The sequence below is a fragment of the Eucalyptus grandis genome, chromosome 8 (genome assembly GCF_016545825.1).
Source record: "Eucalyptus grandis isolate ANBG69807.140 chromosome 8, ASM1654582v1, whole genome shotgun sequence".
Lineage (NCBI taxonomy): Eukaryota > Viridiplantae > Streptophyta > Magnoliopsida > Myrtales > Myrtaceae > Eucalyptus > Eucalyptus grandis.
The window spans coordinates 58,374,804-58,435,751 of NC_052619.1; the positions used below are offsets into that span (position 1 = coordinate 58,374,804).

The 60,948-nt window shown below is 41.4% G+C and overlaps 4 protein-coding genes across 12 annotated transcripts; 2 read left to right on the forward strand and 2 right to left on the reverse strand.

Annotated features, from left to right (window-relative positions):
- Window positions 1-3,237: 3,237 nt before the first annotated feature.
- On the reverse strand, window positions 3,238-3,639 carry LOC120287399 (antifungal protein ginkbilobin-like protein). The gene has a single exon (XM_039300186.1). It carries the CDS (start codon window positions 3,637-3,639, stop codon window positions 3,238-3,240), a length of 402 nt encoding a protein of 133 aa, XP_039156120.1.
- A 37,986-nt stretch (window positions 3,640-41,625) lies between these two features.
- Window positions 41,626-43,622, reverse strand: LOC120287400. Its single transcript, XM_039300187.1, has 3 exons — window positions 43,574-43,622; window positions 42,292-42,722; window positions 41,626-42,014 (listed from the first exon to the last, which is right to left on the reverse strand). The coding sequence occupies exons 1-3, from the start codon at window positions 43,620-43,622 to the stop codon at window positions 41,889-41,891; spliced, it is 606 nt and encodes a 201-aa protein (XP_039156121.1). The 3' UTR covers window positions 41,626-41,888.
- Window positions 43,623-43,802: 180 nt separating this feature from the next.
- LOC104415333 lies at window positions 43,803-51,052 on the forward strand. Of its 9 annotated transcripts, none has more exons than XR_005545219.1 (8): window positions 43,803-44,583; window positions 44,710-45,093; window positions 45,368-47,221; window positions 47,319-47,458; window positions 48,883-48,942; window positions 49,059-49,134; window positions 49,326-50,464; window positions 51,016-51,052. XR_005545219.1 is itself a non-coding variant. In XM_039298865.1 (2 exons), exons 1-2 carry the CDS (start codon window positions 44,440-44,442, stop codon window positions 44,986-44,988), a joined length of 423 nt encoding a protein of 140 aa, XP_039154799.1. In that variant the 5' UTR covers window positions 43,830-44,439; the 3' UTR covers window positions 44,989-45,353. The 9 variants fall into 9 exon arrangements, 1 of the variants encoding a protein (XP_039154799.1); XR_005545217.1 differs by having other exon boundaries at window positions 45,368-45,504; window positions 47,084-47,458; XR_005545216.1 differs by having other exon boundaries at window positions 43,803-44,048; window positions 44,157-44,583; window positions 45,368-47,458.
- Window positions 51,053-57,280: 6,228 nt separating this feature from the next.
- LOC120287401 lies at window positions 57,281-57,667 on the forward strand. Its single transcript, XM_039300188.1, has one exon. It carries the CDS (start codon window positions 57,281-57,283, stop codon window positions 57,665-57,667), a length of 387 nt encoding a protein of 128 aa, XP_039156122.1.
- Window positions 57,668-60,948: the final 3,281 nt, after the last annotated feature.

Genomic DNA, 60,948 nt, shown 5'->3' on the forward strand with positions numbered 1-60,948 from the left:
GGCACGTGGCTCGGTGAATAGTACATCATCTCGGAGAATGCACGTGGCTCGGTGATTTGGCATATTGTTTCGGAGAATGTACGTGGCTCGATGATTAGTACGTCCCCTTGGAGAATGCACGGGGCTTGATGATTAGATATATCACCTCGGAGAATGCACATGGCTCGATGACGAAGTATGTCGCCTTGGAGAATGCATGTGGCTAGGTGATTAAGTGTGGCATCTTAAAAGAGACACATGGGCTCGGTAATTTGATGCATTACCTCGGAGAATGCACGTGGTCTCAATGAGTACATTTGGCATCTTGAAGAGACACGTGAGCTCGGTGACTTGATGCATCGCCTCGAAGAATGCACGTGGGCTCGCTGATTCAGAATGACATTTTAAAGGGCACGTGGGCTCGGTAAATTAATGCATTACCTCGGAGAATGCACGTGGCTCGGTAATTGGTTTTATCAATTGAGACTGTATAGCAATAGCTTGAATGACCGGGAAATGGTCAGGCTGATATGTAATCGACTAGGTCGATTGATCATTACTTTGATTTGATGTCATGGATTGATTGACTGATTGAAAAGGACCGTGAGTGGTCTTATTGGCTTGTAATCGACTAGGTCGATTTGATCAATGCTTCGATCGGTGATATGATTGCTTGTGTGCCTATTATGAATTGTACTGACTTGCAGGTGGGATATGAGGCCAAGGTACGTCTTCTGCCCTGTGCGTGTATAGGCAGCCTATAGTATAATAGTTTACTAATTGGGCTTAGTGGGGTAGAACTCGCTAAGACATAGTCTCATCCCAGTTTGGGGAAAACATTTCAGGATCCCGACGAGGAGCTGAGGAGGAGGAATTTGTGAAGGAGAACTCGGAGGTAAAATTTGAGGAGAAGAATTTTGGAAGAAGAAGATAATCCTGAGAGGGGCCTTGAGTACGGCCTGAATGGATTAAGATCCTATCTTCTTTTGAGATCTCCATTTTGATGTGAATAGTTATGAAGTGGTTGGTGTTTTGTATAAAAGTTTGGTTATAAGTTTCAATATGAAAAATATGGCCATGCTTTTCTATCCTATCGTTTTATTGTCTGGGGATTTTAACTGCTTCCGCATGTGCTTAATAAATGAAAGGGTTGGCGATACATAGTCCTGGGATATTGCATTATAAAATTGACTAGATGTGAAGGATGTGTGCGTACTCGAGGATCGAGGCGTGACATCGGGCGAGGCCCGAGCCTCGCCCAGCTCGCCGGATTTGGCGAGGCCCGAGCTCCGCCCTAGGCCAGCCATGCTCCACCTCACTTGATTTGGCGAGGCCTAAGTTCGTCGGGCTCGGATGAGCTCGGCTTCCCAAGATTGAGCTAGGTAGAGCCTCGCTGGCCTAGGGCAAGGCTCGACTGGCTCGCGGCCGATCGTCGGTCGCCACCGTGGCCAACGATCGGCCAAGGTTGAGGAAGAAGATGAAACGGAAAGAAAGAAAAAAAATAAAAATAAAAACTCGATTTTTTAAAAAAGTAAAAAAGAAAAAAAAGAAAAAGAAAGCATAAAAATAAAATGAAAATGTGTTGGTGAAAAAAAGTAAGGTGGAAGAAGTTATGGAAAATGTTTTCCACTTTTGAAAAGTGGAAAACAATTTTCCTTGACTTATTCATTTTCCATGAAACGAACACTAGAAAATCCGGAAAATATTTTCCTTAAAGTCATTTTCCATGAAACGAACGGAGCCTAAGACTTACTATAACCAATTGAAGTCCCCTACCGTACTTCAAGTGGAGCGGGTGTTCAGTGCAAAATAGAGACTTAACCATCGGACTTCCCATACTTCGCAAGTAGATACGGACAATTATCTCATAAACTCTCAGCATCGAAAACAGTTTGGATGTGAAGCTCGCATAAGAGATATCGAAAACGGACAATTATTTTTCTTGATAGATTTCTTCGTTTGGAACAAGTGTGTGCTTAACCCTACAATCCTCCTTGTTTTCTAGATTTGGCTTTATTTTGTAGTGGTTTGGCCTTTGCTCTACTTCGATTTGCTTTACCATGAAAGTTAATGTACTTCTTGTATATCATTTCGAGCCACCAATATAATTTTTTCTGACCAAAAAAAAGAAGTTAATGCTTCCTAAGTAAAGAGTTAGTTAATTTTAGTTGGTGTTCATGGATCTTAACTCACTGTTTATTATGATAGGCATTTTATAAATTTCGAACTTACGATAAAAAAGTTAAGTTACACAATTGTTTATATTATTTTAGCTTTGTCCCTAAGGAAGAACTTTAGCACTTTTATTAACCTAAGTAGGTACTTTCAAGTTTAAGTTAAGTTACACAATTGTTTGTATTAATTTAGCTTTGTCCCTAAGGAAGAACTTTAGCACTTTTTTTTTTTTTGGTAAGGTGAACTATAGCACTTTTATTAACCTAAGAAGGTACTTTCAAGTTTCTGTGCCGCCATTCTATGTATCTTTCTGTTTTTTCACATTTTAATTACGATATATTCTTTATATCGTTCCAATTTAGTCATATGTCTTTGAATAGACTTGAATTTTGAAAAAAATTGTATTCAGGTAACATGTAAATGATCATGCTCAATGTTAATGGATTGTTTGTGCATCGTATGTGATATTGAAAAAAAAAATGATTTCATTTATTGTGGATCCTTGTGCAAAGTTTGTTGATTCACAACGCTTTAACAGCATAATAATTTGACACAAAAGTGTGAATAATCGGCTTGAGCTTCACTTATTCAAATCTCTCTCTCTCTACACGCCATAGAGGTGACCAGCACGGCAACAGTATCCATCAACATTCGACCACCATGGTGGTCACCTGAAACAGGGGTAGCGATGTCGACAACGGCTCAAAATAGAGTTTTCTTATATTCCCAGGTATATATTTTAGTCTATTTAAGTAAAATCATATCGTCTGCTAGGCATTTTATTGTATTTCTCCATATCAGCCCTCATATCAGATCAAATACTTATATCACATCACACCAAATCCAGTTCACCTTTAAATACTGACAAACCAAATGCCGCATTTGATAGATGAACTTATAAATACAAGTAAAAGGGAAAATCAAAGCATGTCACTTATTTAAATAGTAGCTTATACATATAACAGGGGACTCGCCCATCATTCAACTTATTGCAATTCAGATTACTTAGCTTTATGGATGGTAGCTTATTTGAATGGATACATAGTGGAAAGAGTTTGATCTCGCACCGGGCTTCAAACTTGATCATTCCTGAAATGGATAATCTTCGACTCTCATCCTACAGGCTCCAAGTTGGACTTGAGCTCCAATGCTTGTGCCGCACAATACATAAATAGAGTCTCGAGCTTCGGCCAGGCAAGTGGTGCAGTCATCTGCCCCCATAGCTTCGTCGCAGTCTGCATGGCCGTAACAGGAACCATGTTGGTAGTAGTAATTGTTACCTTGGCTTGATGTAACTTCCGTTAATTGGTATATGACAGCATATTTATCTTTGGCGTAGGGGTCCTGCTCGGAAGGGTACGTCCTCGCACTGCATATTCTGTACTTCAGTCCAATATCAGGAGTTTGACACTTGACAACATTGCACGAGCAAAGTAACCAAAGCAGAAGCAGCAGTTTCACGATATGCTGTGAGAAGGTATTCATGGTTTGGCACTCTCTAACACCTTTACTTTCCTGCTTGATTTTTCTTGAAGTGGTTCTGTTATATAAGAGAGACTTCACATAGGTTTCTCCACCTACTCGTCCTTACTCAAGGGTGAAAAGCCTAGAGAACGTCAAAACCAATTATTCATTAAAATATTTTTTCTCTAATTCAGTTAATCTCTCCAGCTTGGACGTTCGAATATCCATTTTCCTGGAGCAAATTTCGAGATCAATATTAAAGGCAGGACGAATTTGTTGACATCATCTCTTAGATATACAATTTTTACTCGCAAATATACATTATGCAAGACAGATTTCATGACGTCATCCCTTACCATGATTGTTTCTTGTTATCCTTGTATTAGAGAAGAAGCATCCATTAGTTATTCCTATACTAAAAGAATTAAATAATCACCACACACCAAGAATTCAATTTGTTTGTTACAACAAATTAAACTTTTAAATAATTAGCTGCACACCGGTCGTGACGATATCATTTATGCAAGATTTTCTCAATTTAATTTTAAGGTTATCATTTTAAGATACTTTGTTTTTCTTCTTTTTATATTGTTTAAGGCTCAGATCAATTCATCAAGGTAAGGTTAACTTTTTAAATCTAGTTAAATTCTTCCAAAATTTGTGGCTGGGAATGCTCCCACAATTTCAAGGGACCCTTGAGCATTGGCGGGCTGGGCTTGGACCACATAAATGGGCTCTGGGGCTTCCGTCGGTCGAAATTTAGTTGCTGGACCTGAAGTCTTGAAACTGTAATGTCCTTGGTTCGTAAGTTTAGATAGAACTCTGCACTATGCTGAGAAAATGAATTTGGGATAACGAAATTGCAACATTGTTTATCAACAGTTGAATTCCGCTGATATTGGCAGATTCAATCCTTGAGAAAAATTTCTTTGAAAATTGATGGATTTGAAAGCAAAATTCAGGTGCCAACAAAGGTTTAGTAAACCTTCTTTTAGCACTAAAGTTATAAGGTAATCCTTGCTAAGTAAAGAATTAGTTAACTTTAGTTGGTGTTCATGGATCTTAATTTACTATATATTATAAAAAAATTATGAAAGAAAATCAAGTCACACTATTGCTGTGTTATTTCAGCTTTGCCATTGTCCCTAAGGAAAGAACTTCAACAGTTTTTTTTTTTTTTTTTTTTTTTTTGTAAAAATATCTCGTAGATACTTTGGGCGCGCATGACACCATTCTGTCTGAAATAGTTTACGGAACAGAAATAGAAAGAATTTCTAAGCAAAAAAAAAAAAATTTTACTCGAAAATAGAAATTCGTTTGATAACGACACAAAATTTCTTCCTTTTAGACAGGCGGCGATGACGCCAGAGCGGCGACCTTTAATATAAAAAATAAAAATAAAAATGATTTAGTAACAAAAAAAATAATGAATAAAATAAAATAAAATAAAATAAAATAATTCATAAAAAATAAAATATAAATATAATTTTATTTTAAAATAAAAATATCCTTAAAAATAAATTTATTTTATTTATTCTATTTTATTTTATTTTACGAATAAATTTATTTTAAAATGATTAAAAATAAAAAATAAAAATAAAAATTTATTTGGCAAAACACTAAAGGCAAATAAAAATAAATTTATTAAATTTATCATAAATAAATTATTTTTATTTATCATTTTATTTTTAGTTTATTAAAATAAATTTATTAAATTTATTAAAAATAATTTATTTATTTTAATAAATTTATTTTTATTTTTAAATGAATAAAATGAATATATTTATTTTTATTTTTAATAAAATGAGAAGAGGCGGAGGAGGAGGAGGAGGCAGAGACGTAGAGGAGATGAGGGAGGACTTACCGAAATTAGGGTTTAGTGAGAGAAATTACTTCGATTTCTCTTCCGAAATCAGTAGAATATTTTAGCTTATGATTTCTTTTCCAAACCTATTTTGGAATAAAAATCTATTCCGAAATATAAAAGCGAATAGGTTTATCAAACGGATTTCTCTTGAAACAGGTCAGATAGAAAAACTATTTACGGAACAGAAATTTTGGGTTGTCATGCACCCCTAGGCGGCCGTGGGAGACACCACCTAGAGTAACCGAGGGTCATCATGGCCTCGCCAACAATCAGCGAAGCCCTGACTGCCTCATCCAGGGCCTTCACAACGAGGGTAGCCATGTCTGGGTGAAGCCCACCTCGCCCTCACCGTGAGGCCCTAGGGGAGGCAATCAGGGCCTCGCCGACTATTGGCAACATTGCGACAGCCCTCTTCCTCTCTAGGCGGCATCGCTCGCAGCTGCCTAAAGCTAAACGCCGCCTAGAGCAGTCTCACCTAAGGCCTTCATAGCCAAGGCAGCTGCGGTCAGCAAGGGTCGTCGGTGACCCTCGCCAACCCTCAAGGAAAAAATGAAAAAGAAAAGAAAAATAAAATTTTAAAAAATAATAATAAATATTAAAAACATTAAAATAGTATTTTCCAGTGGCCATGTCAGCTTTTCTAATGAGGCAAATTGGAAGTGGCATTCAAGTGATCGATTTTTCAAAAATAATATTCGTATTGCCCCAAATCTAGGTTGTCACATTCTCCGCCCCTTATGGCACAGCAAGGTCTAGGTCGTTACATTCTCCACCCCTCAAGGCACAACGTCCTCGCTATGGTTCCACACGCTGGATCTCTGAGCTTTAATCCTTTAGGCCTCACCACCTTCCACATCATCTGCATCCATATTGCCATTACCTTATAGATGATCTCACTCGCCATTTTGGGCCCTTACGAGTCTCATATCATTCTACAACCTGACCAGCAAGCCAAATTTGGCATCGGCAACCCTCACCTGTGGTTGCGCGAGAAAGGCTAGCCAGCAACAAATTCAAGTGAATCAAATCCAACTCCCTCGGATTTAAAACAACAAAGCAAAGTCTTATAATCCAAGGGAATCCGGATAGAGAGGGGATAAATGTAAGGGCGTAGAAGAAGAAAGGTGTTGCCTATAATTTTAGGGACAACCTTGATGGGCTAAAATCAGTTGATGAGACCATGAACACTAACACACATGGGCCCCATTTGCTTCAAACAATTTCTTCGACTTGGCCGATCTTTTGCAAACAAGCACTGATCAATGCTATCTGTGTGCTTGCGCGTATGCCAGTCTGGCGAAACGAGGCAAAATGCTCATAGTTGTTATTGATGAGGTCACACTTGCTAAAACTATTGTGCTCACGAAGCTCCCAAGCCTTGTTCATGACTTCCTAGGCGATTTTGTGACATTGGATTTTTGCCGGACCTCGAATATGTGACGGTCCGTGACAAATTGACGGAAGTATCATTGGATTGCATCATTGGTACCATTTACGGACACCATTTTATTGTCATCGTTGGATTGAGACATTACTTTTGGTCATGGTCCGATCATAGAATAAATTATAGTCTCGTCGAAAATCTTTCTCACGTTCTAGTGAGACCGAGGCTCATTCCAAATAATATGTCGACAAGATATCTATTACACTAACTTTAGCCATCCCTCCCATTAGACGATCATAATTCTCGACCCTGCCAACCCGAGTGCGCCAATGAAGAGACACCCAAGGATCGGCCATCAGGAGCTGCCCATTTTCTCATGTGCATGAAAAATAGGAGACCTCAAATACTCCATGCACGTTTTTTTTTCTATAGGCAGCTAACAAAAGGAAAAATTGGACATGCGTGGGGCTGTTTTCCATCCAAGCTACCCTACGAATCTGCATGCAATTGACTAAATGAGTTAATTAGTCTAGGGGAACATCCAGGACCATGCACGTTGCTTCATGCATGGGTCAACAAAGGAAAGAATTGACCCATGCAGCTAACGCATGGAAGAAGTTCGAGCAAGGGGGAAGGGACACGTCCCTTGCATGGAGAAGCAAGGTGGCGTGCACCCAAGGAGGAAATCCCAGCTGCTGGACACGTACAATCCAGCTACCGCTCGCCCAATTAGCCACCGAGAATTTACCTTTGTTGACCCCTAAAGTCAACCAACGAAGGAACAAAAGGGCTCGTAAAAGAGAGCAAGAGAGAGAATAACCGAGCAAAACAAGGCAGAGAGAGAGAGAGAGAGAGTGCAGCGAGCGAGAGTGAGAGGAGAAGAAGGAGACTGTTCCCTCCATCCATGCATGCGCGCCGTCGACGCCGCTCACACTTGCTGTTGTCGAGCCGTGTCCGTGATCGCGAGCTTCTCAATTTCTCGCCGTCGACACCGTAGGACTTAAGGCAACTAAAAGTCTACTAGCCTATGTAATGTAGTGCTGTTGTTGTCTGATGAAGTGCAGCTAGATTGAAAAGATTTGAGTTTTGGATGTTGGATGCTAAATTTTAGAATGATTGAAGTAGATTGGGATTAGTGGATTGAGGAAATGCTCGGATTTTCTATGTGTGTTTCGATGCCTTTGAATTTCAATCGAAAACAGATTTTGGTGACTATGAAACTTTGAAAATTTGGCCGTAGATTGTTTTGGAAAAACCTCACGATTTGTATGAGAAATTCTATTTACTGTGGCACCGACCTCAAATATTTTAAGAAAATGTACGGTGCTTTCAAATTAATAAATCTATATCAATTTTTCTAAACCATTGAAAATCGGGTTGAATTTTGGACTTACTATACGAGTTTTCAAATTTACTGGTCGTTTTGATAAATGATTTGTCGCAAGCCAAGAGTGTGGATACTACTCTTGGATTACTTTTGATGGATTTTGAAAATGCCAAAAGGTGAGTTGTGATTATGGAATTCCGAAAGGAATCCAAAGGATTTCAAATGTTGTTGTTGTTTTGAAAATATTTTGGCATTGAAAATGATTTGGTTGTTAAACCATGGCTGAGATGTGATTGCTGCCGTTGGACCCTCGGGACGACGATGCCCCGGGAGTCGGGTTGCCCATGGGATCATAAGGGTCGATGCCTTTGGATGCCTTGCCTTTGGATGCCTAGGGACCGCTGAGCCCCAAAGGTTCCCTGAGAGTGTCAAGATGCCCGGATACGAACTCCAGAGGGTAGGGGCAACCATTTACATGGCGAGCCCCAAAGATTCCTCGTGATGCTAGGTGAGGTGCAAGATGCTTAAGAGGTGTGATGTAACACGCTGGGATGTTGGGGTTTCATAGATCATGTATAAGTAAAATTAACAAAAAAGAACGCAACAGAAACAAAAATATATTTTATACATGATTCTCTAAAGGTATTGTTCATGCGTTTTAATCAAAAATTTGAATATAAAAGGGAGTTAAACAAATTACCTCTCGAAGCACGCTTTGTACGAATGGGTTCAGATGTTCTACAATTCGAGCCCCACAAACATCAGACCTCTAGTTCAAACACACCAACAACGAACGTCAAACAGAAGAGAGAACTTTCGGATATTCACCACTATGATCGTGCTAGCAATCTCATGGAGACAATCCGCCATATCCTTGATGTTTTTGTCATGGCCCGGATGAGAGAAAATCCTTTTCTTTCTTGTGTCTCAAAGACAACCCTCGAATGCACACCAGGTTTCTCTTTATTTTTTGCAGCCCTTTTTTTTGTGTGTCACAAAACCACATTTTAAATAAAATAAAATATAAACCGACCAGCAACGGTTGCTAACCGATGGACGATCAGCAACCGTTGCTGATCGTCCACTTATGCACGAACAATCGTGCATGAGCAAACCGCTCATGCACGATCTTGTGCATGATGGTCAGCATCCATGCTTCGTGCATAATGGTCATTATGCTTTGTGCATGTGCACGAATTCGTGCACATGCATGAAGCAATTTTTTTAATTAGTTATTAATTAATTAATTAATTAATTAAGTAAACGGATAAATAATTAATTAATCAATCATTTTTAAAAATAAAAAGAACATAATCTTTATATGTACAATTGGAATACATTAACATGTATCTAGTTTGGGCATACATGTGCATCATATGCAAATAGGCTCATGACTATAATACAAATTAAATTAAATCCCATTTAATATAATTTCAAATCGACTCAATTCAATTGCAGTAATTGTAAACACATTTACAACAATATTTCTCTCTTGTTCCATGTTATCCTAATTGTTTATGATGTGTGACATCCTTGGTTCATCACTAAGCTGGTAGTAAGACTTGTACTAACATATTAGTACTTCCAAAAAAATTAATTGTCCCGATTAATCTTTTAGGTCCTACAAACCATGATTAACATCTAGCAATATGTCATGACTACTCAGATAGTGTGAATATTTTAAAAACATAATGAACTTGTCAGCTTTGGCTATAGTGTAATTCGATCCCTCTGTCTTACTATGTCCTGATCAAACAAAGACCATGGAATATTTGTAAAGTCATTAATTCGATCATATGCACAAATCTAATTGACATGCATTTTATTTGAGACATAAATAATTTATTCTCGATTACAATCCCGACCGAGGATTTCAAAGCAGTGACATAATTAGATCACATAGGACATCATTATTATACCTTGCATTTAACAATGAGACATATTCCATACTGCGCACACGTGCAACTTCGTATATGAACAAACTACGACCATTAGGTATAAAGATGGATCAACGACCCAACATTACGTGCACTTGTGAACCATAGTTGTTCGACACACAAGTTAACATTGTGCCTCAGGTCTAAGGATTATTTACACAAGACCAAAGCATGAACAATTAGACATTGACCACGTTAAATGCTTCCATGTCGCTAATCGTTCCATATATGTCACGTTCAGTGAACTTGTCTAATACAAACACTTAGTGTTCTTAACTTAGGCATCACAATACCCAATGACTTGTGACTCATCATTTCCTTAAGTATTTAATACTTAATGGTCAAGTTATGAACACACCGGTCTCAACAGGATTATTAATATTCACTCAATAATCCATCGACCGGGAACGATTTAAAGATTCAGTCTAACTATGAACCCGTCACATATATTCTTAACGTCTCAAGAATAGGTCTAGTTACAACTGATCTTATGAAATCATTCATAAATATAAAATAATTGGACAAATGAATGAATACGTCATTGCCATTAATTAAATAATAATAATGAAAGTACAACTGAAATCCCTAATATGTTACTATTACATAGTAGCTTTAGGGCATACATCCAACACCGGATGCCCGGTGACTGAAAATTGGAGGCTTTCGTGGTGCCAGGTTGGGTGCAAATGCCCGGAGGGATGCAAACACTGGTCCTCCAGGAGAAAAATCTTTCAAGTTTTAAAACTAATGGTTTTGTTAAGTGATGCCTAATTATAGGACAACATTATGTGGCACGGTATGTGACGTGTCATAATAGTTTAGTCTTATAATCGGGACTCATGTGATTGAAATTATGTGCTTTGGTTTGAAACTACATTTGCTATTACTTTGAAAAGTACTATTGATTTGATGCATACTTTTACTTTGGTGTTGTGATCTGTGAATTTTTGCGTGAAATCTGATGATGATGGTTCAGCATAGCATAGTTTAGTAGATCTTTCGTTGCTGGGTGGTTGCACTCATCCCTTTTGGGGACTAACATTTCAAACTAGACAAGATGCCTCTATTGCCCGTACCTCCCGGCACATTCTTTGGAGTCCCGATCGATTTACAGTGGGAGCGATCGAAGTATCAAGACCTTGAGGTGCGAGGACTAACGTATGTACAGGTGAGAGTGATTATGATGTTCGATACCAGTCTTCCCACCGGCCCTGTGCTCCAGGAGTTTATTGCTGTATTCGTCCGTCGGGATGGACGAACGCTGGGGCTGTTGCCAACGCCACCAACAAACGAACCGACTGGCTGGGTGTGACCGTGAGATGGGGACAGCAGTGGAAGAAATTTTTGGATGCCGACACTAAACGATGGTCTTTATGTTTGTAACTATTGGAAATGTCGATTATCTTTTGAAGTATGGCCGTGTATAGAAAACTAAGCATTTTGGTGTACTGATAAAACGATGTCCATCTAGTTATGTAAATAAAAGTGTCTAGCTTTTATCTATAAACGTGTTTAGTTGGTGTGCATCGTTTCTAAATTTAGGAAAGGGAGATGTTGGATACGCTTCCGACATATTTTACACAGGGACCAATGGAAAAGATAAAGACCCCTAGAACTCATGGACTTATCAAAATCCTATGGTATCAGAGTAAACGACTTTCAAGTTAAGAGAAAGGTAGTGATGTATGGTGACCCTAACGGATCGGGGGCTGTCGGGTGGTGCCACAGATTTGGTTTCAGGTAAGGTGGCCCCCATCTTATCAACCAATACCCAAGTTGTGGCCGCCCATATGCATATGAGCAGAGGAAATAGAGGTCTTACGTCTTGTCAACTCTTGTTTGTGTGAAGTGAATCATGTAACCTTCTCTAATGTAGATTTCTATTTTAATCAATAATAAGCATGTGCAATATAAAAGAGAGAACCTTCCTTAAGCCCTTCTCAGAAAAGAACCAATTTTCAATTGCTTCATTTAGATAGATTGTGCTAGAAGTTGTACTTCTTAACTTGATGGAACTAAATTTGGAGGTTTAGCTATTAGCTATGAACAGAATGACTTCTTAGTAACGTTATAGAGCTCGTTGGCACTTAGGCTATGCTACAGATGCTATTTGTGTGTGTAAAGTGAAGAGATAGCTCATTAATTAAGGCAGTTTCTCCCTTTTTATTTTATTTTATTTTTGTTATAAAGCCACCAAGATGGACCGATTCAAACTTTTCGTTTTGTCCAACTATTACTATCACGCCTCAAACCCCAAGCGCGGGCACATCTCTCGGTGGTCGACTGAAAATGCGACATTCTAGGACGCGTCGCCGACCCATTCCTTTTTTTTTTTTTCCAATTAAGCACATGCAGAAGTGAAACAAATAAACACCCGACCAATAAACAAACACAAGGATAGTAAAAACAAGAAACAATTTTCTTACCAACTATTGACCCTTGGAAGTCTATTAAGTACAAGCCTCTCAGTGACTACTTCCTATTGACCCTCTCAACAACCTTCAAGGATCAAGGTCACCCTAAACTTTGCTAATAGTAGGGCCAGCCAAAAGGTGTCACATCTCGTGCCCACCGCATCCACACTCAGTAGATCTCCACGCTACAGCCTTGAAAAATATTAGCCCACAACGAGGTGAGAGAAAATCTCAGCGAGTCAAAACCCTAAACTCTGATTAGGACGCAAATTCACCTCAAACGCGGTCCTAAGCACACACCATACAAAACTTACCTCACTTCGGTGCCTACCTACACGTTAGCTCAACATGTATACCATCATCGGTGCAACAAGCGCAATTAATAACTTGAACACATCAATTTCATCCTGCAAACAATCACATGGGTCCCAATTATAATGCCAAGCCATTATGACACGTCCCGTACTGTGGCCCAATTTTGTCCCATAATCAGGCACAGCTATCACAACCATTCAAGCGTGTTCCAGTTATTACAACTCAACGGCTACAGCCAACTCAACAGTCGGTGGTCATCCGACATAACCGAGTGTCGTCTCGCCCCATCGAGCATGGCATCGTCCCACGTATTCATACACATCAGGACAGCATTCCACACAGGAGCATCGGCTTGGCCTCCACCGTGACCAGCATCGTCCAAAACCCCCGCCTAGACAGCATTCCATACAGGAGCATCGTCCCGCATAAATGCATCAGAACGAGTTCACTACCTCGCATAAACGCATTAGGGTATTTAGGTGATCACACACCAATACATACTTGGCCAAGAACATCGTGTTTTGCACTCAAATACCTCAATTTCAAATAATGGACTTGACCAATTTTCTTGTATTAAAAACCATCCCAGTAAAATAATCGTGCATGGTCACGCATTTGAATCGAACTAGTAAGCATGGTACCTTCTCATTTCAAAATTCAACGATTTCATATACTATATAAAATTTTGGTGTCAAAAACAGACACCCAGTATTTTTCTATTTAAATACCATAAAATCAAATTTTGCAATAATAATCCATAATGATCACCAAGCACTCAATTGTACATATAATCAATCAATTTCATATATAAACTCAACCACGAGAATCAACATAAAATTATGATAAACGGTTATCTCGTCACAATTTACTTTAATTAAAATTAATTAAATAAATTGTAATTAATTAATTAAATTACAATTAATTAATTAAATTGTGTTTAATTAAACTGAACCACTTAATTAACTTAACCACACCGGCACATCATCAATCAAGTCAACATTTACCTACCATCATATAGCCAAAACATCAAAATCCCCTTTTAAAAATAAACTCAATAACTCTTTTTTTTTTTGTTCAAACTTCCCGAAATAAATTCGTACGGGGTCCCATATTTGAAACTAACCCGCCAAATTTTGCATGCATCTAGTATAAAACCTCCTCATTTTATTGAGCACATAAAATTTTCCGTCCAAACCCAACACCTGACACCTAATTTATTTTCTATTTTCTTTTCCAACCACCCCTTTTTGGAAATAATCTTTAGTAACCCCCTTTTTTTGTTCAAAACTTTTAGAAATAAATTTATAGGTGCTCACGTACTCAAAATTAATCCATCAAACTTTGTATGCACTTAGTTTAAAACCTCATTGTTTTACTGAGCCAATAAGTTTTTGTGACATCCGGATTTTTGTCGACCCTCATGTGACATTCCGTGACAGATCGACGGAAGTATCGTCGGACTACGTCATTGGTACCATTTGTGGACGCCGTTTCGTCATCATCGTTGGACCGAGACATTATGTTTAGTAATGGTCCGATCATCGAAATTACCCTTATGTAACCCCACGATTGAAACCCTATTCCACCCGCTTGTATACCCTACTAACCAAAACTCCCGTGCACATTTGTTTCGATGACTCTACACAACCATACCACCCAAGTATTTATGTAACAAGAGAGGAACTTAGACTTTAAATAATGGTCATTCTTTAGTGAGCCAAAGGTGGGGGCGCATTTCGGCAATGCATGAAGGACGAGCATGCATGCATGAGGAGGGGAGATCGCCTACATCCAAGCCACCCCCAATCTCTCCCCATTCGGTCGACAATTGAGTCAACTGAATTGTGGGGTGTTGACTGAAGCAGGGCCAGCAACGACCACGTTGCTTCGGAAGTCGACTGCCAGCAAAAGCCCAAGGCATTGCAAGTGGAAGACACATTCCACCCAGCTATCTTCGGTCTTTGACGCCACCGAATCTGCATGCATTGACTGAGTTAGTCAACTAATTGAAGGAACAAAAGGGCGCGGAAACGAGAGCGAGAGAGAGAATGATCGAGCGAAACAAGCCAGAGAGAGTGAGAGAGAGAGGGAGAGAGCAGCGAGCGAGAGTGATAGGGAAAGAAGGAGATCGTCCACTTCGCCCGTGCACGCACGCTGCCGACGCCGCTCGCACTTGCTGTTGCCAAGCCATGTCTGTGACCACAGGCTTCTCGATTTCTTGCCGTCGACACCACTGAACCTAAGGCAAGTGAAAGTCTACTAACCTATGTAATGTAATGCTGTTGTTGTCTGAAGTAGTGCAGTTAGATTGAAAAGATTTGAGTGTTGGATGTTGAATTCTGGGATGATTGAAGTGACTTGGATTTAGGAAATTGAGAAATCCGTATGAGTAGTTCAATTAGGAACTTCGGTTGTACATTATACCTTGCGGTGATGAAAGCTTGCGAATTTTGTTTGAAAACCGTTTTGGAAATCTTTCAAATTTGTGTCAAAAATTTATAACTATGATATAGTTTTCAAATGTTTAAAGGAATGTATTGTACTTTCAATTTTTGGAACCTTTTATAGAAAGTATTTTAAACTATTCAAGTTTGGTTTGAAATCTAAATTTATCGATGTGCCGATTCCAAATGTACTTGTGAAAGTGGACTTTAAGGAGAAAATCCAACAGATTCTCCATATTGATGATTTGAAAATATTTTGGCATTGAAATGATTTGGTTACTATACCATGGCTGAGATGTTATCGTTGCCGTTGGACCCTCAGGTCAACAATGCCCCGGGAGTCGGGATGCCTGGAGGTGAGACATGACATGCTCTGGATGCTCGGTGACTGAAATATGGAACCGGAGGCTTTCACAACGCCAGGTTGGGTGCAAATGCCTGGAAGAACGCAAACACTTATCCTTCGGGAGAAAAATCTTGAGTTTTAAAACTGATTGTTCTGCTAAGTTGCACTTGATTATGGGACAAAATTGTGTGACACGGTATGGGACATGTCATAACAATTTGGCTTTATAATCGGGACCCATGTGATTGAAATGATGTGTTTTGGTTTTGAAATTGCGCTTGCTATTACTTTGAAAAAGTTCTATTGGTTTGATGCATACCTATTCCTTTGGTTATGTGTTTTGTGAATCTTGCCTGAAATCAGATGGTGATGTTTCTGCATAATATAGTTTAGTAGATCTTTCGTTGCTAGGTGGTTGTACTCATCCATTGTGGGGACTAACATTTTCAGACTAGACAAGATGTCTTTGCTGCCTGCACCTCCTGGTACATTCTACGGGATCCCTATCAACCTACAGTGGGATCAAACGGAGCATTAGGATCCTAACTGGATAGGACTTACATTTGTTCGCGTGAGGGTGAACGTGATGATTGACACCGATCTTCCTTCCAGTTCTGTATGTCAGGTGTATGTCGTCTTATTCGTCCACAGGAATGGGCGAACTCTTGGTCCCCTGCCACCGCCACCAAAGGACGACAATGACAGGGGATCGAGCGGTGTGGAGTGACCGTGGATGTTGAGGACAGCAGGGGAAGAATTTTTGGATGCCGACACTAAACGATGGACTTTATGCATATAGCTCTTGGAGATGTCGGGTAACTTTTGAAGTATAACCGAGTATAGAAAACTACGGCATTTTGGTGTACCGACTAACGATGTCCATCTAGTTTATGTAAATAAAAGTGTCCACTATTATCTATAAACATGTTTAGTTGGTGTGCATTGTTTCCGAATTTAGGAAAGGGAGTTGTTGGATATGCTCCCATCATATTTTTGCGCAGGGACCAATGGAAAAGATATAGACCCCCAAACCTCATGGACTTATCGAAATCCTATAGTATCATAGTAACAGACTTTCAGGTTAAGAGAAAGGTAGTGATGTGTGGAGACCCTAACGAATCGGGGGCTGTCGGGGGGTGTCACAGTTTTGGTGTTTGGACCCGACACCTCATTATTTTTTCTAATAAATAGTCCAAAAGGTCGCATTTTGCAATAACAATAAACAATCACCATAGCACAACCATTCACATATTATCAAGCATAAGCTTTAAGCATGCCAAAAGTCAACTACATCACCAAGTATACCTTATCCAGCAAGCACAACATCACGGATAACCACAAAAACCACTATCGGCCCTAACCAACAGAAACTGGTCCACTCGCGCGTCTCCAAGATTAATTTCAGAAATATACCCAAACGGGTTCAGAAAATTTCAAATTTTAATATTTTATAAAGGACACTTAAAAGAACATTTTTCATGAAGACACCTTGACCTAGATTTTCCTAGAATGAGAGCAGTAAATCGCACAAACCGTTACAAAAACTGTGTCAGTGTCCAGAAATTCTATTTTCTGAAATTAGTTTGGTTTGAGATCTAAAACTTGTCCATTTGATCGGAAATTTTAATATGTTAAACTAAAAGATGTGATGAACAACGTTTGTGAAGAAAATATTTTGAAAATTGAACTCTAAGAGTTGATAAAAATCCTTTGAACACCAACAGGTCACTGTTTCCAGCATAATCCGAGATTCTATTTTGCAAATAACAAAGCTGAAATATTTTTCTTTAAATCCCTAAAATCTTGAGTAAAATATATGTCATAACTGAAGATGTCTAAAACATTTCTCAAGAAGGAAGTAACCTCAAAATCATAGCACATTTCTCCCCAAAAAAATAGCAAATGGTGAGTGCTCATCCATCTTACTGGACCATGCTCTGAGAGCTTGCCTCGAGCCATAGACAGCCTTTCTAAGCAAATAAACTTTCTTCTCCTAGCTTGGTGTGACAAAGCCTTCTGGCTGCTCAACATAAATCTCCTCCTGCAACACTCCATTCAAAAATGCAAATTTCACATCTAACTAATATACCTTTCATCCTTGTTGAGCTGCCAAAGCAAAAATCATTCTAATTGTATCAAGTCTTGCCACGGGAGCAAAGGTTTTTGGAAAATCAATTCCCCAAACCTGTGCATATCCCTTCACCACCAACCTAGCCTTATGCTTATTCACTGAGCCATTAGGATTAAATTTGGTCCTAAAAACCCATTTTACTCCAATCGCTTTCCTATCTTCAAGCCTCTCCACTAGCTCCCATGTTTGGTTCTTTTCTATCATGGTCAACTCTTCCTTCATTGAATTCATCCACCTCTGATCGCTTTTAGCTTCCTCATAACCTGCAGGTTCCAAAATAGCGACACTACACCTTTGATATATATCTGTCAGAGATCTAGTACGTCTAACTGGAACATCATCCACCAGCTCGTCAGGTTCTAGTGAGACCTCTTTGTGCTTGCCTTATGGCTCATTTGTCCAGTCCCATTTCTCATCTTCCAGGAACTGAACATCCCTGCTAGTGATCACCTTCCCTGTCTGTGGTTGATAGATCATGTAAGCTTTTGACACTAAACTGTAGCCAACAAAGATCCCAGATTCAGCTTTCTCTCCCAACTTGTCTATCTTGACTTGTGGAATATGAGAAAAACACAAACATCCAAACACCTTCAAATTTCTTAGAATTGGCTTGATATCAAACCAAGCTTCAAAGGGTGTCTTCATCTCCAATACCCTCGTAGGTAGTCTATTCAGCAGAAAAACTGTTGTGTTTGTTACTTCTCCCAAAACTCTTTTGATAGATTCTTCTCATACAGCAGACACCTAGTCATCTTCATAATGGTTCTATTCTTCCTCTCACTAACTCCATTTTGTTGTGGAGAGTAAAGAGCAGTAAGCTAATGCTCAATTCAAGCTTCTTCACATAAAGAGTTAAACCTTTATGAAGTGTATTATGTTCCATTATCAGATCTAATGACCTAAATCTTGCAGCCACTTTGGTTCTCAACCCATTTCTTAAACTTCAGAATTACCTCAGCAACTTCTGACTTTTACTTCAGAAAGTAAATCCAACACATTCTAGTATAATCATTAATGAAAATAATGAAATACCAGCTGTCATTTAGTGAAGGAGTCACTTGTGGACCACATAGATCTGTATGAATCAGCTGCAGCTTCTCTGTAGCTCTCCAAGTGGATTCCTTAAAGGGAAGTCTTGTCTGCTTGCCCAACAAACAAGTTTTGCACCTTGTGATCTGCTCCTCCAGGCTTGGTAACCCAGTTGCCATTTCATTCCTCTGCATGAACAGCACGCCTCTATGATGAAAGTGCCCCAAGCTCTTGTGCCATATTTCTAAATCATTAGCCTGACACTTGAATGCCATCTTATCCTTCTCAAGAGGATTCAAAGAAAAACTCTTCTGTTGCATCTTTATCTTGAACAACTCCTAACCATTTGAGTCAAAGATCAAACACTTCTCCTATTCAAATATCACCTTAAATCCCTTTTCTACCAACCGCCCCACACTCAACAAATTCTGATCAAATTTAGGCACATACATCACATCAGAAACTAGCTTAGTTCCAGCACAACTCTCCATTGCTACAGTCCCTTTACCTTTCACTTCTAAGTACTCCCCATTCCCAATCCTCACTCTTGTCTTCAACAAATTTTCAAGGTTTATAAACAGTGTTTCATCACTTGTCATGTGGTTTGTGCAACCATTATCAACAAGCCAACTGTCACACGGAGTACTAGAGGAGAAACAAGAGGCAACAAACAGTTGATCTACCTCTTGCTGGACTGCAGCATGTACCTCACCCTGCTACTGATCTCTCTTCTCTTTGTAAAACTTCTCAATGTGTCCAAGCTTATGACACTTTCTGCACCTTACATCTGGCCTCTTCCAACACCTAAAGTGTGGATGATTCTTTTTTCCACAATGTTGACATGAGTAATATCTTCCCCAATTGTTCTTGGAGTTGCCCACACTATTCTCTCTTACAGCAGCTTCTGAACCACTACTACCATTTCCTTTCTTTCCTTTGCACTTCTTGACTTTTCCTCTTACATTATGTTGTTCTTTGGCTAGCAAAGCTCCTTCTGTACTTCCTTCCAGCCTCATTAACCTCCACTACTCTTGTGCTTGCAGAGCACTTAGTAATTCTGCCAACTTGATCTAAGACAAATCCTTGGTATTCTCCAAAGAGGCAATGGTTGCCTCAAACCTTTCGAGCAAGGAGACAAGAATCTTCTGCACTAGCCTATTATCAGAGAGGTCAGTACCTAGAACTCTTGCCTGATTTGCAATGCTTATCAACTTATCAGAATACTCCTTAATTGTCTCAGACTCCTTCATCTACAGTCTCTCGAATTTTGTGATCAGATTTAGTCCCTTCACGCTTCTGATCCTCTCATCTCCTTGATACTCAGCTTTGAGGAAGTCCCAAATAGCTTTAGCTGATCCACAAGCCATAATTCTACTGAAAATGGCAGGTGAGACAGTAGCATATAAACAAGACTTTGCCTTTGCTTTCCTTGTTGTCCTCTCCTTGTGAAACTTGATTTGATTGATGGTTGGATTGTCAAGAAGGGGAGCAACTTCATAATCTTGTTCCACAGCTTCCCAAAAATCACAATCCTCTAGATAGGCTCGCATTCTCACTACCCAGGCTTGATAATTTTCTCCATCAAACGCTAGCGGAGCCATTGCTGAAAAACCACTCGATCCTGCCTCCATCTTGCTTTTATGGATGCAGACACACCTCTTAATCAATCTCACAAGTCACTCACAGCCCCTTAAGATCAAGAAGGCTCTGATACCAATGTTGTTTTCGAAAGAACATAGAAGGAGTTGACAGCGAAAGCTATTTTTTTCTTATTTAGAAAACTGACAAATGCTTCAATGCATACTAAAACTTAACCATAAACCCACGTTGCCCACTAACAGCTTGCTTGGTCCACAAAACTAGCGACAAACTACCATTATAGCAACAAAAAAAAAAAAAAAAAAAACGTGCAGCTTACTACTGCTCTTACAAGATAAGATTGACCAAGTAAAACAACCATGAACTAAGTCTTAGAAAATAGGACATCAACAAACTAACTAAACTAAACAAAGAAAGAAAAAAAACAGATAATGCAATCTTCATACATCAACATGAAGAGTCTAAGATGGAGATTTGCTGGAGATGGAGATGGTCGAAGCTAGAACTTCTGAGAAGTATACTGGCGAAGCTGGAAATGGATCAGCAACTGAAACAAAGAAATGAAGCACAGCTCAATCGGGTTTCCTCTTTGGCATTTCGTCAAACTCCTGAAAAGCCGAGAAGAGGGGCCAACAATGGGGCTGCCGGAAGGCAGCGGCTGGAACTTGCGACAGTGGTGGACTAGTGGAGGAGAGTCCTTATCTCTGAAGCTATGCAATGAAAATTCAGTCGAGCCACATATGAAGATATCTTTTCTTTTCTTTTTTTCTGATGACCCAAGATCTGTCGAGCCCAACTTTTGCTTATGCTAAGCCAACCCATGGCCCGTACAGTGCGCAGTGCACCTCGGACTAAGCGTCAATTGTCACGCCTCAATCCTCGGGCGCGCGCCCATCCCATCTTGTCGATTTAAATAGCGACGTCCCAAGACGTATCGCCGACCCATTCATTTTAATACGCATGCGGAAGCATATTAGAAATCCCCACACAATAAGACAATGGGATAGAAATGTAGGACTAAAAATCTCAAACCTGAAAAACCAACACGCTTATATACATATATAACAACTAATAAGTCAGTTTTTACTCAAACCGCTTCACAACACAAAGTCAGCAGATAGGGGTGGGGTTTCAATCCTCTCCTAGGTCCTCCTCTGGATCCTCCTCTGAGTCCTCCTCTTCTTCGATGATCTCTCGTTCTTCCTCGTTCCAGCTAGAGCCCACGGCTGAGTACACCGGAGAATCAGAATCACCTTCGAGCTTGGGGTCCTTCGCATCTACCACCGATCCACCCTTAGGATCTGTTGTATCCTTCCCGAATGCAACCTCTAACGCATACGGTGGTACCTACAATTTTGGTATTGGACCCACCCTTCGCCCATCAGAATAATGGCGATACCATGCTCGATATTCATGGGGCACCTTTTTGGGTTCACACAAGTCAACCCAGACGGTGGATTTTATCAGCACATACTTGAGTCCCTCAGGATGGTGGTGTATCAGAATGTGGTACCCTATTTCCGTGAATTTCTTAGGTTGCCCAAAATGCTCGAGAGGAGCTGGAGGTGCTACCATCTATGAACCTGAAATGTTATCCCACAACGGGGTGAGATGACATCTCAGCAAGTTCTACCCCCTAAGACTCGATTAGGAAGCAAATACGCCCTAAGGGCTGCCTAAGCACAACACGGGTCAGAGGACTTACCTTGGCCTTAGTTCCTTCTTGCAAATCAACACAATTCAAATAGACATCCAATCAATCCCACAAATCGAATTATCGATCAATTAACTGTCGATTCCATGTCAACCAGATCATTCCTCGGTCATTTCAGTCAATACTATCTAACTTAGGCCCGTAATGCCTAATTGGACACCGAAACGGACCCAAAATTTTTTTGAATCACTCTAGATAAATACTAGAATTCGGCTAGGCCTTAATTGCACTAACTGTCCACCTAACATGCATCGGCAAATAATTAAATTTCACTAATCTAATCTAACTAACCACCTAACCATACTTAACTTAATCTAATCAGCCCTTAATGTCGTTAACCTACTAAGCGAGGATTAGTGAGTTAAACTCCTTTGTTTTGCGATTCGATCGGCTCAAATCATCGGGGACACAACGGGGCTCAATTCCCTCCAAGGCTAGTTTCATGGTGGTCGGAGGCGGCTCACGGCGGCCTGAGCTGATTGAGACAACTCCTGGGACATCTAGACAAGCGAACCTAGGTGAAGGCACTCGCAGTGAGGTGCGGGCAGCGCGACACGCGGACAAGGGCGGAAACGGCGAATGACAGCAGGCGATGGCATCGTGGGCGGTCCAGCAACGAAGCTATTTCCGCCTAGTCTTCTAGCTTGCTATTGGCGTCTGAAATGGATGGGAGGAGGCTAAGGAAGATGCTAGTTGACTACAAGGGGGAGAGGGGGAGACAAGAGGGGACAAGGGGCCTACTTGGTCTTATTTTCTCCTCATTTGTCCCCTTGACCTTATCCCTCTACCAGTTGGCTTTCATGGCCACAATTTAGCCACCAATGCTCCATTCTAGAAGCCCGAGATGGTCCAAATGTCATGGGTGGTGGGGGCACACGAATTTGGCTCGGTTTCTCTTCAATTGGAGCCTGAATCCTCATCGAATTAATCCAATGCAATCTCTAAAAATTCAATTATTGAGTCAATAATCGAATTAGTATTTTTCCTCACTAATTGAACCATCTTACTTACCAAATGCGCGATCAAAAATGTTCCCCGACATTTTCTGGTCAAAAACGGCCCTATGATGACTTTTTCCCAAAAAGTCTTGGTTTGTAGAAAAATATTCTAAGACTGAGTCGACACTCCTAGAATTAATTGTGACATGACAGAACTTTCAATTTTTGAAATCGGACTCAAAATCGTGGTTAATTTCAATTCGGCGCGATTTTAGCGTGACCTAGGCTACCGGGTAGCTTTCAGAAAATTTTAGTACAAATAACCCGTGGTCGATTTTCTTCAAGGCACAATAAACCCACTCGACACATTGGTGACTCTCGGTCATCGTAAAACTCTTGGGGATCCAAATACGGACACAAGGTACCAAAACGATAGAAAAATCAATCTAGTGCTAGTTGACGAGAATTTTCCAAATTAGTGGAGTCACCCACGTTTAGTCACACATCTCAGTCAAACCGACCTATCTCTGATCTCTAATCGATTTTTAACCGTGCCGTAATGGCCTCTAAAGATGGACACGGTCGAATAGCCAATTCTTGATCAAATTCTCAAGTATATTGCCTTAAAATTCCTTAATGGTTTCCCCAAATAGTCAAGTTATCTCGAGAGTGATCAGCTCTGAGAACAGCCCTATAAGCACGTCAATGAAATGCCCGATTAATTTAATGGAAAACAGGATTGAAAATCTGGGATGTCACAACTCTTTCCCTCTTATAAAAATTTCGTCCTCGAAATTTAAACCATTACAATACTTAAACAAAAAGGTGGAGGTACAACTGTCTCATCGACTCTTCAGTCTCCCATGTTGCTCCTTCAATACCGTGGTGTTGCCAGACCACTTTGACCAACAGGATGGTCTTTGTACGCAGAACTTGCTCTTTTCTGTCCATTATCTGAACCGGGCTTTCAACATATGACACTCGGTCATCCACGTCAAATTCTTCAAAATTAAGCACGTGGGTCAGGTCAGGCTCGTACTTCCTCAACATCAACACGTGAAATACGTCATGCACTTGCACCAATCTCAGCGGCAACGCAAGACGATACGCTAGGGTCCTGATTCTCTCTAGAATTCCAAATGGACCTACGTACCTTGGACTCAGTTTTTCCTTTCTTTCCAAAGCTCGAAGTTCCCCTCATTGGTGACACTTTAAGAAAAATGTGATCACCAACTTGGAATTCCAATGATCTCCAGCGCCTATCTACGTAACTTTTCTATCTACTTTAAGCAGTCTTCAATCTACCTCTGATCACTGCAACGGCATCCACTGACTGTTGGACCAACTTTAGGCCTGTAATCTTTCCTTCCCCAACTTCATCCCAACACACTGGTGTCCTGCACGATCTACCATACAACGCTTCAAAAGAAGCCATATGGATACTCTGCTGATAACTATTGTTGTAGGCAAATTCCACCAGGTGAAGCTGTTCTTCTCAACTTCCTTTGAAATCTAGTACACAAGCTCGCAGTATGTCCTCGAGGGTCTAAATTGTCCTCTTACACTGGCCATTTGTCTGAGGATGATATGCTGTACTATATTGTAGCTTAGTACCTAAAGCACTTTGTAAGCTCTTCCAAAAAGCGGCGGTAAATCTCGAATCTCGATTTGAAGTTATCGTAACCGGCACTCCATCAAACGAACTGCCTGACGCACATACAGGTCTGCGTGTCTATCCAAACTAAGGTCCTTTCGAACTACAATGAAGTGAGTCGACTTTGTCAATCTATTGCCTACCATCCAAATCGAATCATTTCCTCTCCGACTCCTCGGTAGTCCGGTCACAAAATCCATCGTGATATGCTCCCATTTCCATTCTAGGATCACGAGAGGTTGCAGAAGTCCTCCCGGTTTACAATGCCGAGCTTTAACCTGCTGACATATCAAACACTTGGTGACATACTTGGCGATTTCTACCTTCATACCTGACCACTAATAGTGTTGACGCAGATTCCGATACATCTTGGTACTACTAGGAAGAATGCTGTAAGTGCTACAATGTGCTTCAGATAAAATATCCTCTCTAAGCTCCACATCGTTAGGTACAACCAAACGTCCTTGGAACCTCAGTGTTCCTTCATTAGAAACTTGAAAGTCAGCATTTCTTTTCTTAGTATCCTCCTGTAGAATTTTCTATACATCAGGGTCTATCGATTGGAGTAACTTGATTCTAATCTTGATATCCGGTTTAATTCTGAAGGTGGCCTACCTCAAACTTGAATATCGAATCTCGAGCTCTCTTGATTAGATTCCACTCCTTAATTAGAATATGAGCAACTGAAGACTTTCGACTCAAAGCATCGGTGACCTTGTTCACCTTTTCTGGGTGATATAGAATATCAGAGTCGTAGTCTTTCAGCAATTTCCTCCATCGGTGTTGTCTCATGTTCAGCTCTTTCTGAGAGAACAGGTACTTGAGACTCTGATGGTTCATGAAGATCTGGAATTTTTCTCCGTACAAATAGTGTCTCCAAATCTTCAGGGCGAAAATAATGGACGCGAGTTTTAAGTCATGCGTCGGATAATTCTGTTCAGAGGCCTCAACTAACGGGAGGCATGTGCAACAACTCTGCCATGTTGCATAAGCACACAACCCAATCCTCTAAATGACGCATCACTATAGATCTCAAATCCTCCAGGACCAAATGAAATAGTTAGCATAGGTGCAGTGGTCAACTTTTGCTTCAGCTATTGGAAACTATTCTCGCACTTGTCTATCCACACGAATTTCTCTTCTTTCTTCAGGAGTCTTGTCAGAGGCGACGCTAAAGACGAGGATCCTTCCATGAACCTTCTGTAATAACCTGCCAAACCCAAAAACCTTTTGATTTATATCACGGTTGTCAGTCTTGGCCAGTTAATCATTGCTTCTATCTTGCTTAGGTCCACAAAAATTCCTTCGCCTGAAATCACGTGACCTAAGAAAGCAACACGAGTCAACTAAAACTCGCATTTGCTTAACTTGGCATACAACTGATGGACTCTCAGCATTTGCAGCACTAATCTCATATGACTCTCATGTTCTTCCTCACTCCTTGAATACACCAGAATATCATCGATGAACATGATCACAAACTAATCCGGATACTCCTTGAATACTCGGTTCATCAAATCCATGAAGGCAGCTGGAGCATTCGTCAACCCGAATGGCATCACAGTGAATTCGTAATGACCATACCAAGTATGAAATGCTGACTTAAGAATGTCCTCCTTCCTGATTCTCAACTGATGATATCCTGTCCTTAAGTCGATCTTCGAGAATATCGACACTCCTTGCAATTGATCGAACAAGTCATCAATCCTCGAGAGTGGATACTTGTTCTTGATCATTATTTGATTGAGTTGTCGATAGTCGATGCACAGGCGCAACGAACCATCTTTCTTCTTCACAAATAGAACTGGTACTCCCCAAGGTGATGCACTGGAACGGATAATTTTGTTTAGAGGCCTCAACTAACTGGAGGCATGTGCAACAACTCTGCCATGTTGCATAAGCACACAACCCAATCCTCTAAATGACGCATCACTATAGATCTCGAATCCTTCAGGACCAAATGGAATAGTTAGCATAGGTGCAGTGGTCAACTTTTGCTTCAGCTCTTGGAAACTATTCTCGAACTTGTCTGTCCACATGAATTTCTCTTCTTTCTTCAGGAGCTTGTCAAAGGCGACGCTAAAGATGAGAATCCATCCACAAACCTTCTGTAATAACCTACCAAACCCAAAAAACTTCGGATTTCTATCACGGTTATTGGTCTTGGCTAGTTAATCACTGCTTCTATCTTGCTCAGGTCCACAAAAATTCCTTCGCCTAAAATCATGTGACCTAAGAAAGCAACACGAGTCAACCAAAACTCGCATTTGCTGAACTTGGCATACAACTGATGGACTCTCAGCGTTTGCAGCACTAATCTCATATGACTCTCATGTTCTTCCTCACTCCTTGAATACACCAGAATATCATCGATGGACATGATCACAAACTAATCCGAATACTCCTTGAATACTCGGTTCATCAAATCCATGAAGGCGGCTGGAGCATTCGTCAACCTGAATGGCATCACAGTGAATTCGTAATGACCATACCAAGTATGAAATGCTGACTTAAGAATGTCCTCCTTCTTGATTCTCAGCTAATGATATCATGTCCTTAAGTCGATCTTCGAGAATATCGACACTCCTTGCAATTGATCGAACAAGTCATCAATCCTCAGAAGTGGATACTTGTTCTTGATCGTTAACTGATTGAGTTGTCAATAATCGATGCACAGGCACAACGAACCATCTTTCTTCTTCACAAATAAAATTGGTACTCCCCAAGGTGATGCACTGGGACGAATGAATCCCTTATCCAATAATTCCTGCATCTGCACTTTCAGTTCCTTCAACTCAAATAACGTCATCCGATAAGGAGTCTTAGAGATTGGCTCTGTCCCGGGTGCTAGCTTGATCACAAACTCAATCTCTCTCTCTGGCGGCAGTCCTAGCAATTCCTTAGGGAAAACATCTGGAAATTCTTGCACCACGGCGATGTCTTCCATCTTTAGCTCCTCAACTATCATATCCACGACAGTTGTCAGATAACCTTGACAACCCTCGTCTAACAAACGATTTGCCTCTGGCGACGAGATCAAGGTAATCAAAGGCCCTCCTCGATTCCCAACAAAATCGAAGCTCCCACCCTCTAACGGGTCAAAATGAATCGCTTTGCAATAGCAGTCCATCTTTACCCGTTGCTTGGTGAGCCAGTCCATATTAATTATTAAATCGAAGTCATATATGGTTAAGACTAACAGATTTATTTTCCCCTCTTGCTCACCAATCTCTAACTTACACCCAGAACAACCCAAAGAAGCTATCACTTTATCCTTCAATGCTGTAGATAAGCAAACTGCCAACTCCAATAATATAGGACTTAATCCTAATAACTTAACATATTGTTCGGTAATAAAGGAATGGGTTGCTCCTGGATCGATAAAGCGTAAGTAGGATAGTCGTTCAACGAAACCATTCCTGTGATCACGTCAGGCACAGCCTCTACTTGACCTTGTGTGATGGCATACATTGTGCCTTGAACCGGTGGTCTTAGCTGTCCTCCTTGTGACGCATTCTAGGGCGCTTACCCTCTGATCTGACCCATAAGTGGCGGTGGCGGCAATTGCGGTTGTCCTCTTGGTCACCTAGGACAATCTCTAGCCATGTGGCCCTGTTGGCCACATTCAAAACAAGCGCCCGTCCTTCGAGGGCATTGGTTCGCTCCATGTTGCCTTCCACAAAAGCGACACAAATCATTCCTGCTTGGCCCTAACTTGCCAACTCCACCCTTCCTGTTGGGTGGGATTTGGAATCTACCTCCAGCCATGGACCTCTTCCCATGGTGGATTCCTTCTCTATGAGAGCTAACCTCAATCTAGACGAGGCAGCTTGCTCATTCAAACCTCTCTCTATCATCTGGGCTCGATGATAGACTTCTCGATATTCTTTCAGATCCAATGGTAGCAGAAGTTGCTTTAGTTCAGAACAAAGACCATTTGTTAATATTTGGGCTTTTTCTTTTGGGTCCTCAATTAATCTCGGCGCGTACTGAGAAAGTTCAGCGAACTTGACCCCATACTAGTCAACAAACATCGATGCTTAATGAAGGCACTAGAACTCCTCCATCTTTTGTTCCCGGGCAGTACCCGAAAAATACTGATCGTTAAATGCTCTGAGGAAGGCCTCCCACACCAAGATCACACCTTCTAGGAATATTGTATCATTGGCAGCTCTCCACCAAATGTTGGCATTACCTTGCAATTGGTACGCCGCCAAAACCACTTTCATCTCTTCATTGCACATTAGAAGTGCAAAAGCTTTCTCAAGATCTTGTATCCAGAGCGAAGTAGCTTCTGGGTCTCCGATACCAATGAACCTCGGTGGGTTCAGCTTCAAGAACTGCTTGACGAGCTTATGCATCAGTCTCTCTCTCTACACCACCACATTCTCAAGCTAGACCTCGGGGGGTGTGGCAACAGGTGCGACAGCAGGTGCGACCTCAGCGGCAGCGGCAACGGCAGCAGTAGTAGCGGCAGCAGCAACAATAGCTTGGTTCTGAGCTTGCTGTCCTAACACGTCTCTCATAGCCTCAAGCGCCTGCATAATCCCCTCGATTCTGAGATCACCAGGGGCTACTACCCCGACACCTACTGGAGGTGGTGCCACTCTACTCGTGCTAGCCTGCGCTGGCGCTTTACCTCTACCGCCTCGAGTACTGACCCTGGTCGGCGTCCTACCCCAAGTTATGGCCCTAACGGTCCTTTTGGTAGGAGTCATTTGCTCTTGATCACTCATGGATCAGCTTTATCTACTGAAGCATGCTTCCAATTCCACACCGAATTAGAAACAAAGTGATCCACACCACAGACAATTCTACCAAACAGCTATCACAGACATGCGTCAACATGAATTTGAAGGCCATTCCTACTACTATCCCATGAACCATCACATTTATCACTCAAATACCTAACATTTGCTCTAATACCACCTAAACGGGGATGTCACACCCCGATCCTTGGGCGCGCACCCATCCCGGCTTGGTTGATTTAAATAGCGACGTCACAGGACGCATCACCGACCCATTCATTTTAATACGCATGCGGAAGCATATCAGAAATCCCCGGACAATAAGATGATGAGATAGGAAAGTAGGACTAAAAATCTCAAACCTGAAAAACCAACACGCTTATAAACATATATAACAACTGAGTCATATATATATATATATATATATATATATATATATATATATATATATATATACATACATACAAAACAACTAATAAATCGGTTTTTACTCATACAGGTTCACAACACAAAGTCAGCAAATAAAGGTGGAGTTTCAATCCTCTCCTAGGTCCTCCTCTTCTTCAACGATCTCTCCTTCTTCCTCGCTCCGGCTGGAGCCCACGATTGAGTACACTAGAGAGTCAAAATTGCCTTCAAGTTTGGGGTCCTTCGCATCTACCACCGATCCACCCTTAGTATCTGTTGTATCCTTCCCGAACGCAACCTCCAACGCATACGGTGGTACCTCCAATTCCGGTATTGGACCCACCCTTCACCCATCAAAATAATGGCGATACCACGCCCAATATTCATGGGGCACCTTTTTGGGTTCACTCACTTCAACCCAGATGGTGGATTTTATCAGCACATACTCGAATCCTTCGAGGTGGTGGTGTGGCACCCTCGAAACGGCCCCCGATCCGTCAGGGTCACAACAGTTAGCTTACCTTTCACTTTTCCTAATAACATGTCACTCTGATACCATTGAATTATAGTGGGTCCATATATCCTGGGGGTTTATAAATTTTTTTTTTTAATCGATCCCAGCGCAATTCGTATAACGGAAGCATATACAACATCTCCCTAACCCATACTCAAACTAATAATACAATGCAATGCACACCGACTACACCTTTCATATATACATATATATACACGCGTTAGAGCCAAAACACTTTTATTTACATAACTTTGATAGACATCACGAGTCGGTACAACAAAAGGCCAAGGCTTTACTAAGCTTGGCTATAACCCAAAAGTACCCGACCCCACATCAGCCATGTACATCAATCCATCATCCAGTGTCGGCTATCCAAAAAGTGTCATCCTCTATCAGTCACACGCGCAATCACACCCAGCCCGGTGCATTGGTTGGTGGTGGCGGCAGCATCCCCATCATGATCCTGTCGCGACGAACATGCATAGATAGGAACTCCTGGACTACGAGGCCATCAGGTAGACCCACATCATATATAACTAAAACTCGAACACGGATGAACACCAATCCACGAGCACCAACACAAGGGTGCTCTGAGCACTCAACTTCAACATCAGACAGTAAGCCATAAAAAGTACCACGTGTGACAGGTGACAGAGGCATCTCTTAATCGGAAATGTTAGTCCCCAAAAGGGGTGAGTACAACCACTCAGTAGTAAAAAATTCCTCAAGCTATATCAAGCGTTACTATTAATATCCAGATTCAAGTATAGTAGACAAAACAAGAAATTTAACAATATGTATGTATCAAAATCATGAAAACCTTAAATGTAATAACCATGTAGTCCTAATGTGTAGTGCAACATATCCAAGATAGACAAATCTCAATCATAGGGTCAAACTGAAACATCACGTTCCATTCGATGACATACACTCAGCCTTATATCCAGACCCACACACACTTATAATGGAATCATTCATTTTATTTTTCAAAAGGTTTCATCCTCGGAGGACCAATGTTTGCGTCCCTCCAGCATTCGCATCCCTCCAGGCATCAGGAAAGCCTCCGGAATTCAGCCATTTAAGGCCACCGGGCATCTGGAGCGAATCACGCCTCCAGGCATCTCGTACCCCACCTGGCATCACGAGGAACCTCAAGGGCTTCCCATGAAAATGGTTACCCTGGCCATCCGGAATTACGTACCGACTAGCATACCACCAGGCATCCCGACCAGGGAATAACCTCCGGCATTCAGCCATTTAAGGCCACCGAAAATCCACAAGGCATCGACTCACTCGATCCTCTGGGCATCCCGACTCCCGGGGTATCGTTGACCCGAGGGTTCAACAGTAACAATTTAGCATTTTAATTTACAAGACATTTTCAAATGCTAACACAAGGCGTCTCATGGACCCTCTAACACATCTCAATATTGCACAAATAACCACAGCCAATACCATCATATCACATAGCCATTCGAAACACCTTCACTTTCGGATACTTTTGTGAAAATTCGAGAACAGAATAGCCCGACTTTTACAATGCACAGTTCGGATAAAAATTTTGAAATAAATAGTAAATGGACTCAGAAAATTATGAAATTTTGACACGTTATCAATGAGACCTAAAGGAACAATTTTATGAAGAACACCAAGTCCAATTCCATGCATATCGAGAGTAAAACTTCTGTATTTCTTGCTACAGTTTCTGTAAAATTTCCAGATTTAACATTTCTGTATGAAAATCATTTCGTCGACCAAATATTGTCCATTTATGCTAATTTTTTGATATGTTACTCTCACAGATGTGCTCTCCAACTTTAGTTAAGGATTTGAAGTCAAATTTTGGCTAGAAAATTCCAGAAAAATCGAGAAATCACCGATGGTCATGCTGTTCTTGCGAAAACAGTTCATTAGCCTAAAGAGGACTCTTCCTATACTTTGAGTTTCGGTATCCAACTTCCACAGCCAAGATTTACAAGCACATTGCACCACAATACAGCCTCTTTACTTCTCAAAAATCCGCCATAGCTAAATCCTTGAGTTCTCATTTCAATTTAAAAACGAAACCCACCAAAACTTGCTCTATTCTTGCTCCAATACCTCGACCAGCTTCATCTCCTTCATCAAAATCAACATGCAACTCCAAATTCTACATTTTCTCACATCTACCAACTCCTCACTAGATAAAACAGCAAGCAAAACATAAATTGAAGAACTTCTACTTGCCTTAAGTCCTATGCGACCACAGCAAAACGGAGAACTCGAGGTCTCATACGTGGCTCGGCGACGGCGGAACTAGGCGGCGTCGACGGCAGCAGCTAGGACACGGCGGAAGACAGCCTTCTTCTTCCCCCTCGCAGCCCGCACTCGCTCCTCTCTCTCTCGCTCGCCCGCTCAGTCTCTCTCTCTCTCTCTCTGCTCTCTCTCTCTCTCTCTCTCTCTCTCAGTGGTTCCTTCGAGCAATCCGCCTCTCCCTCTCTCTCTTAATCTCATGATTAGCTAGTAATCATTTGTTTTTGCATGCAGGGGACACTTGGCTCCAAGGGAAGGACAAGTGGCTTCATCAAGGAGACAAGTGGAGGAGGTGGCGTGGGGCTGCTCCATCCGGTTCCTCTCCCTCCTTCGTTCGACAACCTTATGGGCTTCTTGGGCCGGGCCTTGGTCGGCCGAATGGTGGGGGTTAGTGGGCTGCTTTGGGCTGCTTTGGGCCTTAAATATCCAGCCCACACTTGCTCTAAATTTTCCACCTTAATCCCTACTCATAATTACTAAATTTCAAATATTCACATGGCCATAAAATTTTGCAACATTAATCGATGGTAATCCAACTTATAGAGAACACGGCCAAGAATGGAAAATTCTTTATCAATTCATCATTTAGTACAATCATTGATCATACATGGACATAGGATAGATTTCCAACAAAACAATTGTCCATTAAATGCTCGGCCTTGTTTAATTGAAATCCGTTAGTCTAATGACTATAATATAGTCCGATGGCGCTTCCATTACCTATTCATGGGTCGCAGTGTATCTAGGGGTTGTTATGAAATTTTAAGATGCCACAAGTGGTGTATCGGAATGTGGTACCCTATTTTCGTGAATTTCTTAGGTTGCCCAAAATGCTCGGTTGGAGCTGGAGATGCTACCATCTATGGACCTGAAATGTTATCCCACAATGGGGTGAAACGATGTCTTAGCGAGTTCTACTCCCCAAGACTCGATTAGGAAGCAAATACGCCCTAAGGGCTACCTAGGCACAACACAGGTCAGAGGACTTATTTTGGCCTTAGTTCCTTCCTGCAAATCAACACAATTCAAATAGACATCCAATCAATCCCATAGATCGAATCATCGATCAATCAACTCCGTCGATTCCATGTCAACCATATCATTCCCCGGTCATTTCGGCCAATACTATCTATAAGGTCCGACCACCTTGCGGACAGCTTGCTCTACACTGAAAAATAGATAGTAGTTTGCCCTAAAGGCTAATAAATAATATATCATTCTTTCTCTAAGATGACTTACCGAGTCACCGAGTCGATATAAAATATTATTCCTTCTCCAAGATGACATATCGAGTCACCGAGCATATATAGTATATTGTTCCTTTTCTATAACGTTCTTTCTCTAAGATGACACATAGAGTCACCGAGCCATTAAAGCATACCATTCTTTCTCCAAGATGACATGTAGAGCCATTGAGCCGGTATAATATACTATTCCGATCATACAATCAATTTACCATTTTTATCATACCCGATAAAAATACACGTGTGTGGGTACACGGCCAGCCTTAGCCAAAATACAAAGTTTTCACTATTAAATCTCCCATTATTTTCAGCAGTCGCAAAATAGATTTTTGGCGCTATAGACGGATGCCCAGTAATTCTCCAATTAATTACCAAAATTATCCATTTTTGGAATTAAATACCCACAAACACTAATCACAATCAAATTGCACAATCAGTACTCAATTAAATAAAGAGAGAGTACCACTGTAATTAGCATGAAATTTCGGTCACCGGCTATCTCGATCTAATTTTCGAAAAATAATTAATTAATTAATTAATTACCAAAAATTTTAAATAAATGCCAATAAATCCAACTTAGGCCTGTAATGCCTAAATGGAACTGGAAAATTTTTGAATAACTCTAGATAAATACTAGAGTTTGTCTAGGCCCTAATTACACTAACTATCCACCTAACATGCATCGGCAAATAATTAAATTTCACTAATCTAATCTAACTAACCACCTAACCATACTTAACTTAATCTAATCAGCTCTTAAGCGTCATTAACCTACTAAGCGAGAATTAATAAATTAAACTCACTTGTTTCGCGATCCAATCGGCTCAAATCGTCGGGGACGCAACGGGACTCAATTCTCTCCAAGGCGTGCCTAACTTTCGAGGCCGGGAAACAGGCCAAAACGGGCCAAACCTTCTGTTGGAAACCCACTACTTTTTCTCTCTGTTCTTGGCTGGAAAAGAGAGAAAACGGGCTAGTTTGGCAAGGCAAGGGCAGTGATGGACCGATGGAGGCTCCAGCGGCTCGGACGAGCGGTTCACGACGGTCAGAGGTGGCTCACGGTGGCCTGAGCTGATCGAGACAACTCCTAGGACATCTGGACAGGTGGGCCTAGGCGGAGGCATACGCGGTGAGGTGCGAGGTAGCATGGCAAGCGGACAGGGGAGGAAATGGCAAATGGCGGCGGGCGATGGCGTCGTGGGCGGTCCGGCGGCGAGGCTAGCTCGGCTGGTCTTCTGGCTTGCTGTTGGCATCTGAAATGGATAGGAGGACACTGAGGATGATGCTGGTCAACTACAAGGGGGAGAGAGGGAAACAAGAGGGGACAGGGGGCCTACTTGGTCTTATTTTCTCCTCATTTGTCCCCTTGACCTTATCTCTCTACCAGCTGGCTTTCATGGCCACAATTCAGCCACCAATGCTCCATTCTAGAAGCTTGAGATGGTCTAAATGTCATGGGTGGTGGGGGCACTCGAATTTGGCTTGGTTTCTCTTCAATTGGACCCCGAATCCTCCTCGAATTAATCCAATTCGATCTCTAAAAATTCAATTATCGAGTCAATAATAAAATTAGTATTTTTCCTCACCAATTGAACCATCTTGCTTCCCAAATGCACGATCAAAAACGATCCCTGACATTTTCTGGACAAAAATGACCCTAGAACGACTTTTTCCCAAAAAGTCTCGGTTCGCAGAAAAGCTTCTGAGACTAAGTCGATGATCCTATAATTATTTGTGACATGACAGAACTTTCAATTTTTGAAATCGGACTCAAATTCGCAGTTAATTTCAATTCGGCACGATTTTAGCGAGACCTAGGCTACCGAGTAGCTTTCGGAAATTTTTAGTGCAAATGACCCATTGTCAATTTTCTTAGAGCCACAATGAACCCACTCGACATATTGGCAACTCTTGGTTGTCGTGAAAATTTCAAGGATCCAAATATGGTCACAGGGTACCAAAACAATAGAAAAATCAATCTAATGCCGGTCGACGAGAATTTTCCAAATTAGTGGAGTTACCCACGTTTAGCCACATATCTCAGTTGAACCAACCTATCTCTGATCTCTAATCGATTTTTAACTATGCCGTAACTGCCTCTAAAGATGGACACGGTCAAATTGCCGATTCCTAGTCGAATTTTCAAGTCTATTGCCTTAAAATTCCTTAATGGTTTCCTCAGATAGTCTAGTTATCTCGAGAGTGATCAGCTCTGAGAATAGCCCTATAGGCACGTCAATGAAATGCCCGATTAATTTAATGGAAAATAGGATTGAAAATCTGGGATGTCACATCAATACCTAGAGAGAAGCTAGCACAAGATCCCACTACCATGGCCCCCCACTTAAGATGAGTTAACAGCTGCAAAGTTTTGACCTTCGGACCTCTGTGATGAAGTACCCAAAGCCAAACCAACTCAGCTACCAACTGATGCATATATATGAAGATTTCCATGTTCAAGAAAAATGATAATGATTAATAGGAAAAGGAAGAAGAGGATGAACCATTAACCATGATGGGTGTATAGGCCATACAGCTGATAAGTATAGATGTGATCTCCCTGTCTTACCACATCCCCTGTGGGTCGCATCCATATTGCAAATACAGTGATGATAATATGAGCCAACATTTTACCTCTCTTGGTCCCTGTTGCACTTTCTTGGACTGGGATGCTTGAATTGGTCTTAATTTAGCAACGACCCGCCTAAGAGAGCCAAACGGGATCAACAGAGCAAAAAAGAGTTAGAATGAAGGTTAACTAAGAAGAGAAAAGAAAATTGAAAGCCAATTCCAAAGGGAGCTAATTACCTGCACTACTCCTGCTAAAGGCAAGTGTGCCGGAAGTTGACCTTATAATGGCAATGGAGGAGGAGGAGGAGGAATATGGAGTGATGGGAAGAGAGGAAAAGGGAAGGAAGGAGTTAAGTGGGGATGAACTTAAGTAAGGCTTGTGAGAGAGTGTTTTTGAAGGTAGGTTGGATCTGCTCTGGTGACATGAGTGAGTGAGTGAGTGACAGTGAGAGAGCTCCAAGTTGGGTTGAAGTTTTCCATCATCACAAGTGGAATGCTAGAGAAGCATGACACTGTGCCGTTTCCCAATGGAATGTCCCCAAGGCAAGGGAAGGAGCCAAAAAAGCAAAGAGAAAGGGGAAATCAAGGCGACCAGGTCAAAAAAGGAGAGATGGGGGACCAATTTTTTGAACCTTTTTAGCGGAGATTAAGCAAAGAAGCTTACGTTTTAAGCTAGGTTTCACATGGTGCACTGCAATCAATCACCATTTATATGAAAGATATAATGAAAGATGACATTGGCAATTTTTTGTACCTCAGCCCATTCATAGAGTTATATTTGTTTTTTTTTTTTTTTTTTTTTTTGGCAAGATTCAATTTGTCTGGGCCATGTAAAAAAAGAAAAGGGCAAAGGAGCCCTTGTAAAAAATAAAGAAGCCAATGCAATGTGCTGATTGTCTTGAGCACAGTATGTCCATAAATTGTTTGAGCATGACTACTACAAATGCCGTAAAGTATTCTTTTACAAACTGGCTAATAAATGTGCCGAAAAATATTAGCCTTAATTTGGATGTTTGGTAATGTCTCGCCAAAACATACTTATTGAGAGTTCAAATATTGGCTCTCCCTTGATTCTGCAGCACATATATGTATGAAAATACATGGATAAATATCAAAGTGCATTATTGGTGTAAGAATTTTTACACATGTTGCCCTATCCAACACCAAATGTGTAAAAATTTATTTACATTGATAAAGGACATAAGTTCTAGAAAAAATACCGACCTAATAAAAATCTCGAACATAATCCAAGAATTTTTATAAGGACCGTCTAATGCTTGTTAGCTTTTTTTTCTTTTTTGGGTTGCTTTCATGTGGAAATGGACGAAGTGAAGTCCAGAGGGAGCTAATCACCTGCACCACTCCTGCTAAGGTGCGCGTGTGCCTAAAGCCAATCCCTCGAATGCCTCGGAAGGTTGACGGTGGCCGCGATAAATGGCAATGGAGGAGGAGGAGGAGGAGGATTATGGACTGATGGGAAGAGAGGAAAATGAGGAAAGAGTTGGGGGCGAATGAACCTGAGTAAGAGTACAAGTATTTTTTAAGGGTACCTTGCATCTGGTCTGGGGACGTGAGTGAGTGAAAGAGAGTTGAAAGTTAGTTGGAAGCTTTTCCATCATCACAAGTGAAAAACCTAGAGTAGCATATAGTGCTGTTTCTCAAAGGAATCTTACAAAGTAAGAAACAAAAAGAGACGAGGACGGGAAAGGTGGGCCTGAGTACATCCTGGAACTGCTTTATTTAAACTTTGAGACTAAAATTTCGAGAGTGTTCCTTCTTAGGTAGGGAAGACAAAATTTCACTTAGGAACGGAGGGAGCGAGTGCTTTTCAATTGGTTCGTCTCCTTTCATTTCGCTCACACAAGAAAAGTGACGGTGTATTTAAATTTTTGGAGGGGCTGAATTTATTAAGAATTTAATTATGAGAGAGGGGAGGCAGATGGGTTGGTTATTTATCTCAAGATGGCTTAAGAAAAATAAGTACGTCAAAGATAATTCAAAAACTTAAGAATAAGTATGGATCTGCTACTGTACACATATTGTCCACCGAGATTATTCAAAAACTTAAGAATAAGCATAAATCTGCTACTTTACACATATTATCTGCTTTTGACATTAAATCCTCACATTTTTTTTCTTTTCAAGACCGTCCATATTACTCCAAGAAAACACATATGTAGCCTTATAAACTAGCCCAGGTTTCTCCCTTAAGCAATGTGAGACAAGAGAAGTGTGCTTAACCTCACTTGCGTATTGCCAAGGCGCGGCCTCCCTTGCCATCCATCCATACTACCCCGAATCTAGGTTGTCACATTCCCTCGTGGCACAACGAGTTCTAGGTCGTTACATGCTCCGCCCCTCGTGACACAGCAGCCTTGCTGTGGTCGAATCTCCGAGCTTCAATTCTTTAGGCCTCACCACCTTCCACATCATCCACATCCATATTATCATTACCTTGTAGATGATCCCACTCACCATTTTGGGCCCTTACGAGTCTCATATCATTCTATGACCCGACCAGCAAGCTAGATTTGGCATCGACAGCCCTCGCCTGAGGTTACGCAAGAAAGGCTAGCCAACGACAAATTCAAGTGAATCAAACCAGCTCCCTCAGTTTTAAAACAGCAAAGCAAAGTCTACTAATCCAAGGGAATCCGAATAGAGAGGGATAAATGTAAGGGCGCGGAAGATAAAGTTGCCTATAATTTTAGGGACCATGGACACACACACACGGGCCCTGTTTGCTTCAGACAACTTCGACTTCGCTAATCTTCTGCAGACAAGCACTGACCAATGCTATCTGTGTGCTTGCCCATATGCCGATCCAATAAAATGAGGCGAAATGCTCAGTTGTTATTGATGAGGTTGTACTTGCCGAAACTATCGTGCTCACGAAGCTCGCAAGCATTGTTCATGACTTCCTAGGCGATTTGATTTCAGGTAAGGTGGTCCCCATCTTATCAGCCAATACCCAAGTTGTGGCCACCCATCCGCATATGAGCGGAGGAAATAGAGGTCTTGCCTTCCAGAAGCAACCGAGACTCATCAACTCTTGTTCATGTAAAGTGAATCGTGTAACCTTCTAAACCGTAGATGTTGTAATCAATAATAAGTATTTGCAATAAAAGAGAGAACCTTCCTTATGCCCTTCTCAGAAAAGAACTTCAGACAATTTCTCTATAGCTTCATTTAGATAGAACGTGCTCGAAGTTTTCTTAACTTGATGGAACTAAAGTTGGAGGCTTTGGCTATTAGCTATGACTTCTAACGTTATAGAACTCGTTGGCGCTTACGCTATGCTACAGATGCTATATGTGCGTGTGAAGTGAAGAGACAGCTCATTAATTGAGCAGTTTCTCCCTTTTTATTTTATTTTTATTATAAAGATACCAAGTTGGATCGATTCAAACTTTTCTTTTTGTCACTATTACAGTAAGGATAGAAGTGAATCTGCCAGAGCGACTTTCTTAACGGTGGAGACCACGTCAACAGTACGCCAATCTAACTTATACCCTCTCCTGTATCAGGCCTCCCAATTCATAATATATAATTGGAACCTTGCTGTCGAGAGAGAGAGAGAGAGAGATCACCGTGAAGAAAAACAAGGTCATTCATTTCATGCTTTAAAATAAATGACAATGGTGGCCAAGCAAGAACAACAAAATATATGACAATATTGGGGGCAGAGAGAGATGTCGCTGAGAAGCAAAAGATTGTGCACTTGTGGAACAAACTCTTTTTGATAGTCTAGTGTGATTTCGCTGTTGATTCGTTTCTCCAATTGTTTCTCGAATGCAAAAAGAATGTATCCAACATGCACCAAAGTGAATTGATTTGAATGTACGAAATGCATTCAAGATTAAATGTTACCTTGTTTTGGCAAGTCTAACTAGGAGGACCGAGCACCAACAGACAGAAGTCCTTACATATTTCCGGGCACATCAAATAACAATGAACTTAGCTTTGCGGCTTACATACATTTTCATATCTCAGTTCTTCCTCCGTGCACGTGTGCACGTCTCTCGCTGCCCATTCCGGTCCTAAACTGGATATACAAAATTGAAGTTTCATTCCTTTTACTGCTGGATGACAGACGAGGACTCTCAAACAGATGAAAATAGTTGCTAGTAAAAAGATAAATAGGTAAGGAAAGATTCGTGGAAATTTCGAGTCACTCGAACTTACTTCATATGCAGAAACTTCATGAACCATCCTTTGACTTCACTGATCTTTTGCAGAAAAGCACTGACCAATGCTGTCTATGCGCCTGGCCGCATGTCGATCCGGCAAAACGAGGCGAAATGCTCACAGTTGTTATTGATGAAGTCGTCCTTGCCGAAACTGTCATGCTCATGAAGCTCACGAGCCTTGCTCATAACTTCCCAGGGCAATTTGGTTTCGGGTAAGGTGGCGCAAGTCCCCCACCTCATTAGTCAATACCAAAGTTGTGGCCGCCCATATGCATATAAGCAAAGGGTATAGAGGTTCTTGCCTTCTTGCCAGAAGCAATCGAGACTCGTCTCCTCTACTCCTATCGTGTTAAGTGAATCACATAACCCTCTCCTGAGGTCGCCCACCTTAGGCAAGGTTGCTTGAGGTCATGCGACCCCAAGCGACCCCTAGGTGGCTGCTTGGGTTGCGCCATTCAGGCCAATAGTTGCCTGGGTCATGCGACCCATGCGTCACTTGAGGTCCAGCGACGGTCGCCGAGGTCCGACGACCCCTAGGCGGTCATCGCCGGTGCGCGCGACCTCTTGGCTAGCAGTCATCAGCCTCCAATCGGTTTTTCCGTGCGGCGGTCTTCGGAGAAGATGAAGACCAGTAACCGATAACTGAGGCTTACATTCCAAGAATGCAGTTTCCCAAGGTACCTCCGGACACTAAAGGCTCTTAGAGGACTTGGTGATGCAATTGTAAAGTAGAGGACTTGGTGATGCAATTGTAAAGTTGAGCAAAATCACAAACCAAACGCTTTAGAGTCCCAAAGCCGTGCAACAAATAATGATCTACGTAAAACTGCAAGCTCAGACATAGTTAACAAAAACAGCAGTTGTTCCTTTTGTTTTCCTTCTCCCTATCATATCAAGGGCCAACAACCGGAATGTATAACACAATCTGACATAGGCTGGACTCAATTCAAACATAAACATAATTTATTAATGCAATTTATTAATGCTTTAATGCTTATATCTTTCCACATACACAAACGACACTGAACGGTACCTGACGCAGTGCGGTACCTAATGCAGTGCATATCTATCACTCCAAATAACATGAACTAAACCACAGAAATTTCAAAGTTGCAGAAAGTCGCATGAGATCCTCAGATCTAGAGACAGGTGAGATCACCTTATCACATATATACTTTTATATATATATATATAGACCGAGTCTCTAATGAAGGGACATGGCCAAGGGGGTCATGGCCAAGGGGGTCCGACGCAGGTTGAAAGCACAGGTCATCCAAAGTTGTTGCGCTATATAAAAGCTTCCTTCTGGTGCTGGCATCAACTGGAAGGTCTGAGGGCATAATCAGTGCAGAGAGCGTTAGATAAACTTGAGATGTACTAAAGGGCAAGGGCACACGACGACTCCGTATGCATATACGATTGATTAAATCGATTGAGAGGACGATGATTGATAGAGAAATTGCAAAGAGTTCACAACAACTAATAACTTAAAAAAAAAAGGTAAATTTCTTCAGGCATCACCCCAAAAATTGGGAGCTTTTTCTTAAACTTGGACACTAAAAAAATTAAATAAAAATATAAATGGATCCTTCAACCAAGAGAGACACCTGGTTGAAAACGAGGGCATCCTGCTGGCCGTCTAGCCACATGTAGCCGGAGACCACGACGAGCACGCCGCCGGGTGCGCCGCAGGGGATGCAGTTGACGTTGGCGAATTGGTACCGGCACTGCTGAATGGAGGTGAGTTTTTGGCAAAGATAGCCTCCTTGCCCTGGATCTTCTGGCCCTCGAAGACCACGAACGACTCTTCTCCATACAGGTTCACCAAGTCCGCCCGGTTCGCGTCGAACGTCTTGTAGTAGTTCTCCACGAACTGCTTGGCCGCCGCCATCCTCAGATCCATCTCTTCTCGATCGATCGGGGTCGTAACAGTGATCCTCCGCATCTCTCCTTCTAGGACTTCGATGTTCGGGGTCCTCTCCATCTCTCCTCCTGGGGCTTCGATCGGAACACCGAACCAAGAGTGGGGTAAAGCTTTCTTTTATAGACCGAACCGAAGCCAGCGAAAAGACTAAAAAGCCCCTCTATTTCTTCTTTCTCCAGTTCAGCCCCTTTCGCCTTCTTCAGTTCAGCCCCTTTCACATGTTCGAGTGAGACATATTTGGTTCAGTTTTCTCAAAGAGCTGTGGGAAAATAATAAGCTTCTTGACAAGCATTTTTTGAAATCCCTTGACTAAATGTCAGTATTGAGAATCTTGAAAGCCCAAAACAGATCCGGACCTGTTCTAGGCTTTCAACATTTTAGAAATGCAAGTCAACATTTTAATGTTCATCTGTTGAACTTTTTTTTTTTTTTCCTCAAGCGTTCATCTTCTCATACCTGCCAGAGGGCGACCAACTGCAAGCAAGGCTACCTAAGGTTAGGCGAACTCACATTTGGTCGCTAAAGGTCACGCAACCTCTAATGACGTCACCTAGGCCTCATCGGCGGCCAGATCTAGGTCCGCGCAATCCAAGCGACATGACCTTAGGCAATGCTGCAACCCAAGTGGCATTGCTTGGGTAGGGCAGACCCAAGCAACATCGCCTGGCGATGCTTGCTTGGGCCGTGCAAACACCAACTCTAGGTTCACTCAACCTCAAGTAGCCTTAGTGGAGACTAAATTTTCATCAAACTTGATTTTATTTTATTTTTTAAAAATAATAAAAGCCATTTGCAAATGTAAGGTTTAAAAAACAGTATTTACGCCAAAATCACTTTCCAATGCACTTTAAATTAGAAATTATCAAACACTAAAGCATTTCAAGAAACCCCTTTATTCTAAAATTATTTGTATTTTTTCAATAGCATTTCTCAAAAGCTTAATCAAACGGCTCTGACCACTCTACCTCTAGCTTTCACCTCTAAATTGACTATATTTCCTGCAGGAGGAGGCATGATTCTCGGGTATTTGTTGGTGCTGCATTCATTCTGTTGCTTCAATTTGTCCTCCGTCTATTTTTCTCATCCTTGTCTCTATTTGCTGCTGCTCGTGATATTGAAGGTTCGTTGTCGCACCCCATATCAGCTTTTGTAGGTCTTAAAATTGGCCTAAACAGACGCATGTAATTCTTGTGTGAGATGAGTCCTGGTAGGTCTTTTTACTCAACTTTTGTCTTTCCGTTTTTGCCCTCGTGATTCACGGTTTGACTTCTTCTCCGTTGAGTCGCGGGGCTGTGATGGGTTGGCGACAGGCTGGAGAGAGGCCGGCGAGGTCGCGGCTACCCCGGCGACCGTCACCGACCAGTCGCGCCGACCTCAGCGAGTCGCGTCGCGGCGACCCAGATCTGGAGGTCACGCGACCTCCGTGAGGGGCCGCCTGAGGTCGCGTGACCTCCGGCGATCCAGATCTGGGTCGCCGAGGCGCCGCGACTGGCCGGTGAGGGTCGCCGGGTAGCCGCGACTCGCCGACCCAGATCTGGGTCGCCGGAGGTCGCGCGACATCTCACGGAACTTAATGGTTATAGAGTATCTAGGTTCATCAATTATTCATCCAATTGCGGCAACACTTGCAGCGGACGTTGTCGTCGCTGCTGCTGCTGTTCATGTTGCTGGAGATGAGGAAGGAGGATGGGAGAAATTGGAGAAGGAGAAGAGGGAAGGGGCGAGGACGAGGACGAGGACGAGGTTGCGGATATGGAGAGAGGCTTGGAGGTGGTGGAGATGCCGGGGACGGAGCACGATTTGGTAAAGCGCCCGTGAGGAGGGAGACGAAATGGGAATGACAGGCGCTGGTTCGGGAAAGCCATTGTCTTGTCCCAATCTGAATGCCCCATATTTCGGCGGAGAGTATTATCCTAATACAGGCTATATTATACGAACGCCTTCATATTGTGACTTGACCCCATTCGCCGAACCCGTATGTTCTCTCTCCCTCAACACTGACCCTTCGACGTTTATTTTGGAAGACACTGTCTGATCATTACACGTTTATCTTGGAAGACACTGTAGGTGATTCTAATCTCAATATTCCATTCATTCGCAGTACCAGCTGAGGAGGAACTGCTCGTGCCACAGGCACCGGGGACCTGCTCGTGGTGCACGAGCAGGTGTGCCTCTGCCGCGCCTCTGCTGGTACCGCATCCACCATTGCCATGAGCGGGTCCACCTGTGCGGATGGCACGAGCGCCGCTGCCACGAGCATGATTATGTCGGCTTCTGCTTTCTTCATTCATGTATCCTCTGCTCAGGCTCGTGCGATGATACGAATTTCGCTTTCCCAAAAGCAAGAAAGAAGCTCCAGAAAGTAAATCTGGCCATCTGAAGCCAAGCAAGATAGCACAAAGCTCAATGTCATCTTAAACATCATATGAGATTGATTAATCTGGACGCGGCATCATTGAAGCCGATACAACAGTGGGGATGCATGGTAAGATTTTGTTGGTTATTAAACTCACGGATAGTATCCAACATGTTGAAGGGCTTGACACAATGGGTTCTTAAGGAGCTAACTAATTTGTTGGGCAAAATATCAAATTTTAACTTAGTGAAAAATCTGATTTTAAAGTGCAGTGAGGATAATCTTGTTTTGTTCATATTTGTGATAATGATGAGACATTTTGCAGAAATTATGAGATTCTCTGTTTACTGCATTCTCTCAATTTGTTTTTTCACCTCATACGTCTGATAGTTCTGCACTACAGATCCTGTTTACTGGTTTTTCATATGGGGATCTAAAGTACGGGAGAATGAAATACTTTTCATGCTTTATGGGATCAACAATTGCTGGAGAAATTGGTGTATATGGCTAGACCTCCTGTACTTAAGGATATGCTTGCTGGTAGGAGAGGTGAAGTTGTTACGAGCTTATATGAGGCCTTTTTCTGGGGTGCTTTCCTTCATACCTGGAAACTGCTCTGCAGTTTGACTTCTTAGACCGGGCTAATAGTAATTCTATTGACACAACTGAAGAATGTAGGCATGTCATTGTTACATATAATAGTTATAAATCCACGTTTCTGAAAGATCAACAGTAGGTCTTAATTTGTCCATCCTTTTTTTTTTTTTTTTTTTTTGGTTGCATTTTTAATAGCATAGACTTAGTTAGACTACAGGAAGAGGTATATTCTACCAGCCTCAATCCATCTCTTTAGTATGCTTATCTCACTTTCCTAGCATTGTTAAACCTTGCTCCTCAGACTTTCCATGACATCTGCAAACACTTCTTTAATAAGACCGAGTTCAGTTTTAGGCCTTGCAAGATTGATCTTCATTAACTTTAATACGAAGATCTTTATGAACTTGTCTAGTACAGGGCAACTGAGAAGAGAATGCTTAGCCCAATCAATGCGTCCAACCAAAAAATCCTATTTCCTTCCAATTTTGCAATCTTCCTATTCATTACCTGTGGCTCTTTCTTCTCCTGATTTCTTCCAAACCAATTCCTTCCCGCTAGCTCTGAATAAAATCCCAAATTGGATTCCAAATTGACTGGTTTAGCTTGAGCTTATCCGTTGTCTTTTAAATCATGCATATTTAGATTTGTCTCGAGGCTACTAAAAGGAACAAAAAGAACAATTCCAGGAAGCAAAGAAAAAGATAGAGAGGAGGGACCTAGAGTTGTCAAAATAAGTTATGAAGCACTATACTAGAAGAATGAACATCATATTGGAGGGAATCCTTGAACAGAACCCAAAAAAGTGAATCTCAGTCCAGTGTTGAGGCAATCGGGCCCTGCCATTTTTTTTTTTTTAAAGACATGCTGATTTGGATCAACCACAAATGTCAGAAAAACCGCGGATACAAAAATAGTAGTTTGCATTGCTACACTCGTTTTTATGTGACATCATTGAATTATAAGTATGAGATTGTCTAAAAGATGAGCTGTCTTGCTCTCCTACCAAAAGAAAAGATTATTAAATCATGTACCAAATATTAGATCAGACATTTGGGCACCCTCCCTGTGTAGTTATATGGATGACGGCAGGATCCGTTTGTAATCTTGTTTATTTGGAGATTGGTATTTGAGGTCGTCCAATGATTTGGGTTTGGTAGTCTTCTAGAACCCTAACCAGCAAGAGTTGCCAATGCCTTGTTTGCAGCCTATGCTATCAATAGGTCAGCCTGTCTGTATTCAGATATCCGCTAAAAGAGATCTACATGATGCCTGTGTTTTGATGTCCTATGTTTCTTGAAAGGATAAAATTCTCTTAATTGAGTGTGTAGCTGCCCAGTGTTTAGACTTATGTAAGTGAGGATTCCTATTTTGACATCTTCCGTGGAAATGTGCTTTCTGTTTTCTTTGAATATCACTTGCACTTTGCATGTGCATTTTATGTTTTACCACTGCTGCTCCGGTGTTCAATATTGAGCTCTTCATTAAGAAATTGGCAGCTTGTTTATGAACTATTTATCTCCAGCATGGAACCAGAGAAGCGGATGTCTAATTTGTCATGCAGATGGCCAAAGCTGCAGTTCGTGCTCAAGAGAGGGATCCCTATAATGCCTTCGTAAAATGTTTGAGAGAGATCAATTATGGAAACTCATGCATTTTCAGGGTATGCCTCGCAACATGGTTTTAGTTCAGTTTTTGCTTCCAAAATGGTAATTCCAAGGTCAGAAGTGAGCTAAAGTTTCTCTCTGCCGTCCATGAAGATAAGTGACCTCCAAAGAGTACACCCGAGGAGAGCCTTGAATACTTTAGTTGCTGCTTTAAGGATCCATCAACCTTTACACTTGCGATTGTCGGCAGTGTAGGTCCTACAATTGCTGTCCCTCTCATCTTGCAATATATGGTTAGTAATTTTGTATATTTAAATGGTTAATTTATAAAAAATACTTGCGAAATTAATAAAAGCAGTGCACTTGCTTGAAAAGATGTAACAAAATAAAAGTCTATAAAGTGACGGCTAAAAGTTGAAAATTTTGGTCTAAATGCGTAATTAACTTGAAAGTTCGAGGGAATTATGTGAAATTTTCCTAGAAGGTTAACTATCTGCTCCCCTCTAAAAATCACAATGGGTACCTTAGTTATCTTTACATTGGCGAATGCTGTTGGTGAATTACCTTGGCTGGGAGGCTTATTATAGGAGTGAAGGCTTCAATTTGACGATCATTTGAGGTTCTATTGTGACAATTAAAGCAGCAATAAATATTGCTTCTAACCAAGTCGAACAAGAAAAGGTAAACGAGGCCAAATGTTCCTGGCAAGGCACTCTATAATCACGAAATTCTGTTTTTCAGTAGCCAAAGCAAGTAGAAGAAGAAATGAACATGGATCTGGCAAAACATGAGAATAGTATTTTTAGAACCAAGCAAAACTTGAAGTCACATTTTCTCCTCTCTGTTTCCAACTATATCATTGGAATCACCGAATGGCAAAATTATTCGTTAATATGTCTCTTAATTATTCAGACATACAAGGGCTCTGACCATGGAGAAAGATCATCATTCGGCCAGACTAATGGTTCAGCTCCTCAGATCAGGACATACATTGAAGAGTAATTAAAAGTGTAGACAGGAGAGGGGTGAGGAACTTCCACGACCAACATATTGGATAGTCATCTTACATCTGAAGATATGATACATCGAAGAATAGTAACTCGTGTAGACTCAGAATCACATTCAAGTGCTTCAACATATTAGATGGGCATAACTTTTAAGTACAGAATGAAAGCAAGGAATAATGCAGCGAAGGAACTTGAATAGAAAGCATTCCCTTGCTTCTCCGGCCATAAGTACAACCTCTGCACATTGAATAACCACTGCCATTGGATGGTCCCGTCTAATGTCTAGTCTTCCCTCCCAAGAGAAAGATAGCTTTGTATCCCAAACTGTCAGGGAAATACATATTGTCAGATTCTCAAAAACATTTACTCCATCATCTTTATTCTTGAAGCAAACACGTGAGAAAGGCGGGAAGAACCCTGATGTACCTCAGGCTAACTATAGGTTTCCTCCAGTCTGCGTCCCTTCATCAAGATGACCCCCCAAAGTATCACCTGAGAAGAAAAAAGATATGTAAATACCAAATCAATTACAATTTCTGATCATTTACTAGACAAGGAATAACTATCTTTGATCCAATTAAAGAGAGAATAATAGATGAATGCAAAATTCATATAATAGTATAATGCATAGGAGGGTAACAGCAATCATTGACACTACAAAGCAATGAATCTGGTAAACATGAACTGAGGCGGTACAATTTGATCTGCAGGCAATACTCGATGATGTATTGTCCCTCTTTTCTGGGAAGTCCGAGGAAAAGTGAGTGGAGGTATCTATTATCTTCTAGAATCTGATATGTACTTAATATGTCAGTTTGGTCCTAGTCTCACAGATGACATATCGACTTCTAAAAATCTGCAGTTGGCCATTTTCATTTCTGATCAGGTTCCAGAGATGTTAATTGGTGACACTGGAAGATTTCAACAAATCATAACCAACCTTACGGGAAACTCAGATTTCAGTAAGTATCTTCTAGGTCATATGACTGCATTTCAAAATTAACATTTGCCTCTAGAAAAATCGTCAACCCATATAACACTATGTCAAACTTGTTTCAAATTTTGCCGATCTGTACAAAAATATGTCTGAACTGTTTGTTCTGATCTTTTGGTGCATCCATGTGGAAAACTAATTATGAGTTTATAAATCTAGTACACAGAGAAAGGCCGTAACTTTGTCACAGTGCATCTTGCTCAAGAGGTCATGGACTTGTTAGATGTTGAGACCGAGTCATCATCGAAGAATACCTTGAGTGATTTCCAAGTTGCTGAGAGATGACTAGCTGGGAGAAATTCAAGACCATTAGCCAAGAAGATAGTGTTTGTCCTTACCCTTCGTTTACCTACCACCCCATCAATCTAATTGTATCAGTTGAGGATACGGGAGTTGGGATCCTGTTTGAGGCCCAATCTAGTGTTTTTACTCCCTTCATGCAATTTGGTCCTTCCATGTCCCGTACACATGGAGGGACGGACATGAGGCTAAGCATGAGCAAGCATTTGGTTGAACTCATGAATGGAGAGATTGGATTTGTGAACATACCAAATGTAGGATCCACGTGTACCTTCACGGTCATCTTCAATAATGGCTGTTCCAATTTAAAAGAGTACATGAGCCAGCAAACGAAAAATCAATCCAATTCTGCAAACTTGGAGTTCGAGGGTCATGAATGTTTTAGTGGTGGATTCCAGATCTGTTTGAGCCAAAGTATCCAAGCATCATGTCAAGAGGCTTGGAATCCAAGTCGAGATCGTCTCAGACTTGAATCAAGTTTTGTCATTGTTAAAAAATAGGAACCCCAGAATCCACATGGTGCTCACTGAAGAGGAGGTCTGGAACAATAATTTGGATTTGTCAGTTCTTTTTGTCGATCAGTTAAGGGTTACAGACCAAAAGGTTTCTCCAAAACTCTTCCTTTAAGCGAAATCCATTAGCTCAACCCAGATCAACAATGTGACTTCTGGTGCTTATACTCCTGCTGTCATCATGAAACCTCTAAGGGCTATTATGGTGGCTGCTTCTCTGCAGTGAGCCATGGGTAATGTGGGGAACAAGGGAAATTGCCGCGACGGCAAAGTCTCTGGGTTATCTCTGCAGCATCTTCTCCTAGGAAGAAAAAATTCTAATTGTTGATGACACTAAGGCGAATCTTAAAGTGGCTTCGGGTGCATTGAAAAAATATGGACCCGAAGTGGTCTGTGCAGAAAGTGGGAAAGAGGCGATTAGTTTGGTTACGCCACCACAAGCTTCTATGCTTGCTTCATGGATATCCAGATGCTGAGAATGGATGGGTATGCGTCTTTTTTTATTTGATATATGGTCCTGTTGAATCTGGTAAAAAGAATTCATCGCTTTGTTCTGTGTGTCAATGGCCCAAATTGGTTTTGTTTGTGATGGTACGACCATCATCGTAGCCAATAAAAGGTTTTGATCCATACTAAATATTTTTGTGAACCATTAGTTTTGCTGGTCCATCTTGGTTTCTTTAGTTTTTATTGTACATTTTGTACCATAGAAAGCATGATTACATAATAAAAGCATATTCTTGTACTAATTGTCCATGTAAGAAGTGTTACACGAACAAAACAGATTCTGTCAGTTTATGGCATATTTGCCGTCTCTATGTCAGTTCATAACAAAATAATTAATGAAATTTGGCTAGAAATTGAACTTACCCAGAAGTCTCAGGCTCTAGTTCTTTCATTTTTCTTTTATATTCAAATTGTTTTGGCCATTGGGAGCAAGCTCTATCTGTAAGATTTTTGCATGTTCATGGGTCTAACTTAAGGTGAAGTAGACATAGGTTGCTCTATTTGATGATGGCTTTAATGCTTTGTTGAAGGTTTGAAGCTACAAAACAATACAAGACAAGGAAAACAAGACAAGGAAAACGGCATCAACTGGAAAATCCAACTCCGGAAAGTATCTGCAGAAGTGCATGGAAACGTCTCGAATTGGCACATGCCCATCTTGGCCATGATTGCAGACGTGAGTCATGTGACTCATGAACGGTGCATGACGTGTGGAATGGATGGACACATTTCAAAGCCTTTTGAAGCAGAACAATTTTATTGTGAAGTTTCGCGATTTTCCCAATCAACACCAAATTGGAACTGTAAAGGGACTCCATTGCAGGCCACTGAATTCATAATGGACTGCCATTCTTCTGGCTTTGCTTCAACGAAGTCATAGTTCTTCACCAAAGAAGGCTTCTGCCTCTGAACTGGCTAACAATTCTGCCTCTCAACCTTTTTCTTACATACTTGGAAGAGTTAGCCAGTTCATCGGCTATTGCTAACGGCTGATTTTTCAATGAAAAGCTGGGAACCTCCCCGTAATTTATCACTTTCTTGTAAAGATTTTTCAGGTATTACTTGTGGAAGAGTGTGTAAATAGAGCTGACGCCTTATCACTGGAAAATCGATTTTTGACGGATTGTCCATAATAGAAAAAGCTTGTTCTTTCTATTAACATTCTTCGTCTTGTCACGTGTAACACCTCCATCAGCGGTCGAGCAAATAGAAGTTCTTCAGAGGGATTCATATTCATAACAACTAAAGTCTTGGGAAATCGTGTGTGTTGGTTCTATCATAGCAACATGTGGTTGTATGAGATGTTTTTCTTTGGAGGAAAAAGGGCATTAAGGTTACTTATGTAGTGCATTAATATCAATCTGCAACCTCTGCTAGCCGGTAAGATTTATTTTGTATCACAAAGTTTTCTCATGCAGTTTTACTCAAATATACATGGATGAAATATGACCCTAGTTATTCAATTTTACTCATTATACATGCGTGGTCACTTCTTCCCGAGGTTCTATTATCAGTTCGTTATGTCGCAGAAGTTAAGATTGAGCAGTGGTTTTGACTGAGGCGCTGCACGAGACGATGATTACTTTATGTATACATATGCAAAAATAGACACGAAGAGGCGGTTTGAAATCGAATTAGTATCTTTTGCATTCTCTTGTTTCCTGTTGTACAGAAATTTCCAAACACTCGTTACATGTGCTGGCTGAGTTATCAACTTGCTCATGACGATGGAAATAGTTTGCAGGAGCAAGTGGAAAGAAAGTTTGAGCATGGCCAATCTGCAAAACATAGAGAAACTTTTGTCAATCTGCATTAACTTGACGACGCATGAGTGGTGGCTCACTCTCAAAACTCCTCCGACATAAGTCCAAGTCATTGCGCTGCTTCACTCATGCGATTTGCATTTCTAATTGGTTCCATCAATAGCGATCCCGTTGAATGGCTCACTCTCAAGGGGGAACAAAAGCCCTTATTCGTGCTTTAGAGCATACAAAAACTTTGGTCAATCTGCAATGAGTGACAACGCCTTTTTATTAGTCTAGCTGGGAGCATGTGTGGAAACGAAGTTGAAGACTTATATCAATTAATCATAATTGAAATTTGATGAAGTGGCATGTAAATCTAGTTGGATTAGCACTTGGAATGAAGACCTAATACATGAAAAGGTCTGCACTTGAATTGGAGTAATATCCAACAAATCTGAATTACCCAGTCAATTAGGTATTTACTTTTTCATATGACCCACTAGACCTCATCCATTGTCTGCTCACTATACGTCCATAATTACTCACAATTTCAGCCATAAAAAGAAACCCTAGAGACCATCTGGCATGTTGAACCCGTAATTTTACAGTTTAACGGCCTAAAAGCCACAATTCTTTTTCTAAATTTGAAAATTTTATTTGCTTGGCTTTTACTAAATGGGTTCCACCCTCTTCATCAAATTATAATTTTTCTTGTTTCCTACCGATTTTCTTCTTTTACTTTTTTCCTTTCCATCTTGCTGTTGGGCCAGACTTAATTTCCACTAGTTAGATAGTAGTACCAAGAAAAGTTAGGGTTAATACCCTGAAAAACCCCAAATTGGTACACATGTGACAAATTTACCCAAACTATTTTTTTGACCATCAAAAACCTCAAACCGGTATACCTTTGACAAATTTATCCTAAACTGATACACTTAATTTTACCCTGTGTTAGTTTTCGTTAAATTTTGCTGTCAAACTATTAAATTAAATAACACGTGGCAGTTGACTGATATACCAATTTGAGATTTTACACTATGTTTGTTACAGTTTGCAATTTTTGTAATTTTTTTGTGGTATTAATCTAATTTAGCGGTGGTATATTTGTCACAAATTTACCAGTTTAGGATTTTTTTTTGCGATCGAATAAATTGGTTTAGGGTAAATTTATCATAAATGTACCAGTTTATGATTTGTTATGGTCAGTTGGGATAAATTTGTTACAAGTGTACCAATTTGAAGTTTTTCATGGTAGAAAAAATAGTTTTTGGTAAATTTGTCACAGGTGTACCAGTTTTGAGTTTTTCAGGATATTAACCTGAAAAGTTAAAATAACTAAGTCTATTCGCGTGGTTCTAATGTGAAACGCCTTCGTTGAAACTTTCAATAGTAAGTACTTCTCTGATAGTGGCAGGGAACAAGAGATGGAAGAATTACAACGCCTTTGTTAGGGTCTAATGTCTGTAGACCAATACAAAGCAAAGTTTGTCAAGCCGTCGCAGTATGCCCCGAGACTAGTAGAAGATCCCGAGGATAGAGCTAGGAGGTTCAAGAATGGCCTCAGATCGGAGCTGAAGGACCCGCTAGTGTCGTTCAATTTGAAGGATTACAATAATTTGTATGAACGGGCACAGCTGATAGAGAGGAACCTGCACGAATGAACCGCCGCATCTAGGTCGCGGTTCGGGTCAAACAGGGATGGAAACTGGTTTGGGAAGAAGCCTATGACCGGAAGAAGGTATCCTATTCCACCTAACAAGAAGGGTGGGATAGGCAAGTCAGCGCCGAGCTAGAATGGTATGTGTCACTTCTGTGGAAGGTGACATGGATTGGCCTTATGCTATTATAGGATGGTGCTTGCTTTGACTGTGGCCAGTAGAGTCACCAAGTCAAAAATTGTCCTCGAATACCGTGGGATCTCAGCTACTGTCGCTGCCGCCACCGATGGGACGAAATAGAGGATACGAGCTACAGAATGCACCACAGGGTGGTATGAACAGGCCTCCAGTATAGGGAATGGTGTATGCTGTCACTCGACGCGACATTGAGGACTCACCGAACGTGGTCACAGGTACGGTCTTGCTGAACGACCATGCTGCTTATGCTTTATTTGACCCTAGAGCTACTCATTCATTTATAGCCGAGCAGTTCGTTAAGTTGGTAGGGTTGAATCTTGAATCGTTGGGGTTAGTCGTTAGTATTTCTACTCCATTAAAGGATAAGGTGTTATCTACAGTAGGCTGTCCTAGTTGCAAGTTGGTTACTGGTGAGTGAGAGGGAAAGATAGACTTGATAGTCCTAGCCATATATAATTTTGATGTAATAATTGGCATGGACTGGTTCACCAAGCAACGAGTTACTGTAGACTATTATCATAAAGCAATCCAGTTTAACCCATTAGTATGTGAAAGTTTCGAGTTTATTGGAAGTCGAGGAGGACTCTCGATTACCTTAATCTCGTCGCTTGAGGCAACCCGTTTGTTAGACGAGAGTTGTCAAGGTTACTTAGTGACTGTCATGGATACGACAGTTGATGAGCTGAAGATGGAAGACATTGCAGTGGTACAAGAGTTTCCAGATGTGTTTCCGAATGAATTACCTAGTCTGCCCCCGGAAAGGGAGATCGAGTTTGTGATTGAGTTGGTCCCCGGGACGGAGCCAATCTTTAAAGCTCCCTACCGCATGGCGTTATCAGAGTTGAAGGAATTAAAGGTGCAAATTCAGGAGTTAAGGGATTCATACGTCCTAGTACATCACCTTAAGGAGCACCAGTTCTGTTTGTGATGAAGAAAGACGGTTCGTTGCGCCTTTACATCGACTATCGGCAACTCAATCAAGTTACAATAATAAAAAAATAAGTACCCGTTACCGAGGATTGATGACTTGTTTGACCAGTTGTAGGGAGCGTCGATATTTTCTAAGATCAACTTGAGGACAGGGTATCATCAGCTGAGGATCAGGAAGGAAGATATACCGAAGATGGCATTTTGCATGGGTTATGGTCATTATGAGTTTACCAAAATGCCGTTTGGTTTGACGAACGCCCCAATTGCTTTCACGGATCTAATGAACCAAGCGTTCAAGGAGTATCTAGATCAATTTGTGATAGTGTTCATCGACGACATCCTGGTGTACTCGAGAAGTTTTGAAGAACACGAAAGATAGTTAAGGACAGTGCTTCAGACTCTACGAGACCATGGACTGTACGCCAAGTTTAGTAAGTGCGAGTTTTAGTTAACTCGTATGGCTTTTCTAGGTCACGTGATTTCAGATGAAGGAATCTCCATGGACCCAACCAAGATCGAAGCAATTATCAACTGGCCAAAACCGATGGCAATGATAGAGATCATAAGTTTCTTGGGTTTGGCAAGTTATTACCGAGGGTTCGTGGAAGGATTCTCAGCAAAAGCTATGCCGCTAACTCGAATGTTGAAGAAGGAAGAGAAGTTTGTATAGACGAATAAGTGCAAGTGTAGTTTACAAGAGCTTAAATAGAAGCTGACTACTGCAGTAATGCCAACAAATCCGTCTGGTCCTGAAGGATACGAGATCTATAGTGATGTGACATTTAGAGGACTAGGTTGCGTGTTAATGCAACATGGCAGAGTTGTTGCATACGCGTCCCGTCAGTTGAGACCTCATGAGCTGACCTACCCGATGCATGACTTAGAACTCATAACGATTATCTTCGATCTGAAGATTTGGAGACATTACTTGTGTGGAGCAAGGTTCCAGATCTTTACAGACCATCATAGTCTCAAGTACTTATTCTCTTAGAAAGAGTTGAATATGAAACAATGTCATTGGATGGAACTTCTCAAGGACTATGATTGCGACATCTTGTATCATCCTGGAAAAGCTAACAAGGTCGCAGACGTGTTGAGTCGGAAGTCTTCGATTGCGCAGATAGTGATTCAGGAGTGGATTTTACTCAAAGGAGCTCGAGATTCGGTTTTCAAATTTGAGGTCAACCACTTTTCAAGTCTTATGGCCACCCTTAGAATTGAATCGGAAGTGCAGATAAGAATCAAGATACTGCAATTGACAGATCCAGAGATCCAAAAGATTTTGCAAGAAGATGCAGAAAAGAGAAAAACTGATTTTCAGATTTCTGAGGATGGAACACTGAAGTTTCATGGACGATTATGTATACCTGACGATGCAGAGCTTAAGGAAGAGATTTTGTCAAAAGCTCATCATAGCAGTTACAGCATTCCTCTAGGCAATACGAAGATGTATCAGAATCTGCGTCAACACTATTAGCGGACCGGTATGAAGGCGAATATCGCTAAGCATGTCGCCAAGTGTCTAACGTGTCAACAAATGAAAGCACGGCACTATAAACCAGGAGGCCTTATGCAATCTCTCGAGATTCCCGAGTGGAAGTGGGAACATATCACAATGGATTTTGTGATGGGCTTACCAAGGAGTCAAAGGAGTAATGATTCCATATAGGTTGTAGTTGATAGATTGACGAAGTTAGCTCACTTCATCGCTGTACAAAAGGACTTTGCGTTGGATAGATATGCCGAATTGTACATGTGTTAGATAGTTCGTCTACATGGAGCACCAGTGACGATTCCATCTAATCGTGATCCGAAGTTTATGGCAGCCTTCTAGAAAAGTTTACAAACTACCTTGGGAATGAAGTTGCAGTACAGTACGCCCTATCATCCACAGAAGGATAGCCAGTATGAGAGAACGATTAAAACCCTCAAGGACATGCTGAGAGCTTGTGTGTTAGACTTCAAAGGAAGTTGGAAGGAATAGCTTCATCTATTTGAGTTCGCCTACAACAACAGTTATCGACAGAGTATTCAGACGACACCGTTTGAAGCGTTGTATGGTAGAGCATGCAGAACTCCAGTTTGTTGGATGAAGTTGGAGAGCGGAAGATTACAGGCCCAGAGTTAGTTCAACGGTGAGTGGATGCAGTTGCAGTTATCCGGGAAAGACTAAAAACCACTCAGAGTCGTCAGAAAAGCTATGCAGATAAGCATCAAAGACCATTGAAATTCCAAGTTGGTGAACACGTCTTTCTGAAGGTGTCATGATGAGGGGTACTTCACGCTTCGGCAAGAAAGGGAAGCTGAGTTCGAAGTACGTCGGTTCCTTTGTGATTCTTGAGATAATAGGGACTTTGGCATATCGTCTTGCATTGTCGCTGAGACTGGCGCAAGTGTATGATGTCTTCCACGTGTTGATGTTGAGAAAGTATGAACCTGACTCAACTCACGTGCTAAATTTTGAAGAATTATACGTGGACAACAGAGTGTCGTACGTGAAGAGACTAGTTCAAATTGTGGATCGCAAGGAGCAAGTGCTGCGTACCAAGACGATCTCATTAGTCAAAGTGGTCTGGCAACACCACGGGATAGAAGCAGCGACATGGGAAAGTGAAGAATCGACGAGACAACAATACCCCCATCTTTTTTAAGAAGAATTGTAATTGTTTGAATTTCGAGGACGAAATTTTTATAAAAGAGGAAGAGTTGTGACATATTGATTTTTGATTCTGTTTTCGACTAAAAGAATTGGATTTTTCATCGACATGCCTATGCCATTTTTCTTTGAGTTGGCAAATCACGAGATAACTAGTCTATCAGGTAAAGCCGTTAAGGAATCTAAACGCGACCGACTTGAGAATTCAATCAAAAATTGACTACTTGACCGTGTTAATCTGCAAGGGTCAATACGGCACCGTTAAAATCGATTAGAGACCGAAGATAGGTCAATTTGACATAGGCATGTAATTAAAATGTGGGTGATTCCACCTAATTGCAAAATTCGCGTTGAACGGCACTAAATCGATTTTTCTGTCGATTCTGTACCCTATGCCCGTAATTGAAATCTTGAGATTTTCATGACAACCGAGAGTCGCCTATGAGTCGGAGATGCACAATGTGGATCGAAAATAATTGACCATAGGTCAATTGCGCTAAAAATTCCAAAAAGCTACCCGGTAGGTTAAATTATGCTAAAATCACGTTTGGTTGAAATTAACCACAAAATTGAACCTGATTTCAGGAATCGAAAGTTCTAGTGCGTCACGATTTATTTTAGGAATGTCGACTCATCCTTTGAAGAATTTTCGGCAAGCCTGGATTTTTAGTGAAAAATCAAAATTGGGCGATTTTAAACCAGGAAATTCGGAGGGCTGTTTTTGTGTGAAATTTTGGCCTCCAAGTTGGATCAAATAGTGATGAGAATGCAAGTATTTGGTGTGGGCTCCTACCTTGGCATTATTGGTCATTGCATTGAGATCAATTGGTGTGAAATTGGATTGATTTGAAGTTGGAAAACATGAAATTCGTAGGCCATGGGGGCTGCAACATTTTGGACTCCCTCCTTGGCTTGTTGGAGAAGATTTGGAGGGGAAATGACAGCCGGTGGACTTTGGGGGCCAAGTGATGATGAGTTTGGATATTTTGGCAAGACTTTGTGGCCCTTTGTCCCCTCCTTCACCAGCAGCAGCCTCTTCTTCTTCTTCCTTGCTTCTTTGTTCTCCATTGTTGCTAAATCAAACCAAAGAACTAGCCAAGCCCCTTGTCGTCTGTCCCAGCTCACGCTGCTATCCAAACCGCCACCTACACCGCCCGCAAGTCGCCCGAGTGCTGGCCTGCCTCCCGTTCGCGTCCTCGCCATCCCGAGCCCGTCGACTAGCCAGCCTCCCGTAGCTGCCCTCTATCCACCTTTGCCCATCCAAGCCGTTGACCAGGCTGCTGTTCACTGCTCCAGCTGGTCCCCATTGTTGCTTGGCCCCACCTGGCCATCTGCCACCCTCCTTCTCCTCGCGCCGTGCCCCGAGCCAGCTCGCCTCAACCTCAGACAGAAGCAAAGCTAGTAGCAAACCGTGAGGTTTGCTGGGCTTTTTCAAGCCCTTCCGGACCTCCCTTGGCATCACCGTAGGCCCGAGTCTTGCTTGCCTCCACAACGCCGTCGCCGTGAACTCATCAGCTCATTAAATCGGTGAGTTTACTTTCTAAACCTTAATTAGGGGGTTAATTATGCTTAGGATGGTTTAATTAGCCTAATGAGTTATTAGTTTGCTTAATTGAGATTAGAGTAAATTAGCTAGTTTAGTTATTTAATTAGATTAGGTAATTAGGTTAAATTAGTGATTAGGTGGTTAGATTTAAATTAGTTAGATTAATAGATTAGTTGATTGGTGATTAGGTGGTTAGATTAGAGTATATATATTAATTAGTGATTTAATTTAATTAGGTTGCAATTTATTTATTTAATTGTAATTTATTTAATTATTTATGATTTTCCGTAAATTATACCGGGATAGTCGGTTGTTAGAATTTCGTGCTAATCATCGTGGTTGTGTTGGTTTGTGCAATTGAGTGTTAAATTATGCAATTGGATGTTGTTTGGTGATTTTGATTTATTATTTCAAAAATATGGAAATTTGGTACTTAATTAGAAAAATACCAGGTGTCGGGTTTTGACACAAAAAATATTTTTAAGTACTTTATCAAATAGTAGGATTTTTAAAAGAGAGGATATCCCATTTTATGGTTTAATCTGATCGTGTACTCCATGCACAAATATTTTATCGGGTGTTTTTAATATGAAGAAAATAGATCTAGTATACTATTTTAATTGAGGCATTTAAATGCAAAGTACGATATCCTTGGTGCGGGTGATTGCTATGAGAACCTGTCACGAGCTTTTACATTGGACGATGCTCCTTCGAGAATGCCCCCAGTCAACCGATGGTGGTCGTAGGAGAGGTTGGGCCGATGCTCCTTCGGGAATGTCATCTAGAGGTAGACGTTACCATGCTCGACGAAGCGAGACAACGCCCCGTTATTCCGGATGACTGCCGACTGTTGAGTTGGATAAGGCCGATGGGTTATATGAATTGGAACGCTTGTATGAGTGAATTAGCCGCGCCTAATTATGGGACGAAATTGTGTGGCATGGAATGAAACATGTCATAATGATTTGGCTTTATAATCGGGACTCGTGTGATTGATTGACATATGAAATGGATGCTTTCCTTAGATGGAGGAGTGTCACGTACGTTAAGGGGTCCCGTAGATGATGGATTTTGAGTTCACCTTCCTCCCTATTCTCAGGACCACCCTGACTCGGGAGCTAGTTGAGTCTGTGGTATGGGTTTATGAGGGCATACCTCAGTTGGTCCCTCACCAATTCATAGCATGGTTCATTGGCTTCCCTCAAGGGGGTCGAGAGGGTCCTTTACGGGTTTCGACGGACCTCTTGTTGGGATCGGAGAGTGGGAAGCAGCGCACCCCATGGATCTTGACACTCCTGATAGTGTCATGGTGGACCCTGAGCCCATGGATGAGGAGTCTAGTGCTTAGATGGCTTAGTAGCTCTTCTTTTTGGAGTTAGGCTCTTGTATATAGACTAGTTATGTATTTAAACCATATATGATTATAAAGTGTGGTTTGTTGAAATTGATTGTCCTGCTTTTCTATCCAATGTTGATTGTTGTCTAAAGATTGTTATTTTGTTTCCGCATGTGCATGAATCGATTGGGTTGGTGATGCTTGCTAGGAACGTCACAATTTAATTGACCATCGAGGGGTGTGTGCACGCTCAAGATTTAGGGTGTGACAATTTGCAAGTAGTTTTGGGTGTTTAAAATCCATTTGATCAAATATTGGGTGATTGGAAATATTTTTGAAACCCACCTTGAACAAATGCTGGCCTTTCAAAGGCTAAAAGTCCAAGGCAGGACAT

Coding starts and splice junctions, on each gene's coding strand:
- LOC120287399 (XM_039300186.1), bottom strand. CDS start 3,639: ATGAATACCTTCTCACAGCATATCGTGAAACTGCTGCTTCTGCTTTGG.
- LOC120287400 (XM_039300187.1), bottom strand. CDS start 43,622: ATGCCTCCTCCTGCAGGAAATATAGTCAATTTAGAGGTGAAAGCTAGA. Junction 42,723..43,573: donor TTTAGAGGTGAAAGCTAGAG/GTAGAGTGGTCA, acceptor GGTCTATAAAAG/AAAGCTTTACCCCACTCTTG. Junction 42,015..42,291: donor ATGCCCTCGTTTTCAACCAG/GTGTCTCTCTTG, acceptor TTATGCCCTCAG/ACCTTCCAGTTGATGCCAGC.
- LOC120287401 (XM_039300188.1), top strand. CDS start 57,281: ATGATGAGGGGTACTTCACGCTTCGGCAAGAAAGGGAAGCTGAGTTCG.
- LOC104415333 (XM_039298865.1), top strand. CDS start 44,440: ATGGGAATGACAGGCGCTGGTTCGGGAAAGCCATTGTCTTGTCCCAAT. Junction 44,584..44,709: donor TGACCCCATTCGCCGAACCC/GTATGTTCTCTC, acceptor ATTCATTCGCAG/TACCAGCTGAGGAGGAACTG.